We start from the raw sequence: 71,150 nt of genomic DNA, 5'->3' as shown, positions 1-71,150 counted from the left end.
GGGACTACAGGTGCACACCAACACGCCTGGCTAATTTTTGTATTTTTTGTAGAGACAGGGTTTCGCCATGTTGGCCAGGGTGGTCTTGAGCTCCTGAACTCAAGTGATCTGCCTGCCTCGGCGTCCCAAAGTGCTGGGATTACAGGCATGAGCCACCGCACCCAGTCAAGATTGAAATATTTAAAAAGGGCCAATTAGCCACCTGTAGTCCCAGCTACTCAGGAGGCTGAGGCAGGAGAATTGCTTGAACCCGGGAGGCAGAGGCTGCAGTGAGCCGAGATCATACCACTGCACTCCAGCCTGGGCCTGGGCGACAGAGTGAGACTCCGTCTCAAAAAAAAAAAAAAAAAAAAATTCAATCTCTTTGTTAAATTTATCTGATAGAATTCCAAATTCCTTCTCTGCCTTATGTTGAATTTATTTTAGTTTCCTCGAAATGGCTATTTTGAATTGTCTGTCTGAAAGGTCACATATCCTTGTTTCTCTAGGATTGGTCCCTGGTGCCTTATTAGGTTTGTTTGGTGAGGTCATGTTTTCCTGGGTGGTCTTAACACTTACGGATGTTTGACAGTGTCTGGGCATTGAAGAATTCGGCATTTATTGTAGTCTTTGCAGTCTGGGCTTGTTTGTGCCTGTCCTTCTTTGGAAGGCTTCCAGGTATTCTAAGGGACTTGGGCCCCAATCCCAATAACTCTGGTTCTTGAGTTGATTCATATAGGTAATGCCTTGGTGATACTGGATAATGTCCAAAAGAATTCCTGGATTACCATGCAGAGACACTTGTTCTTTTCCCTTACTTTCTCCCAAACAAATGTAGTCTCTCTGTGCTGGGCCTCATGGAACTGGAGGTGGGGGGATACAAAGACTCCTGTGGCCACCACCACTGGGACTGCACTGGTTCAAACCAGAAGCCAGCCCAGCACTAGTTCTCACCCAAGGCCCACTGTAACCATGACCTAGCTACCACCTAAGTTCACTCAAGGCCCTAGGGTTTTAAGATCAGCAGAGGGCAAAGCCTACCAGGTTTGTATCCCTCCCTTCAGGGCAATGAGTTCCTCTTGGCCCCAGGTGAGTCCAGAGATGCTGTCTGGGAGCCAAGGATTGAAGTCAAAAACCTTAGAAATTTGCTTGGTGTTCTAATCTACTGCAGCTAAGCTGGCACTCAGACCACAAGACAAGGTCCTTCCCACTCTTTCTTCCCATTTCCACAGGCAGAGGAGCCTCTCCTTGTGGTCACCATGACCAGCGACACACGGGTTCTGCCAGCCTACTGCCAACATTCACTTAAAGTCCCAGGGCCCTTAAGTCAGCTGGTGATAAATGCTGCCAGGCCTGGCACTCACCCTTCAGAGCAGTGGGCTCCCCTCTGTCCCAGGGAAGGTCCACAAATGCTGACTAAGTGCCTAAACATAGACTGGACTCAGAGTCCCCAAGAGCCTATTTGCTGCTCTACCCTACTATGGCTGAGCTGGTACCTAAGGTGCAAGATGGAGTCCCCTTTACTTTACCCCATGCTTTTCTCAAATAGAAGGAGAGTTTCACTGCAGGCACCACAGCTTGGAATGTGCTGGGTCAGACCTGAAGCCAGCATTTCTCAGAGCTCAACACCCACAGCATATTACCTGGGTATTGCTGTTGGTTTGTTATCCAGAGCTCAGGGGCTCTTTAGTCAACAGCTGATTAATCCTGCCAGGTCTCTGCTGTAATTGGGCAGCACTGAGTTCAATGTAAAGTCCCCCAGTCGCTTGCTGTCTCTCAAGCAGAGATTTCTCCACACGGCCGCTGCCAAGCGAGGAGTGGCACAAACACTCCCTTAGCTGCCCCAGCTGCCTCAGTAGGTTGCATGCCCCCACCCCCACAGTCCACTGACTCTGAGCCCAGCTCAGCACTAGGACTTGGAGTCTTTGTAGATTGGACTGCCCCTCACATTCACGTAGGGCCCTAGAGCACTCCAGACCACATTCAGGCTTGCCAGAGCTGAAGCTCTGACCACTGGGATGGGAGACTCCCCACTGTCTAGGGCCAGTCCAAATTCTCCCTCTGTGGGCAGATGTGAACTAATACTGCTTGGTTCTACTTTCCGCTGTGACAGGGCACCACTGAGTTCAATGCAAAGCCTCACAATCTCTGTGCTCTCCCTCTCCCAAGTACACAGAATGTCCATGCCACAGGGTTGCTGCCACAGGATAGGGGAGGGGTGACATTGGCAATTCAAGACTGTCTTTCGGGCCCTCTTCAATGTCTCTTTCAGCGATATGAAGTTAAAACTAGGTACTGTGGGCCGGGTGTGGTGGCTCACGCCTGTAATCCCAGCACTTTGGGAGACCGAGGTGGGCGGATCACAAGGTCAGGAGATCGAGACCATCCTGGCTAACACAGTGAAATCCTGTCTCTACTAAAAATACAAAAAATTAGCCAGGTGTGGTAGCGTGCACGTGTAGTCCCAGCTACTCCGGAGGCTGAGGCAGGAGGATGGCGTGAACTCGGGAGGCGGAGCTTGCAGTGAGCCGAGATTGCATCACTGCACTCCAGCCTGGGCGACAGAGGGAGACTCTGTCTCAAAAAAACAAACAACAACAACAAAAAACTAGGTATTGTGATTGGTCACCTAATCTTGGTTATTATAATGGTGCTTTTTGTGTGCAGTTAGTTGTCAAAATTTCGTATTTTCCTTGGGGAGGACAAACGGTGTAGGCTTCTATTCAGCCATCTTGCTCCCACATTCCCTCTGTGTTTTGTTGTTGTTGTTGTTGTTTACTTTAGAAGGTAAGACATCTGGTTAGGTTTAGGCTTCAAGTTCCAAACAAATATCTGTGGGTTGTGGTTCCAGTGTCAGTTTAATTTTCAGAGTGTTCATGGTGTTATTTGGGTCTGTCCTGCATATACACTACTAATGGCCAGTCTGTGTGTGACTAGGCAATGGTCCATAGTTTAGCTCTTAAAGTCTTTCTTTGGTTTGCAACTCAGAGATGTGCCCAGTAGCTCACAAACCCCTTTACAGGAGCTTTCCCTTGAGCTCCGTCCTCTTGGTGATCTCCTTGACAATTTTCTGTCTCTCTGGGGCCCTCCTTCACAGTCCTCTGGCCAGAAGGCTGGGGCATCTGTTTTCCTTTTCTGATGTGACACTCCCCATTGTCTACATATGGGATCAAAAGGAGGGCAGTGATAGAAATGTAATATTTATACACTCCACACTCTCGAGACCACACAGTTCCTCTGCATTGCTTGGTAAAGGGTACCAAGTAATGCAGAGGAATTTTTAAGAAACAAAGTTGTCTTTAGCATCCTTCTATCATGTTACTAACACCTGTCTCTCTAGTTTAAGTTATATTAGATACTTCTGAAGTTCTTTCCCACAAAGACAGGCTGTGATTTTAAGTAATTAAAAGTGGTAAGGAGCACAGTACCTGAGGCTCAGGATGCCTTTTAGGGACTCTGTTTTTGTTTGAATCCAACTTACTGGTTGGATGACCCTGGGCAGATAACTCAAAGGACTTTGACCTTACTTTCCTGTTAATAGTACCTAACCTACCTCCTGAGGTTGCTGTGAGTTTCAAATTAGATAGTGCACATAAATTACTTAGCACAGTGCCTGGCACATTGAAATAGTAAATACTTAATAAACAGAAGCGGAACTTTTTTAACTTAAGGAGAAAATTTGCTATTCTGGGACAAATTTCAAATTCATTATATCATTATTTGCAAGTATGCTATTTTATGTATTATATGTTTTTGAATTTTAGCACAAAAGTTCTAAAAGTGCTTACATAGCCACATAACTAGGTGGAAAACAAAAATATTTTCATATTAGGCATCACACAAATTTATGTAAAGGATAAACTCAAATAGCTGATTTAAACTTAGAAGATAATTTAAACAAACTTAGTAATTTTATATTTATAGAGGCATTCAACAAATATTTGTTAAATGAATGACAGGTTGAAGTTTTTATTAATTTAAAAAATGCATTGCAAAAAGAAGGCAATATGAAATTTAATTTTCCCAAACTTTTATTAATATTGTTGGGGAGAAAAAGTAATATATTTTCCTCATCCATCAAAAGATTCATGGCTGATACCTTCGTTACCAAAGACTGATTAACAAGAGAAAACTCACAAAAATTTTATTTAAACAAAGCCTTACATAACATGGAAGACTTCAGAAATGAAGACATGGGCAGGTATGGTGGCTTACGCCTGTAGTGCCAGCACTTTGGGAAGCCGAAGCGGGAGGATCGCGTGAGTCCCAGGAGTTTGAGGCTTCAGTAACCGGCGGTCACGCCACTACACCACAACCCAGGTGACAGGGCGAGACCCTGTCTCAAAAAAAGAAGTAGAAGGAGAAGAAGAGGAAGGGAAAAAGGAAGAAGAGGAAGAGGAAGAAGAAGGAGGAGAAGAAGATCCAAACACCCAAGGAAAACTGTATTTTATTTATTTATTATTTTTATTTATTTATTTATTTTGAGACGGAGTTTCACTCTTGTTGCCCAGGCTGGAGTGCAATGGTGCGATCTGGGCTCACTGCAGCCTCTGCCTCTGGGATTCAAGTGATTCTCCTGCCTCAGCCTCCTGAGTAGCTGGGATTACAGGCATGCGCCACCACACCCAGCTAATTTTGTATTTTTAGTAGAGGTAGGGTTTCTCCATGTTGGTCAGGCTGGTCTCCAACTTCCGACCTTAGGTGATCCACTTGCCTCGGCCTCCCAAAGTGCTGTGATTACAGGCGTGAGCCACTGCGCCCAGTGGGAAAACTGTATTTTTATGCTTAGGTTCTATGAAGAATGGACAGTCATGCAGGAGTATGATTGGACAAAAGGAGGTTCTGATCTAATGTGAATACACTGGAGGGAACTTAGCAAGGCCTGTTTGTTCAGATTCTTCTTGGCTTTTAGTTACAGGGCAGGATCCCTCTGGATTAAGGGTCTTATGACCCAATTTCAAGCAAGGTAGGTCAGAGAATTTATGACAATGCTTTAGGGGAGAAAGGTGGGAGAAGATCAGACTGACCTTCTTGCTTCTGTGTTTTTCTCAATTGCCAAGATGCCATATTGTGGGCATCATGTTCTGAGCCCTAACAATACGTTTTTCTTCCTGCCTCAAAAACAACAGCCTGATGCCCAACTTTGGCTAGACTCCACTTGCCTATCAAATAACAGTATATTCGCCAGGCATGGTGGCTCACACCTATAATCTCAGCACTTTGGGAGGCTAAGGTGGGTGGATCACTTGAGGTCAGGGGTTCAAGACCAGTCTGGCCAACGTGGTGAAACCCACCTCTACTAAAAATACAAAAAAGTTAGCTGGGCATGGTGTCAGGCACCTGTAATCCCAGCTACTAGGGAGGCTGAGGTGCATCAACCCGGGAGGCAGAGGTTGCAGTGAGCAGAGATTGTACCACTGCACTCCAGCCTGGGTGACAGAGTGAGACTCCGTCACAAAAAAAAAAAAAAAAAAAAAAAGTATATTCACTTGCCATGTAATGTTTTTTATTCTCAGATCTAGTCTGATCTTTTACTCTACCTGTCCTCAAATCCTTGATGCCAGCCCACCTGGACTGTTCTGGATTGTTTTTTGTTCTGTGGGCATAGTCATGCTTCCCCTCAGCTTATGTAGTTTCTTTTGCTAGAAATGTTCTCCCTATCTCCAGCTTACCTGTGGAATCCTACCCATTTTTTAAAATAAAACAACAATTTTTTAAGCCTCATGGATCTTGTGAGTCAGAAATACAGACATGTCATAGCAGGGATGACTTGTATCTGCTCTACAATGTCAGGAACTTCAGCTGGTAAGACTTGAATGGCTGGGGTGATTCAATGACTGGAAGCTGGAAATGTCCAGAGGTGTCTTCACTCATTGGAAATTGCCCTGCTGGAAATTTCGCTCATGTTTGGCACCTGGGCTAGGTTAACTAGCAAGATCTGCTCTGCTGGGCCATTGACAGAAGCATCTATATGTGGACTCTCTTTGTAGCCTCACCTTCCCACAGCTTGGTCTTGGACATTCCAAAAGAAAGTGCTTAAGTGAACAAGTCCTACCCATTCTTGAAATCCCTTCTTACATGCTTCTCCCTCAATGAAGCCTTTCCTTACTTTTCCATTAAGCAGATGCGTTTTCTCTGTTTTGAATTTTCATCGTTTCTTTGTGCTCATCTTTAAGCACTGTTCTCCTTCTGCCTCAGTTTTATAGCCATTTTTATATTTATTTTCATATTCATCCTATATTCTTGTCTGCCCCTATGAGCACCTTGAGGGCAAAAATCGGGTTTTACTCCTCCATGTATTATCTGAAGCAATTAGCAAGGTAACTTCCTAGTATATTGTACATGTTCAACAAATATCTGCTGAATCAAAAAGAAAAGAAGAGGTAGTTTCCTAATCCTCCATTAAGTATTTTAATTTATTAAATACCTATGAGAGGAAAAAATGATTTTACTTGACACATACATGTGTTAGGAAATATCATGAGTTATGTCAAACCATAACAATCTTACAAACAGGAATGCCATTTGGCAGTTGGCAGACAGGAATCGGGTAACCACTGTGAAGTGGTTATTTCCAATCAACCATGCATCCAATGCATCCATGGATGGTTTGTGAACCATGGTTAATTTAATATCCACACATGCTTATTAGAAGTATTCAGCCTCTTGCTATAATCAACTTGTTTATATATTTACAAGTAATGACTTTCTGGTTATTTTAATTAAGAAACCCTTCATTCATTAGGATCTGTTGACTAATATAATCTCTTCCAATGTGGCAAACTAGTATTTATTGCAGTTGTAGAAAGAACAGGTTGACAAATTGCCACAGACATGCACGAAGAGGTCTTGATTAACCTGTTAGTAGAAGAATTAAATCAGATAAACATTCCAGAGAGCAGTTTTGCAATATGTATCAAATGATATTAAATTGTGCATGTCTTTTGACCCAGCAATTGCTTTTCTAAGAATTTATCCTATAATAGTTGCCCAAGTGTATGAATATGGTGTTAATGGAATCATTGGTTATAAAAAGATACATTTGGAAACAACATAAATGTGTACCGATGGAGCACTGGTAAAATAAAGGATGGTACAGCCATACAATGGGCTGCTACATAGCTGTTTTAAAAAACTGAGGAAGATCCATATGAAATGACACTGAAAGATATCCATGATATATTGTTAATCAAAGTAAGTTGCAAGACGGTATGTATATCATGCTCTCATTTGTGGTAAAAACTAAAATACCAACATGTGTTTATAAATTGTGGAAATTTAACAAGGACCAGATTTGTAGTGTTGCGGGGGAAGAGGAGAAAAAAGAAAGGTAGAAGGGAAGACTGAACTCTATTTAGTAGTTTTCTTTTTCTTTCTTTCCTTCTTTCCTTTTTTTTCTCTCTCTCTTTCTTTTTTTTCTTTTGAGGTGGGGGTCTCACTATGTTGCCCGGGTTGGAAGACAGTGGCATTCACAGTTGTGATCCCATCATTGATCAGCATGGGAGTTTTGACTGGCTCCATTTCTGACCTGGGTCTTTCACGTTTTTTTTAGGCAACCTTGTGGTCCCCCGCTCCCAAGAGGCCACCATACTGATGCTGAACTTAGTGCAGACTCCCCATTGGCATGCCACACTACAGCCCAGAATTCCTGGCTCAAGCAATCATCCTGCTTCAGCCTCAGAGGGCTATAGGCATGCACCACCACACCTGGCTATTTAGAGGTTTTGACAAACAAAGTGTGTTGTCAGTCTTACTAAAAAATGTAATTCCAATGCCAAGGACTCCTCTGTATTTCCATCAGTCTGTCTTCCAGTTGGTTAAGCTCAAACTCTTCATTCTGTCTGACTGACCTCTTTCTTGGTAGCCAGTTGGGAGCCAGTCCCAATCTGTCAGCCTGTCCTGTCATTTCTGTCTCCCCACCTCTCTTGGTTTTCTCTTCCTTTCTTTTTATTTCCACTTTCTGTATCTGGCAGTCCAGACCTTTATCACTCCTCACCCTGCACCTGTCAGTTTTTGCAGTTGCCTTTTAGTGGATCTCCCTGCCTGCAGTTTCTCTTCCCAGCCCACAAACTCTCCCTCTGTCCTAGACAGGATACCAGGAGGGTCCTCTTAATCCCCAGTAGTTTTGTCACAGAAAGTCTTCAGGGGTTTCTGTTCTGTGACACACATCTCAGCTCCTTCAGAGGAAAGTTGGGCAGTCAGACACCCCTCCGACAGCCTAGCCCAGTCTGCAGTTCCAGGACCCCACATGGTGAGAGGCTGACCTTCTCTGGTCATGAGGATCCCCACTTGGAAGGCCCTTTCTGCCTTTCCAGCTCTGAGACCACTACTCATTCCTGAATACCCACCTGCACCCCTATGAGGACCCACTTATTCTTCCAGCAATGCCTTCCTCATGAAACTCCTCCAACTCCTCATTTATACTTTTTATAATCCTTCTGTTATTGCCATGTGAGCAAGTCCCTAAGATGTGTATGAAAGCCCCCAAGGGTGGGAGTCGTGTCTCTTACAGCAATTGATTCTGTAACCTTAATTTCCTCAGGTTTTTTCAGCCTGTGGGTACAACAGGGTCACAGAATCTATACCTCCATGACTTTTGTCTTCATCTCTTCATCTTCTCCTGTGAAACGCTGCCCTCCTGCAAAGTACCTCTCAAGTTTTGCTGGAAGTCTCCAAGCAGCATCTCACTAGTGGTCATGAATAAGCCCCTGTCAGCTGTCCAGCTCTGCTACCATGTGGCATACACCATTTCTTTCTTCATTTCCTGGTCTTGTCCCCTGCCAGGCACCAATGTCCCCCACTGGGCACCATGGCTGCTTCCACTGTGTACCACCGTGTTCACTAGGCACCAGCCTCCTGCAGACACCACTACAATTATATTTCTTTGTGCCTGCCACACTGCTGTGAACCTAACAGTCTCTCACAGACATTAGCTGTTGAATGAAGGATGATATTCACTAGGACATGCTTTGATTTGCTTTTCCAGTGGTGGAGATAAGTTGCACTGATTTATCCTCACGCTCTCTCCAGTCACCCTTGGGACAACACAGACATTTGTGAAGTGGTTTTCAGGGAACAGGGTACACCATCCTGAGCTGTTGAGCAAAGTAATCCTACCGCCAAGGTTGCCAGCCCAAATCACTGGGTCTTGCTCTGACATGTTTTGATCCTTATACGGAAACTTCCTATCTTTGGGTCTTCAAAGTTCAAATCCAAGTAGGAGTTGATATCAAATTTCAGGAAAGTTCAAGTCACACCTCAAACAAAGTTGCTTTGTGCCCATCTACTAAGCCAAAGAGAGAGTTTCCTTATACAATTCTCACAAGAGGAGAACTGGGGATGTAAAACAATCAAAGAAATGCTTTCCCTGTAAGGAGCGGCACAGGGAAATGCAGCTAGGAATGAATGAACAAATGCACCTAAAGCAAAAGTGTGGAGGAAAGATAGTCAGAAGACACTTTATGAGTGTTTGTTTCTTAGGTCTGGTGCTGAACAATATTACCATTCAAATGGTTCTCAGAGGCTTTGAAGTTAACAGCTCCTGGGAAAGAAAAGTGTTCACACTTGGGGCTTCAATCCACTAGACCCAAGGTCAAGTAAACCTGTTGGTGTGAAAGGCTCACAATAGAGATTCAAATGGTAGGAAATCTATCTGGGGTTTCTTTCAAAATACCTGAAAGAATATGGAAATACTCTATCCTTATAGAAGGCAAAAAGTAACTCTGAATATTCTTCAATAGTCTTATTAAAAGAAGTATTTTCAGACCATACAAATTAGGTTAACAACTTCCTGTGACATCTTGGCCCCTATACTAGTCATTGATAAGATGTGACATGTAAGAAAAAAAGCTGATTGAGCTGAAATGCATGACACTTCGGTAATGGACATAACATTAGAAGTTTCTAAAAGGTAGTAGGTGTCAAATTTTCTCAAACGCTACTTTCATATAAACATTTTTGGAATTTCTAGGATATGGTCTGTCACAGGGGTCTCACTCAAGGAAAATACCATAAATAATTGTGTCTACACAAAAGAGAAATAGAGGGTGATTATTTGCCTAACAAAAGGATTTTCATCCCCTGTACAGCATATGAGATCCAACTTACACAAATGTATTTTCTCATCACTTTTCTTTTTTCTGTTTTTTATTTCATTTTATTTTTTGAGACAGGGTCTCGCTCTGTCACCCAGGCTGGAGTGCAGTGGTGTGACCACAGCTCACTGCAGCCTCAACCTCCTGGGCTAAAGTGATTCTCCCACCTCAGCCTCCCAAGTAGCTGTGACTACGAGCATGTGCCACCATGCTTGGCTACTTTTCGATTTTTTTTTAGAGACAAGGTCTCACCACATTGCCCAGGCTGGTCTTGAACTCCTGGGCTCAAATGATCCTACCATCTCGGCCTCTCAAAGTGTTGGGATTACAGGTGTGAGCAACCACGCCCTGCTTGTTTTTATTTTTTTAAGTCCCACATCCACAGATTCTTTTTGGATTATAAAAGTAATGCTTAACTTTCAAGAGCACTTGAGATTTGTGTGACAGATTGTGCTGCTTAAGCCTTGACCCCTTCCCATCTACCTCTCAGTTGGTGATGGCAGCACTGTGACCAGGACAGATTTCTCCACCTCTACTTTATACTATTTCATCTTGTTTTTTTTGTTCTTTGTTTTTTTTTCAATACACCTTGAGCATATGCTTGTTGTAAAACATCAACATGATCTAGTCTAACATGGAAGTCTCTCTTTACTCAACATATAATTTTCACAACTTCTCTCCACCAAGTTAAAAGTATTTTAACATTTCACTTTTTAAAAACCTAGTAAGGGAAGGTGGTAATATTTTCAGCCTAGAAAAGTGTACCCCAGATCTGACTGTATCTCAGAACTACCTGAGTATGCTAAAAATAGATTCCAGGACCCACAATCGACCTACTTAATCAGAATCTCTGGGAATAAATGCAAAGTCTCACAATGTGACACCCCAAAATATGGCAACTTGACATACTGAGTATTGTAAGCTAAAGGAAATTGAGAAAACCACAGAAGCAGAAAGTTCTCTCTCACCTTATCTTTTGAAGACCCTTATGTGACAGGTGTCCTGCCAGAAACAGGAGAAAAGGAATGTTACACAGGGAAGCCAAGAAGAATCTGAACAGACAGGCCTTCACAAGTTCTCCCAGGTTACTACCATTAAGTCATATCCCCACGACTGTCCATCCCTTTTTTTTTTTAGACAGGGTCTCTGTCACCCAGGCTGGAGTGCAGTGGCGTGATCTCAGCTCACTGTAGCCTCAACCTCCTGGGCTCAAGCGATCCTCCCATCTCAGCCCCTGAGTAGCTAAGACGATAGGCATACACCACTATGCCCAGCTAATTTTAGTATTCTTTTGTAGAGATGGGGTTTTGCCACGTTGCCCAGGGTAGTCTTGAACTCCTGGGCTCAAGCAATCTGCCTGTCTCGGCCTCCAGAAGTGCTGGGATTCAGGTATTAGCCACCATGCCCAGCTTAGTCTTCATTTCTGAAGGCTACTGGATCATATTAAAACTACCCTTCTACTTTACAATCTATGTTCAATTTCTAGCCCACCACCTGGCAGTATTCTCATAACAGGTGTCAGCTCAAAATTCACACTAACAGTAATATTCAGGAATTCCCATGCCTGCAATTCCATGTCCAGCTTCCCTTGGCTCCAGAAAAAAAAAAAAAGAGAGAGAGAAACTCCTCCCTTCCTGCCCATCTAAAGTTAGTTGGCCTGCTTTCCCACTTGAGAGAGATCGACGCTGAAATTCTCCATTTCCTTCTGGGGGAAATCCCATTCCTAATCTCCAGATACCATGACCCAGACACATAATCACCAGAGTGCACAGTTCATTTCCCAAAGGCTGACTTATTTAATCTCAAATGATACAAGGTGAGGCCACCTTTCGTCTATCTAGCCAGCACTAAGCCAGGTGCAGCTCAGTTCCTTATCACAGCCTTTCCTGCAACTTAAGGCACACCTCTCTTGCCACAGATCCATTGAATTTATGTCTATTGGAAGAAAATTGCTGGGCAAAAAGGCACACCCATCTCCCCAAAACAAACCCAAGCTTAAGCCATCTTTAGAAAAAGGAAAATTCTCTAATTCTACAGGAGAATAGTTTGTTCAAACCCAATTTACATTACCAAACAGATTGATTAGCATCTTCCTCTAAAGCAAGTTTCCTCTTGAAAAAAGACTGAGGGCTTTTATGACAAAAGGAGCTTATTGAGGTGGAGTCCCCCCAAAATAAAGCCAGGACTTGCTACCCTTGAAGTGTGTCCCTTTCAGCCCCCTTCACACTTATCCTCCTATCTAAAACCTATCCAGCTCAAACTCCTCTTCTTCCTGGAAGCCTTTGCCAATCATCTCAGACCACCAGAATGTCTCCTTCCAATAAATCCCAACAGATGGTATCTATCTTGTTCACCTGGCAATTGCTCATACCTGGCCTTGAGACAATTTTTGTATTATTGCCCTGAACTTCGAGTTCTTTTATCATTTAACTTTGGGAATAAATATGTGTCACCACCATCATTTCATCATGATCTACTTAAGGAATGTGAACGAGAACATCTCTTAGGAGGCTTCTTTAGACCATCTCTGAGCCAGTTCTGTATTCCCCTCAGGACTAGCTCTATCTGTGCTTGTCACAGAAGAAACCACTGAGTGATTAATAGAAATCATCTAAAATGTCCTGCTGCTCGCAAAAATGTTTGTGAATTTTATAACATTTGTTCAATCCTCACAACATCCCTATGGTGGAAGGTGTTGGCATTATCTTCTTTACATCGGTGAGGAAACAGCAATTCAGAAAGGTTTAACAGAGTCTCTGAGGCCACAGAGCTGGATCACACAGATGCAATTCTATTTGACTCCAAAGAATGTTCTCTTAACTGTTATTTTGAACTACTTCTCGAGGCCGGGCGCGATGGCTCTCGCCTGCAATCCCAGCCCTTTGGGAGGCTGAGGCGGGTGGATCACCTGAGGTGAGGAGTTGGAGACCAGTCTGACCAACATGGAGAAACCCCGTCTCTACTAAAAAAATTAGCTGGGTGTGGTGGCCCACGCCTGTAATCCCAGCTACTCGGAAGGCTGAGGCAGGAGAATCGCTTGAACCCGGGAGGCGGAGATTGCGGTGAGCTGAGATTGCGTCATTGCACTCCAGCCTGGGCAACAAGAGGGAAACTCCGTCTCAAAAACCAAAACAAAAACAAAAACAAACAAGAAAAAAAAAAAACTACTTCCCAAGCCCAAGGAGTTTATTTTGACTAGAGCCTAAGATGAGTGAAAAGATATATGGTTAGCCGGGCGCAGTGGCTCACGCCTGTAATCCCAGCACTTTGGGAGGCCGAGGCGGGCGGATCACCTGAGATCGGGAGTTCAAGACCAGCCTGGCCAACATAGTGAAACCTCGTCTCTACTAAAAATACAAAAAATAGCTGGGCATGGTGGCGCATGCCTGCAATCCCAGCTACTTGGGAGGCTGAGGCAGGAGAATTGCTTGAACCCGGGAGGTGGAGGTTGCAGTAAGCCGAGATCAGGCCATTGCACTCCAGCCTAGGCAACAAGAGCAAAACTCCATCTCAAAAAAAAAAAAAAAAAAGATATATGGCAAAAATAAGGTCCAGTTTAAGTGAGGAGGGCCTTACATATCAAGCTACAAAATTTGTACTTAATTTGGTAAGTAACGGGGCGCCATTTGAAGGCTCTTGGGCACAGAAATGACAGGATCAGTGTTGGTGTTAGGAAGATTAATCTGACAGCAGGGTGTAAGGAGAATGGAGAGAACCTGAAGGGGGGAAATCCTTCAATAGTCCAGATAAAACAGTAATTAGAACTTGAAGGAAGGGGGTGAACCCACCAGAGAGAAGGGGGTTGATTATAAAAATATTGAGAAGAAATGTCAATACAATCCTTCCCCATAAATTTCTGGAGCCAGAGAAGTAAAGAAAAGGATAATCTCTTTATGTTACACAAAATGAACACACTTTGACTTGCATCCCTTTTCTCCTTTTCTCTTGTCTCTTCCAGTTCTTGCCTACTTTCTCGCCTTGTGACTGAGCTACAGTCACCTTACATGGGACTCTTCTGTTAGATGTTTTTTTCTAAAGAACACAAACGGCCGGACGCGGTGGCACACGCCTGTAATCCCAGCACTTTGGGAGGCTGAGGCGGGCGGATCACGAGGTCAGGAAATCGAGACCATCCTGGCTAACACGGTGAAACCCCGTCTCTAGTAAGAATACAAAAAATTAGCCGGGCATGGTGGCGGGCTCCTGTAGTCCCAGCTACTCGAGAGGCTGAGGCGGGAGAATGGCGTGAACCCGGGAGGCGGAGCTTGTAGTGAGCCGAGATAGCGCCACTGCACTCCAGCCTGGGCGACAGAGCGAGACTCCGTCTCAAAAAAAAAAAAAAAAAAAGAACACAAACATTTAAAAGTTAGAATTGAGATAATTCCAACTTGGAGCAGAGCCACAATATCATATCTTCAGGGCTGAAATATAATAAAACATGGCCACTGTTTCTGCCACACACTTCAGCTTGAATAAATGCCTAAAAACAAAATATTGAAATTAAAGATGACTAAGTGTGAACCAAAAACCTCTTTTTTAAGCAGTGTGCTATAGAAAATAAGATATTTAATTTATATTCAAGTCAGGAATTTGGACCAAACCTGGAAGTTTAAACAAAAAGAAAATAATTGCATGTATTTTTTTTCTTAACAAAGCACTAATCACTAATTTAAAACTATCTACACACCGAAATTAAACTTTTTTTGCAACCTGATGCAAACATAAGAATATTTTTCTCCTACTCACTTTCTGACCTTTCCCATCAGCTATCCTCCAGCTGGATTTTTCTAGAATTCTTTTGATTATTTTTATATTTATATCTCCAGAAAAATGCATGGTTAGATGCTATTCAGACAATGTTATATCACGACCCCCCACTAATAAAGACTCACTGTATACCCTGTTTTACACATCAAATGTCTTTTAACAGCGTCAAATATTTGGTCCCTTGAGATTCTAACATTCCAATAATGTATTAAGCACATTGTGGTGCTACTGACACCACAAGAAAGGAATATTACTTTATTAATACAGGGTTGAAGACATGCTCTTCCATTAAGGGAAAAAAACACAGGTATTAAAAAGCACATATATTCTACTTAAATTCTCTGATACCAAGGAATCCAAAGAAAGCCCCATCATTCATAATTAGCAAGAGGCCTGGTTCCACAATATGCCCCTCCAATTCTCCCTATGGTCTTTCCTACTTCTGTAGTAGAATGGTTAGCACCAAAAAAAGTTGCATTGAAATGGGAAGTTTTCCTGTTTTACTACATTCTGGAAGCCCTACCGGTACCGTGCCTCTATTTGGTGTGTGTATTATAATCAAATCCATGTGTGAATGTTTATATTTTAAAGATGCTATACTCCAATATGTTCTGAGTTAGGGCTTTTGAAAATACTGTATAGATTCAACACAAAGCTAACTGAAAGGCTAATCTTCCCATTGTTACACTTTAATTAGTGAGACCTGTCATTACAACTTTTTATGATGGAAAGTATCAGGCCTTTTATCTTACTTTTAAGCCCTATTCTGAAAACAGCAGAAAAGGAACTAAAAAGACAAAGGAAACTGCATTTTATGGAACAATAAGGAGAGTCTTTAAAAATCCAGGGAAGTTCACAAACTGCCAATGAAAACTACATGGAGGCAGCGCCACTAAGAAGGGGGCCAGTTTGCAATATTAGCAATCAGCTACCTCCCTAATCCTCTCCAGAATCCAAGCGACAAGATTTCATAACAGCAGACTGGAAAGGTGGCTTTTCAACTGCATTCTTAATCTGTAAGAATTTAAAGATGTGTTCTAAAGCTATTAGAAAGGTCTTGGTTTGTCATACCTGTGTTCTAACATCAGGTTGGTGTTAAATGACATTTAGTGCAATTTGTTGCAAATTTATTATATTTATTTCATTATTTGCTTCATTAAAATTGTTCTGACACCTTTAGTAGAAAGTCTGATACTGGAAAACACAAAACTCAGTACTAAAAGCGGTATAAGAAATTGGAAGATTTACAGAATTAGCCTAAAATTAGGAACCACACAACTAAAAATGTTACAGGTTGAGCTACATTTATTAGATGAGCTGGATTTAGCAAACTTGACATTTAAGTAAATAATGCACTCAACAAGTTCTCAGGAAATGGTAACTCTTTTTTTTAAGATCTAAAAAAGCCAGAAGCCAAGACAAAAATAGGGTTTTCTTTCTGGTTTTATACAATTCTTTTTTGCAAACATTATTTATGTAAACATTATTGTACTTTGTCCTCAAGATCGAAAAGGCTTGATATAAATTAACGTGCTGTTTGCAGGAAATGTGCATGTTTTGAGAGTACATGGGACAAAAATACAAACACAAAGTTGAGGGTACAGTTTTTGGTTTGGATAGTAAAAAAATAATTGGTTAGTGTTAAAAATATAAAAATGAAGTCAAGGGTATACTTTTTGGGACTGAAAAATAATTGATTACTGCTGAAATACTTTTCCCTCACTCTTTCATTATTATGTAACTGGGCAGATTTGGTTGGTTTACTTTGCATCTGACTTGGAGACCAAAGCTTTAAACTGAGATAAGAGAGAGATTTTCAGAGCAAAATAGAAAAAGAGCAGGGAGAGAGTGGTTCAGAAAAGAGAAGATGGTGCCTTACAAAGGCATTGCCTTACAAATACCAACAGATATGCCAGTTGATTCCCTTTCTTCACTCCCTGTCTGCAGTTAAAAGCCAGACTCTATGTCAAAACCCAGTTCAAGGCATGCTACAATTATTTTAGGGCTCTCCCTAGTCTTATCCAAACCCCAAGGATATTAAGAAAGAAGGAGAGACAGAAGAAGAGGAGGTGGTCTCTTTTGCTACCTCCACCATTACTGTCCCCATTTTGTCTGGGCATCTGGGGAAGGAGAGAGCCAAGGTGTGCCTTGGCATCTGTAGTTGGCTCACCGAACACTTTATTATGATACCATCATCTGACTACCTTGTGAGTTAAAGTCAGAATAGAGAAGAATAAAATAAACTTTCCGTGAGGTCATCCAAGAGTCCTAACTGTCACTGATTCTATGGAAAAATAAATGGTGAGTTTAGAATAAGCTAAAATTTAAAAAGGAAATTTTGGAACATAATTCATTATTAGTTGCAACTGCCTATATTGAAAAAACTCAGCAGAAAGCATTCTATTGCTTACAAAATGCAGATGAACTAAGAATCTCTAACTGCTGCATTCAAGCAGGTATTTTCTTTAATATAAGAATTGGCTTTTCCTTCCAACTAACGCTGTTGTAATATCTGTCTAATAGTATAGGGAAAGTGAAAGATTTATTGTTCTCACTTGTTATACAAAAAGCAAGGGCATTATTTTCCTATTCAGGAAGTGCTAGAAATTCTTAAGACAGCACAGTATTTATAATGTTACCATTTTTAATATGTCATGATCATTGACACAGAAAGCTGCGGAAACCTGAAGGAGGACTTTTGGCATAACAAATGGGAAATATCAGAATACAAAAAGGCTTGGGTTTTGCATTTAAGTTAAATGTTAAATCAAACAAACACATGCTGAGGAATCTACCCCCTGCTTTGTAGATACCAATTTATCCTCAGATCTACATCTATGTGTCTCTGAATTGTTGGCAGCTCTACATTGGCAAAATTAAGTAAAAAGACTTGAGACAAATGTCCACAGTGGAAAAAAAAAAATTTGCTTTAGACAAAAGTCATTTTGGGTTTTTTTAACTGAGCGGGCCATTTTTATATCTGAGTCTTAAAAGACCATGGGTGAACAAGTACATAAATTGGTAGGAAAGAGTATCAAGAGCTTTTATTTTTGTCATTCTCTAAAAAACAATTCTAAAACATATATATATATATCAGATTCACCTGGAACAATTATCTAAAAGGAAGATCCTGCTGGGCACAGTGGCACATGCCTGTAATCCCAGCTACTTGGCAGGCTGAGGCAGGAGGATCACTCGAGAGGAGGAGTTAAAGTCCAGCCTGGGAGCCGGGCGCGATGGCTCACACCTGTAATCCCAGTACTTTGGGAGGCCGAGGTGGGCGGATCACCTGAGGTCAGTAGTTCAAGACCAGCCTGGTCAAGATGGTGAAACCCCGTCTCTACTAAAAATACAAAAATTAGCCAGGTGTAGTGGCGGGCGCCTGTAACTCCAGCTACTTGGGAGGCTGAGGCAGGAGAATTGCTTGAACCCTGGGGTGCGGAGGTTGCAGTGAGCAGAGATAGTGCCACTGCACTCCAGCCTGGGTGAAAGAGCGAGACTCTGCCTCAAAAAAAAAATCCAGCCTGGGCAACATAGCAAGGCCCCATCTCAAAAACAAAAATAAATTAATAAAAGGAAGATCCTTACGCCCTGCCACTGAGCCGGGTCTAAGAAATTTTGATACAAGTCACCCACTGCCCATACATCAAGCTAAACTGTGACCATCATAATTCTGAGGAAATATCTAAATAAGCAAAAATAAAATGGCAATTAAGATACACAGTATATTGAATGGAAACTAACTTTCAGTTATTTATGCATTTATTCAACACTCATTTATTGGTGGACATTATGCCAAACCAGGCACATAGTAGGTGTGAAGTTCACACTTTTTTTTTAACACCCAACTATCTGAATAGTTCCCTGACTCTCTACTTTGTTTTGCCCATAGAAATACAGTTGTCTCTACACAATACCAGAATAACCAGTCGATTCAGTGAATTAACTAGTTGAAATATACAAAACAACTTCATGATTAATCTTCAATTTTTTCTGAAATGACTGAAGTTTTGGATTCAATTAGATATAGCTACCCTCTGAGTTTTAGAATGCCTAATGAAGTCAAAGAGGAATGCAGTGAAAACCTTGCCTGAGAATATTCTTCAAAGCTTAAACTAAAGAAGTTCCTGAAATAGTCTTCAGGTTGTGCCCTGAATTTAATCATTTAAGACACAGGGAAAGTCCATGACATCAGAAAAGAAAAATAGGCCTACACACCATGCAAGCTTGAGGCTAAAGTTCAACTAGAGGATCAGTGAGGATCTCTGCTTCTTTCATTCTAGACAATACATTTTTAGATCAGACATAAATACTGGAGTCACTCAATATACACTTAGCATGGCAGTTGTAATATTTTTCTAGCACTGAAGAAATGCGTTTTATTGTCTGCTTTAGCTCAGGAATCCTCTCTCCTGATTCTACCAGAGACTCCAGTTTTGAATGCCAGACTGTGGTTAACATCTACTTTTTTGGGGGGAGCGGGGGTTCGGGGAACGGAGTCTCACTCTGTTGCCCAGGCTGGAGTGCAGTGGCGCAGTCTCAGCTCACTGCAACCTCTGCCTACCAGGTTCAAGCGATTCTCCTGTCTCAGCCTCCCGAGTAGCTGAGATTACAGGCATGCACCACCATGCCCAGCTTATTTTGTATTTTTTAGTGGAGACAGGGTTTCACTATGTTGGTCAGGCTGATCTCCAACTCCTGACCTCAGGTGATCCACCCACCTCGGCCTCCCAAAGTGCTGGAATTACAGGCATGAGCCACCATGCCCTGCCTAACACGTACTTTTAATCTAAACTAATGTATATTTGTGCACACATAGCCGCAGGTCCTTTATCGAACACTATATATGCACCAAGTAAGTTTCAATTAGTGCAAGCTACAGAATCAACTCTCTCCCAATCCCAACAAAAAATGTCAGAGGCCATACATTGAAAGAAATGAATGAAAATTAAAAACAGCTGCACACGGCTGGGCGCCATGGCTCACGCCTGTAATGCTAGCACTTTGGGAGGCCAAGGCGGGTGGATCACCTGAGGTCAGGGGCTCGAGACCAGCCTGGCCAACATGGTGAAACCCTGTCTCTACAAAAAAATACAAAAATTAGTCTGGCATGGTGGTGCATGCCTGTAATCCCAGCAATTTGGGAGGCTGAGGTGGGAGAATCCCGTGAAGCCAGGAGGCGGAGGTTGCAGTGAGCTGAGATTGCGCCACTGCACTCCATCCTGGGCGACAGAGTGAGACTCCGACTCAAAAACAAAACAAAACAAAAACTGCACAATTACCTTTCCAAAGTGATTTTATTTTATTTTATTTATTATTATTATTATTTTTTGAGACGGAGTCTTCTCTGTCGCCCAGGCTGGAGTGCAATGGCGCAATCTCGGCTCACTGCAAGCTCTGCCTCCCGGGTTCACGCCATTCCCCTGCCTCAGCCTCCCGAGCAGCTGGGACTACAGGGGCCTGCCACCACGCCTGGCTAATTTTTTGTATTTTTAGTAGAGACGGAGTTTCACCGTGTTAGCCAAGATAGTCTTGATCTCCTCACCTTGTGATCCGCCCGTCTCGGCCTCCCAAAGTGCTGTGATTACAGGCGTGAGCCACCGGGCCCAGCCAGTGATTTGATTTTAATTAACCTATTTATACTATATATGGATGCTCAATTTATAACACTTAAAAGAAGAAGTGTTAAAGAAGGAAGTATAGATTTGATAAAATATTTATTGGGTATCAAGATTTGGAATTTATCAATTACACTTTATTTTCTGATGTAGTGTTTCCCCAATATAACACTATATTGGTTTATTTGTGAATTCAAAGGTATGCCTAGACTTTTCTTTAAAAAAAAAAAATTGGGAAGTGAGGGCCAGATGCAGTGGTTCACGCCTTGAATCCCAGCGTTTGGGAGGCCAAGGCAGGAGGATAGCTTGAGGCCAGGACTTTGAGACCAGCCTGGGCAACACAGCAAGACCCCATTCTCTACAAAAAATTAGAAATGTAGCTAGGCATAGTGGTACACGCCTATAGTCCCTGCTGCTTGGGAGGCTGAGGTAGAAGGATCACTTGAACCCAGGAGTTTGGAGCTGCAGTGAGCTATGATCAGGCCGCTGCATTCCAGCCTGAGCAACAGAGCAAGAGCCCATATCTTAAAAAAATTAAAAATAAATAAAAATAAAATAGGGAAGTAGTTACTGCCCTGCATTCTGATTTTGAAGTATTATATTTCAACTATTCACTTAATCAAAGTAATTACACTGTTAATAGCAGTATTTGGGCTTAAATTCAGTGTTAAAATAGCTGTATCACACTATTAGTCAATATGCAATTACAAGGAATCTAGTGGAGCCAGATGCGTGCAATCCAGATATATGCAAAATAGAGATGAAGACTTCCTCAGTTTAATGCATATGAGCAAATTATATAGTTAAGCAGGGCTCACTAAAGAATGAATTGCATCCATTTTTACCAATTGGACCATGTGATTTTTCATTTCAATGTTTCAGAGATGCCTTAAAACTCGGAAGCTTTACAACACTGAAAGTGGTGTGAAGTTTCAAGAACCCATACCAAAAACAAACAAACAAAAATATGGCCTTAACGTTATTCCTAAATTAGCACTTTGTTCTCCTCCCCAACTCAATTTCTTTCACAACATTGTCTTATCAGAAAGCCTGTGATAATGCTTCCCTGCAGTCTCATCCACAAGATTAAATCTAAAACCTTGGACATAAAGATTGTGTTTCAGTGTTCAATAACATAATATTCAATGGAAGAAGCTTCATTTCTCATTCCTGAGATACCAGCAAATCAGGCTCAAAAATCATGGAAGGCTCAGAAATGATCAAGGAATAGACGCCTGATGGAACAGATGCACAGATGCTGTGCTAGAAGAAAAGACAAATGCTGAAGTGCATAATGATTTTGAAAAGATTTCTTTATCAAACATGTCATTTGTTTGAAGGACCTGAGTTGTTGGCATCAGATGTGGGATATCAGCTTGTTAGCAAAGTGAAACATGATGGCAGCTAGATACTAGCGATTGATGAGTCAATTGAAATCACTGATGTTGCCCAACTGAGCATCTTCATTTAATATGTCATTGGCCAGAAGTTAACGAAACACCTTCTGTTTTCGGTTATCACCACAGCCAATAAGATGTCATATCTTAGAGTAGCTAAATATTTTTTGTAAAGAATAGTGATGTCTCCAAAGAAATATCAGCTGGCCAACCAATTACATACTCTCTTGGTGCTTCACAACAAAGATATGAGTGTAGTTTTTCTGTGTAAGTACTGGCTGGGTAACATTAGTGAATCATTTGTAAACAATTCATTTGCACTGGATTTATATCAAAATATTAAAATGCATCGATTTATTTGTACCACAAATAGCCTTCTATGGTTGACTCTGGGACATTACTGAGGGAATTGTTAGCATAATCATTTTGCTCATTTCACCAGTGAAGTTTCTGATGACCTGATTTTTTTTTTTTTTTAAAGGACTTTTGGCTGGGAGTGGTGGCTCATGCCTGTAATCCCAGCACTTTGGGAGGCTGAGGCAGGCAGATCATCTGAGGTCGGGAGTTCAAGACCAGCCTGACCAACATGGAGAAACCCTGTCTCTACTAAAAATACAAAATTAGCCGGCCGTGGTGGCGCATGCCTGTAATCCCAGCTACTCGGGAGGCCGAAGCAGGAGAATTGCTTGAACCTGGGAGGAAGAGGTTGTGGTGAGCCGAAATCGCCCCATTGCACTCTAGCCTGGGGAACAAGAGCGAAACTCCATCTCAAAAAATAAAAAAATAAAAATAAATGAATAAAAATTTAAAAAGGACTTTGTTTTTTTTTTTTCTTTGACGGAGTCTCACTCTGTCGCCATGCTGGACTGCAGTGGTGCAATCTTGGCTCCATCTCCCAGGTTCAATCGATTCTCCTGCCTCGGCCTCCTGAATAGCTGGGATTAAAGGCATGCACCACCACACCCAGCTAAGTTTTTGCATTTTTCTTAGAGACAGGGTTTCACCATGTTGCCCAGGCTGGTCTCGAACTCCTGACCTCAGGTGATCCACCCTCCTCGGCCTCCCAAAATGCTGGGATTACAGGCGTAATCCCAGCCTCAAAAGAAATTTTACAAGGCTGACCTCCATGTTTAATTGGGCAGGGTAAATATGAAAAAATCAGGAAGAAAGAGTTAGACAAAGCTGATAAACCAGTGAAGAAAAGCCTCCCAGGCCTCTGTAAAACAGCCCATGTTATTTAGCAGTACAGCTTCTCTGGGAAGCCCCAAGTTCCCAAAATCAGTGGGAAGGAAAGAAACACTTCCCACTCAGACAGCTCACTCAGGGAGAGCTGTGTGTTGGTGGTTTTGTTTCGTTTTTCTGTATAAATAGACTTATAATTGACAACGAAATTCTATAATGCTGTAGTAGAGCATTTCTATGCTGTCTTTCTCAGTCAAGCCTCAGTTTACTAACATAATATAAAATCAGAGTAACCTTCACAACATAATAAAACCAAAAGTATGGCTGTAAAGTAGTAAGACTAGTGGCTGTTGTCTGTTTCGTTGTTATTGTTGTTGTTATCTTAAGTGAATCCATCACCTATGGAGTCCATAAATTTATTCGAAGGATGATGACATTGGTCAAAACATTTCAGGACTCCTCACTGGGAACTGCATTCAGGGCTAGCTTCCAAGCTCCAAAGAAAATCAGTCTCATTACTCTATAGTCACAACTACATAATATGATCATAAATTTGGTAAGGGGAAACTGAATAATTTAAGACATAGATTTAATCTTCTTGTTATATGTGAATATCAACTTTCACATTGTAAAATTGTCACTGAATTCTAATGTAAGAATCAAGCTGTTGACTAAAGCAAAAATTTTATTCAATTAAAACCAAACCATTAAATTACCATGTTTACAGATTTTAAGTACACAACTTATTTTTATCTAAGAATAAGTGTTTTCATTGGAAGATAATGAACAACAGGCATTTAATAACATTTTGATTTTATGTGTTTAAATATTCATAGCTATGTTCACAAACCCACATGCCTGATCTAGTGATTATGCTTATGAAATGCAGTATTTCTTACATGCCACAAATCTCCATCTACTTTCTGAAAACTGTATTAAATTTGCAACGCAGTACAAACCACTATATGTTTTTAGTAAAATATTCTATGATAGTAAAAATAGGAAACTACCCAAAAGCAACAAAACAATAACTACCTGCTGGGGGAAAAGAAGGCAACATTTGTTCAGGGACTACTCCGTGACAGGCTCTTTAGGAGACATTTTCTTGTTTAGTCCACAGAACAACCCTAGGAGGTATTATCACAGTGCAGCTGGCTCATGAACAACTCTGTAGCTTACCTTTCCTAGGGCTTTTTCAACAATTCCATTATTATACTCCACTGCCTGTCTGAAAGAACACAGTTCTTGTTCTTAAAAACAAAACAAAACACAAAAATTTTACCAACATTGTTATGGGGCATACAAAAATGTCAGGTGTTAGGAAGCTGAGAGTCAAAGAATCATAGGCTTCCTTGACCTGGCCCTTTCTATTATTCTTGATGTAAATGAACAATTGGAATCACAGGGACATGAGCATGTTTCCTACTACTAAAAAATTATACTATCATCAGTCTACTTACCAAAAATTTCAATAAAATTGGATCTAAAGAACCAATAGTAATATACTCTATCAGGCTGCAATTTTACAATACTTCATCATCACATAATCACGCCAAATAAATAGAATGACAGTCATTCACAGATTACATTAGATTATAGATGTTAAATTTAAAATGAGAAATCAAGTATCTGGAGTTCCAGTAATTTTTCTGTAGTGTCTTCATCTTCTCTAACATTACAGTTAATTAACGACAACTTGTGTTTTAATAACACCTATATTCCATGATTCTCTAAGTGTTCTAATCAATGGTTGTGCAAAGTTGTCTGCCCCAAAAACCACTTCAGGGCTTCTGAATAATATATATGTAATGCTGCAATGTCTCCTCCCTGGATGCCACAGAGGCACTCTCTTCACCTTTCAGGTTATCTTCAGCTTTATCTTTCCCTCTCTTTCTCACCCATATATTGGTGTTCAAATGCTCTTTTTTTCCCTCCAGACTCCTGCATCCTTTCATTTCTTCTAATCACTCCAATCAATCCTTGACTCTGAATTCTTCCCCTGGCCTTCCCAACACCTGGCCTTGAACCCCTCTGGGAAAACACTGTGGGTTCAAAACAGTTGTTTGGGGTTTGTTCGGCCGGTTCCCCCCCACCCCCATTTATTGCCTAGTGAAAGTCCAGCTATATCGTGAAAAATGTGAATTGAATGTAAATTGTCCCAAGTCAACAGGTTAATCAAAGTTATTTAGGGGCTACTGTCATTTTAATAAAACAATAATCACAAAAATAATTTAAATGGTTTTATTTAAGTCAAACAAAAATTAAAGGGATCCTGGGTATTGCTTTCTGAACACAAACATAAAATTAACAAAACAACAATTCATGTTTCTAGTTTTAAACACTTTAGTTCTACATATAGAATGCTGGTATTTGAAAAAGATTTTCACCAAGGTCAACACAATGCATGAGATAATGCATACTGGGTTATGAATTAGGCCAGTCTTCACCTCCATCTTCCCATTTATAAATCCTAAAGTGGGGGGAGTTTTTTTGCTTTTTCATTTCACAAATGATTGCTCAACACAGGATGAAATACACCAAAAGAAGAAAATAGTCTTTTTATACCTAGGGAAGAAGCTACTACTCTTAAAATGATCACTTCAAGGTAACAGACATCCAAATTGATGTGGTTTTCTTTGAAACCTCATCAGTAAATCATTTCTTGCACAGTAGGTTCGGCATTAACCCTGCATTTAGGATAGGTAGTGTTATGGAGGGCTGGCTGCTGCATACCAACGTCAGTATCAAGTTCTTCGTCAGGAATTAGAGACTGTCCCGGATACCAAGCAGGACAACACTGGCAAAAAAACAAAAAGTGAACTGCAGATAGGTCAAAACAGGCCACATTTCCTCTTAGAAAAGAATGTCATAAAATGTCACATGAATATGTTGTTTTAAACTCTGGTTTATAATAAAACACGATGGAATGTTTTATTTTTAACACCTCAAATTCAAATGGTCTTGACGCAGGTTGTATTTTAATAAAATATATGACACAAGACACACACCCTATTAGAGATCAAATATTATAATTTGCCATCTGGTGAAAGCTATTATTATAGTTACTATAAAGCTTACATTTCTCTCCATTCATCAGATGTGTAAATAGGTTGAACTGTCATCAGATTAAAAATATACAAAACTGCTTGGTTTGTTAAATGTTAATGAAAGAGATTTTCTTCAGTTTCAACAGATTTTTTGAAACAAGTTTCTCTAATATTCAAAGGATTTATGTTCGTCTGTTAAAAGTTACCATTAGTCCAAGTGCTCTGAACATTCCCTGGTTTAAATGCTTCCAGCAAACTTAGTGTTTTCCAAGCTGTAAATTTCAATGGTTATGACAGAATCAAACCTCGGTAAAAAAGCAGTACCCTTTGGAGTCGTCATCCAAACAAATACAAGAGCTCTACCAATTTATCACTTGCCCGGTTTTGCAGAAATTCCATTCACATAACTTCTATAAAAATCAACCAGTTTTACCATGTCAAATGACCCAAAGAACACCGCAGGTATCCAGGGGAAACAGTCCACCAATGCATCTTAGCTCGACTTTAAAGTCAATTTAAGAGACGATCTGGGCTCTGTAGCTCTTAAAGGGACAAACCCGTCTAACCATTGGCTAAAGCTTTTTTAACTTAATGAACTTTTTATTTTCCACACTTTTGGTACCAAGAGATTTAACCAGAAAAAAGCTCAAACCTCAGGGTTCACACTACAGAATGGAAAAATAGAGTATACAGCAAGCACCATTTACTTCCTTTGATCTCTCAAAGATGTCAATACTCTATTCCAGCGAGGGGGTGGGGAATGGGGGAGTGAGTGAACCGGGGAAGGAAACTTCACCCACAGAAAAAAAAAAAAAAATCGGCTTGGTGGCAATTTCAAAACAAGTTTCCAAACTACTGAAGAGGCTCCGGCCTCCTTTGACTTGCAGGAATCACACATAAGAAAAGGACAGAAAATACTACAGGGCATGCTTATTTTAATTGCCCATGGGTTTCCAATGCAAAGCACGACAACTTAAATGCATATTCCAAATTCTTGCTCCAAAGCCGTCTTCTTTGTGCACTGAAAAGGAGGAAAGACAACCCCATCAATTGTTCTCTGCAGATAAAGGCACTGTTTTGCAGATTTCCCCCCAGATCTGGGCCAGCCTTGCTAATGACCTGCCCACCCACCTGGGGCCCTTCCCAAGGTGGCCCACGGGAACTGCCCCACACCTTCAGGAGCCCAAATGCGTGACACTGGACAACCCCAAGAGGGCTGACTTTTCCGTTTGGCCGTTGGTCTCCACGAAGACCCAACCTGGAAGAGTTCGTGCCGCTTATTTTCCTAGAGGAGCTGAGGTTCAATTACTACACTTTTTAAAATCTTACATTTTTTTTTTCCTCACAAAAGACACATCTGAAGGTGAATCCGAAGCATTTTTCTACGGACAAAACACGAGCTCGAGATCCCAGAGCTACCAGGGGTTCTTTCAACGCCAGCATTAAGGCAGTTAAGCAAAAGCTGAATTAAAGTTTTCGGAATTCTGGCCTTTTTTCCCCTTAACATAAGATCACCAGCTGTTAAGGCACACACCAAAGCTACAGTGCCAATTTTCATAGGCTCACGTTTAAATGAGATATACAGAAAACGGAGCCTGGGCAACGTGTAGGGGTCGAACTCGCAATGGCACATTTGTCTAACAGCCGGGGCATTTTCTTGGAAAATGGTGCTTACGTGTTCATAGGCTTCGCCACTGTCCTGGAAGAGAACATACTGTCCGCTCTTGGGGCATTTTTAGGGACTCAAGGTTCTGTGGAATCCCGACCGGGGCCTGATAACTCGAAATGGCATCCCCTAGCCATGGCAGCTCCCGGAGGGGGCGTTTTAGGTCGGGCCAGGTGGGTGGGGAGGCCTCTGGCGGGTTTTTTGTCCAAGTCCCATGGGAACCCCAAACCCAAAAAGCACACGCCAACTTCCCAGGAGAATGCCCAGGAAGAACTTCTTCGCTTCCGTTTTTTTAACAATTTTGCGCTCAACCGCCACGACCTACATTCCCCCGCGAGGCGCCCAGAACTGAGGAATAACAAGGGAGTTTAAACTACGCAACAGTTCTGCAGCCTTTGCTGCGCTTTGCTGCGCTCCGCGGGGGTTCGCATCCGGCCGCCATGTTCACGACTCGAGAGCCGCCCCAAAACCAGCCCCCCTTCCCACATACCTCCCCTCCCCTCCCTCCCAGCTCGACCGAGGCCGCGGCACTGCAAAGCGGCTTTCAACTCTATCCCCAACCCCCTCGCTGCAAAATCCGACTCGACGGCTGCGAAGTGTGCGCCTGCGCGCGGCGCGGGCAGGGCGCGGGAGTGGGGGTGGGTGTGGGAGGCCTACGGGCCCCCGGCCGCGGCTTGAAAAGGCCGGAGCCACGGGGAAGCGGGGGAGGGGTTGGGGCCCCGGCCGGAGCCTCCTCTTTCCTCCCAGCGGGTCCCCGCTCCGGCCCTGGCCCGGCTCTCACACGTGCGCGCTAAAAACCCACTTCAAAGTCTGTTCCCGGCACGGGGGCGGCCCCTTTTGCGCCAGCCCCTGGGCACCCGCGCGGGCCGACAACCAGTCCCCAGGCCTCGCCGCCCCCTCTATCCCAGGCGCTGCGAAAAGGCTGGAGGGGCCGAGCGAGAGAGGACGTTCGCTGATGAGCCCCGGGAGCCGCAAGCGGCTTTCGGGTGGACGAATGCCTCCCTGCCCCCAACCCCCACCGCTTTAGAAAATTGAATTGAACACAAAGTTTGCGGCCAGCGCTACGCAGTGGCCTTCGGAGCTCACCATTGTTTGGGCTCGTATTGACCCCAGGTCCGGATTAGGCAGAGGCTGATTCCTGCTTTACAGCCCCGCCGGCCTAATGAGGCTGGGAGGCGATGGGGCGCGAAGCGTCCTCGGAGCCCGGGCGACCGCCGGCTTACGGCCGCCAAGGGCCCTGTAGGTGGAGGTCAAAGGGTCAGCGGGCAGAGACCGCGAGAGAATTGACCCTAGGAAATGAGGTCCCTTCCCCCCCCGCCCGAGCCTCGACAGAGACTTGCAAGAACTTGGTGTGTGGACAGGGACCCTGGGAGCCCCGACGAGGGGCCCGAGGACAGCTGAGCTGGAGCCCCGACTTCCGAAACGCCTGGCCTCGCCGCCTCCGCCCCGGCCCCGGCCAAGGATCCACTGGAGGCTTGGGACTCGAGGGACAGAAACCTGTGAGAGGAAAGCAGTCTAGGTGCCAAGATAACCTCTCTTTTCAGGCGATGGGCACGCTGCTGGCGATTCTTCCACAAACTTACATGTTAAGAGGCCCTTCGACTTTGCTCCTCTGTTTTAGGGAGTTTTTTAAGAAGGGGGAGAGAGAGCCAGGGCGAAGAGGCAGAGACATCAGGCGGGGAGAAGGGAGAAGGGGGAGGAGCGAGGAAGTCCTGAACACTCCAACTTTCCTGGGATGCTTTGTGAGCGGAGGTCTTTGCTCACTCATGTCCAACTTTAGTAATTTAGATCGACCGGCCTGCTTAGCGTGGACCCTGTCCTGATCTTTAACCTTCTAAAGCTGGATGAAGGCCAAACTTCTGTCTTGCGTGGAAATAGCCACCTCCCTTTTGCCTAACAGTGGGAATCTTATGCAAAATCACTCATTTTGAAAAAGGGACTTTGAACAAAGATCTTACAAGGTGCAAGAGGGAAAGTAACAAGTTGATTCCTAAGAGCCTGGCCCATGCCTCGGGCTTGAGCATTGATGATTTTGGTTTGTTTGGTTTTTTTTTTTTTTTTTTTTTTTGGGGGGGGTACTTACTCTCTAAGGTTGTTTACTGAATATTCAAGAGTGTAAATGTGCACTCCCAGAGCCAGATTATAGGGGGGAAATCTGTGAAAAGCTTTCTATCAAAATAAGGAGTTTTCTTTACCACAGATGACAAGGGTGGAGGACGTGATTTTGAGAAATACCATGCTACACCCAAATTAGAGGTAATCATGTACAGGGGCAAAACTTTTATATTCTCCTAATATTGGTTATCATAATTGTTTTTCATTTAATTGATATCTTCCCCTCTTAGGACCCTCAAGTACTTTCCTGTAAAATTTTATGGTAGAATAATTTCAGGTAACTAAGAAAAGATCAAACTGCTCTTTGTCTCAGGAGATATTTAATACATTTAATTGAAAGGGAGGCAGGTTTTTGGTTGAATCCTGTATCCAACCCATGGCTCTACTTCCACGTAAAGTTAGGTTAGATTGAGGGTGGGGGAGGGAACTCATGGAGAAAGTGGTAAATTATGGAAGTTCATTGTACAGTTCAGAAGAAAAATACACTATTTAGATTTCACAATGGAACACACTTAGAGCCAGTCTTATGAATATATACTTTCTGAGAACTTGCTGAGCATTTAAAATGGTCTCTGGTTTGAGGTGAAGGAAAAAGCCTGAAATAGGAATCTGGTCCAGCACCCTCAATGTCAAGGTCAAGATCGGAATGTCTGGGTTGGGAGTGATAGACTGACCAGGTTACCTGCTCATCACATGTGTAGTCATCCCAATCTCTGTTCATGGCATTCAGGCTTGGATATTGGTGGAAGAAAATGCAAAAGACCCCATTATTCTCCACTAACAAAAAATAGCCTCCAAAGCAATTTGCAATTAGAAACTGTCAATAACTAATTGTCTGTTGACAAAGATCAGTAGATAACTTAAATAGACTGCTTCAACCGCATTCACAGAATCAAAGTTTCTTTTAATCATCAGAAGTTCTGTAAGCATTTCAATTTTAGATTGATTTATTTGAACATGAAAAAAAATCAGGCACCAAATACAAAAATGTTATAACATAAATAAGATGTGCCAAGACTTTATTTCTTCAAAAAGAACAATAAACAAAATTCTAGAATTGAAAATGATCATATATAATACCAAATTGACTGCCACCAAAAACCTAGAGCATTGCCCCTTAAAGGAGGTACTTAAGCCTATTCAATACATTCTAAATACTTTACAATTCCTTATGTCCACCTTTCTGTTATTCATGCAGAGATTGGGCTCTCAATAACAAACAGCACCCTAATAAAAAAGGTCTCAATACTCTACCCACTCCAGCCCCCCAAAATAGCAATCAATTTCTTTTCCATATAACCACTGTAAAAGAACTGTTTGTCCAAATGAGTTGCTTCACTGAAGATTAAATGGATTGTTAACATTTTATCACAAAGCAAACAACCGTTTTTCATTGTTATTGATTTTAATGGAAACAATGCTCTTAACATCTTTGCCTACAAATCATGAACTTTAAAAATACATATTTTGCAATTTTTTTCCCATAGCATCATTTCAGAACTGCTGCAGTTATTACACCGCTATATAAATGTTATGGATAATTGCGATAATTATGAATTGAACTATATACAGCAAACAAATCAGCCTTTGCCTTCCAAAATTGTAAATGGACTATGGTTCTTTTAAGAAGCACTTTAACCATAAGTAAGCAATGCTCAACTGGCCTTACTCATCACCACTGTTTTAGACATAAGCTATCTTTTGAAAATATATAGATAGCTACTAGATAGATTGATAGGCAGATTAGATAAGTCATAGATACAAACATATATAGGTATATGGGTGATCTCTAGATAGAACAGACAGACATGCATCCTGCCGCAATTTTCATTTTTATGTAAGGTAATAAAGAACTAAGGGACATAAAATTCAGTAGGTTACCTTATGTTTATATATGTAGGGCAGGGATGATTAAATCCAGCTTCTCAGTCTTTGAAGTACAAGATTGAGATGTCATGGCCACTAACTGAATTGATCAGTAATATTTGATTTGCATGCCGAAAATCCAGGACAAACACATTTAAACTCGCAGTTAAACAACCATCTGAGATAGAGATAAAGAAAGGAGAGTCTTCCCAGATGGAAACTGACACTGTAAGGAATTTATACTGTAATAGAAAAATAATTTAACAATTAAAAAAGGGATCTGAGTGAGTTATAAATACCAACAAACAAGATTTAATTTGCTCACATCTCCTCTTTGTAGAAGAAGGCTGTTACAAAACAAGAGAAAGGAGTCAGTGGTTCCAAAATTGTAAATTGTGTTCTTCTTTCAAAACAATTTTTAATGCTAAAGCAGTTATAATCAAAAGCTGTACAGAATTTGTTAGAAAACATTTATCCATAAATATTGTTCAGTTCCCGGCACTTGTAGCAATAATTAAATTACAAACGATAAATATGGCATCAATGGATATGTATTTACAAAAAAAAAGTTATTACAAAAGGCAACTGTATACTAAACGTCACAATGTGTAGAGTAACATCACATCCTCAGCCTGAAAAAATACTGAACAACAGTTTCGACCCTATTAGACAAAAATACATTCACAAGTGTAATGCTTTGAGGAAAAGTTCAAGACATAACAGGACTTTGGCACGGTTTAAGACTGTGAGAGTTTAAACAATCACCACTAAGGCGAAAAAGAATTTCCATCAGTTTAACATCACCACCACCAACAAGCCTTCTATAACTTCCTCTCAAGAAACAGGACAAGTGTTAAAATGAATTGGAGGAGTTTAAGAATGGGGTGTGCAGAGAGCAAGAGGAAGGGGAAGAAAAAGTAGTGTAAAGATTTTGTAAAAAATGCTTCAAATGCCAAAACATATTTTCTATCCTGAGAAAAGGGCATGGCTACTTTTGGATCTTGCCCAAAACCTTCCTGGACAATTGCAATTAACAAGATGTAGCCCTATATATGGCCTCTTGCCTTAAAACTCCATTTCCATCTGATTGGTCTCAGTTTTCTTTTAAAAATGTATTTGGTCCATTCTATAATTAACAGGGTTTGTGTTTGTCCTCAGACGTACCATTCGTTAAAATTAGGAGGAAGTCCAGGGTTGTGGCTGGTGCTAGTTTGAACTGCAGAAGGGGTTTTAGTGGTATCTTTACTGTTTGCAGAAGCTATAGCGGGTGGAGTGGAAGATTCATAGCCTGAACTGGCAGCAGGGGAGGAATCTGACCCTTGAGATTCATGAACCTAAAATTAACATGTATATATTATAATGAATATAATTCCAACTGGCAATGTGCAAGCAAAAACAAGAGCAGAATTCGAGCACTGTAACAACAAGACCGCCCAGTGACCCACTTAAAAGAAAAATGCTGCTTAAAAAAAATCCGTATTACCGATGTCTAGAAAACCCGGAGATGTTCGCCAAAAACCAGTTTTGCTCCTAAGACTGGTGTTACGGAAAAGGAATAAAGCATTCCGTTTTGGTCATGCCACTTCAAAAATGCTTTCTCCGCGGATGGAGTGAGGTAAGCAGTACACTGTGAGGTCCTATAAAATACTAACTCCGGGCCCAGGTTTCACCAAGCCCGTTTCGGCTTGAGAAAGCAGGTACAGAGAAGGTGGCACAGGGGCCCTGAGCGCTGCGAAGTCGCAGACAAATGTGTGGGAATCAGATTGCACTCCTCGGCCCTATTGTTTTATCCGAAGCCAAAGAGCGAATGAACCACCCACCCTCGGGTTCGGCGCGGCTACTCTCGGTTCCCACCGCGGGCTGAGTCGGGAAGAGGCGGCCACGGCAGCCCCGCAAGCCCAGGCGAGCTCGGCTAGAGCTTCCCAGTAAACAACCGATTGTTCCCTCCGCTTCCTCCCCCTCCCAACTTTGCTCACTCCCGCCCACCCCCTCACCCCCACCCCCGCCCGGTCCCCAAAATGGGTTCAAGGTGTCACTGCTGGAGCAAATCGGATTTAACGTGGAAGACAGAGGGTTGGCAGCGCGGGCGCTTCCGTTCCGCGGCCCGGCGTCGGGCCGAGTGTTTACAAACCGCCGACCGCTAATAAAGAGGTAATTACCTTCATGTGTTTGCGCAGGGAGCTCGGGTGCGTGTAGGACTTGTCGCACACTTTGCAGATATAGGGCTTGTCCGAGGTATGCACATGCATGTGCTTCTTACGGTCGCTGCTGTTGGCAAAGCGTCTGTCACAGCCTTCAAATTCACATTTGAAAGGTTTCTCACCTGCAAAAGGCAAAAACCCAAGGGGGGTAAAATACGGTCAGCGCCGGAGTTTCTCAGAGGCAAGCAGCAGGAGACTGAGCTCCCGGCGGTCTTCCCGGAAAGGGAGCGCGGACTGGGGGCTGCTGCTGCATCTATTTTCCCTGGAGAGAAATGAAGAGCGTAGGTTGAGCCCGCTGGGTTTGGGAGTGGTGGTCGGGGTGGGGGTGGGGGTGGGGCGGGGCCGGCCCAAAACCTGACCATGTCTTTGTTCTTGCAAGGAGGGAAAGCCCCTGGCTCCTCCGAAGTTTCCCCTAAGTTGTGTTTCCACCCTACCCGACCCAGGGCTCCCAATGCGCGGCCACGTTCCGCCACCACCTCAGCAATGTAACCGAGCCCGGCGGGACAATGGGCCCCGGACAGGACAATCCCGTTCAGCCTCTTTGTACCTTTTTATTTGCCTCTTTCAAATGCAGCGGTTTGGCTAAGCCCGATATTAAAAAGCCTGGGTAGTCGTAGTTAATGTTTGAGGAAAAAAATATAGATAGATAGATAGATAGATAGATAGATAGATAGATAGATAGATCGATCGATCCAGGGGGCTCCAGACAGTTTTACAAGATGTTCTGAACAAACCACGAAACTGCTTTAGCTTTCCTCCCGGAGGACTGAATTGAACCTGGAACTCCAAATAAAAATAGTTTGACAAAAGTATCAGTCATTTAATTAGGAGATGTGCCAATCAAGTGTAAAAAAAAGCGGAAGTAACCGAAAGTTAGTTTTCATTAGCATTTGTATGGTTGCCTTCCACGAATGTGTGCCGAGAGCTAAGTCGCTTGTAAGCAATATGCTCTCAACACATTCGGAGTCCCTTCACGGTAACCCAGAAAGGGAGACAAAAAGAGGCGGCGCCAGTTTGTTCCTGGGCGCGAGAAGGTCCCAATTAGTTCCTGAGACCGCAGAGCAGTCTGCCCGGGAAGTTAGAACTCGGCAAAGGCGCCACGGGACGGGGAGGGCTAGGGGTGGATGGTCACTGACAGCGCTTCTTTTTCGAGCGGCCGTTGCGGGGCGTCGCCCCTTTCCCTGGCCGCCACCTCTCTCCCTCGCGCTCTAAGTCCGCTGCGTGACGGGGTATCGCCAGTGGAACCCACGCCCGCCTGCTTTTTTCCCTTACCTGTGTGGGTCCTCTTGTGGATCTTGAGGTTCTCAGAACGGGCAAAGATCTTCCCGCAGCCCGGGAAGGGGCATGGGAAGGGCTTCTCGCCCGTGTGCACTCGGATGTGGTTGACCAGTTTGTACTTCGCCTTGAAAGACTTGCCCTCCCGGGGGCACTCCTCCCAGTAGCAGACGTGGTTGTTCTGCTCCGGGCCCCCCACATGCTCCATGGTGACATGTGTCACCAGCTCATGCATGGTGCTGAAGGTCCGGTCGCAGCTCTTCTTGGGCCGGCTCAGCTGAGCCTCGTCGATCCACTTGCACGACAGCTCCTGCTTGATAGGCTGCCGCATATAACGGAAGAAGGCGCCGGGCCCGTGGTGGGCCGCCACGTTCACTCCCATGTTCATGTTCATGGGGCTGTAGTTAGGAAACTGAGCGCCGGCCGCGTAGGGGTCCGTGCGCGGGCTGGCCACTGGGCGGTATGGGTCAGCACGGCCGAACAGCTCCCCACGCAGCCCCAGGTGGACCTGGTTGTTGTCCACGTGCCCTGTGGGCGACGGGTGCCCAGCGCCCTGCTCATGCAGCCCGGGAAACAGCAAGTAGCTAGGGGGCTCGGGGATGCCAGCTGGAGCATGCAGGCTGCTCGCCGAGCCGGCGAAGAGCCCGTGCTGCCCGCCACCCGAGGCCGCCTCACTGAGCCCGGAGCTGCGCTGGCGGAACAGAAACTCGCGCGTTGAGTTGAAGGCGGCAGAGGCAGCGCCACCGTAGCTGGGCACCTGGCTGGTGTGGTGATGATGGTGATGGTGGTGGTGATGGTGGCCCAGGGCGTTGGCGTAGCCCGAACCCTGCGGCGTGAAAGCCGAGCTCTGGCCTGAAGATAGATCGTGCGCCGCGGCAGGGCTCAGCTTGAAGGCAGCGGCGGCGGCGGCGGCGGCGGCGGCGTGGGTTGAGTCCCCGAAGGGATTCAGCCCCATGCCTGCCGGCTCACGGTTGGGCATCTCGTGGTGGCGCGGCGCGCCGAAGCTGCCCACTCCCAGCCCAGGGAACTGCGGGCCTCCGTCCAGGAGCATCGTCATGGGTGGGACGTTCTGGGCACAGGCGATCCGGCCGAAGTGAGAGAGGGTACCGGCGAAGGAGGAGATCTCCGAAGTGCCGTAGTCGGAAAGGGGTGGCGGCGGTTGGACACTGCGGGGAGACCCCCAAGGCGCTACCAGGGGCTGCAACTTTCCGTCACTGCAAGAGTCTCCTGCAGAGGGATAGGAGGGAGGAGGGGAAGAAAGAGCAGGGAGGGGGTGTTGGCGGGGGGAGGAGGAGGGAGGAGAAGGGAGGAGAAAAGACTCGGACTAGATCTGGTTTAACAAACTAACAGGCGCGCACAAAGAAAAATAAGCAAAATAGTAAGTGGAGGGCGGAGTTTGCCAATCCTGTCCCGGGCACCCCTCCTCTCCCCGAGTGCACAGAACCGCGGGGCCAGGAGGCTCCCTGGGTACCGGCCTCCGGGCTGGGCTGCGCCAAGTGGCGGAGCCGGCTAGCGGCCGGGCAGGCGGGCAGCGGGCAGTAGGCAGGCTCGTTACTCGCCGCTTGCCGCTCGCCGCGCGAGTCCCAGCCTCTTCGCCTCCAGAGTAATGTCCTTGGACTGATAAAGTCAATCACTCACTCCTCGCACATAAACCGAGCGGGAGGCCGCGAGGCGCGCGCCAATGGGGAGCCAGCTGGCCCGCGGTCACCTGACCTCCGGCCGGACTGCCCATTGGCCGCCGCGAGGCTGATTGGCAGCGCGGAGCGGAGAACATGGCAGCCGCGGCCGAGCGACCCCCGCTGATTGGGCAGCCGCCGGGTGCCTGGCAGGTGAGGCGGCGGCTGCCGGGCGGCCGCGAGTGGGCTCCACCGGGCTTGAGTGGCTGCGGGGAACTGGGGCCAGGCTCCAGCCGGCAAACGGCGGGACGCCGCCGGGACTCTCGCGGGCTTTCCCCCACCCCTCGCGGGCTCTTTGCCCCGCGAGGATCGGTCCCACTGCTGCGCCGATGGAGGAGACGCGGCGCTCAACGTCCAGTCCTGCTTGGGCCCCCGCTGCCTCACCACCTTGAGAACATGTCCCCTCTGTAGCTGCAGGGCGCAGATCCTGGGGAGAGCGCAGCAGTTTCGCGCTCCCGGTCCAGCCGCTGCGTCCACCTCCAATCACTGCGAGTTCTGATGGCCTCGAGGCCGGGACCCAGGCCGGGATAGTTCGCCGTTTGTGCCCCCAACCTGTCGGCAGCTGTCCGAGACCCAAAGGAGAAGAAACGATTACAATTAGAGCTGATCTCCGTTACTTCCGTCTGCGCCAAGCGTTGACCCTTTAGTTTGTGAGCAGCGGCCGTACTCGCCGCTGCCCACTTCCCGAATTACACACCGGGCACGACACAGCAAACATATACAACGCAGTAAACCCAAGCACACAGTAGGAAACAAGCACACAACACAGTAAACACAAGCGCACCACAGGAAACAAACACGACATATGAAATACGCACACAACACAACAAAGTAAGCACATACAACACAGTAACATAAACTACGCACAACACAGCAAACACAGAAACACAACTAAACACAACAGAGCAAATACACATAACAGCGAGCATACCCACAAATACAAAACATGCAAAGAACACTTTTAGCCAGTGTACGCAAAACATGCACACAACACACTAAACACATAATAAACACACTAGACACACACAGTATCAGGGTGGTTTCCAAATCACTAGGCTAATCAGCTTTGAATTCTCAACATTTTCAAATGCAAAAGTCGTGTTGGGGGTTGCTGATGCTGAATGGGGACTGTGACATGGAATTTTCTTTCCTCTGAACAGCCAAGGCTTTACTCTCTTCTACTCCTACCCGGAGAAGGTAAAGCATGTAGTGACCTCAGGGACTGCTTACCCCTTAAGGATTTACTTCCAGGGGTGTGTGTGAAAGTCCTCTCGCCTTCTGTCTGTTGCAAGGTCTTTCTGACATAATGACCAGGTTCAGACAAGGCTATAAATTCACTCATTTTTGTGTCCTGCAAGGCATTTGCAAAGAATGCAGAAGAGAGTGGAAAGAAAAGGCAGAGAGAAAGATGGCTGTGATTGTCACATCCCTAGCTGGGCCAAGCCCCAAAGTCTGCGCCTTGAGGCAGCCTCACAGCCTGGCCGCCATCTCTCTGTAGGAAATAGAACATCTGATCAAGTTCAGAGGCGCCAGGAGAGACCGCCTTAAGCAGCGCTTTATAACTGCAGCCTTTCACTTCCTGCTCCCCAGTCTGCCTGGCCCAGCCAACACTTCACCTTCTTTCTTAGCCAGTTTGCTGGGAGAACACCCTACCGGTAGCACATCTTACCGTATTCACCCCCTCCCATCAAACTCGCCCCAATTCTCTCTCCACATCCAGAGCTCTCTCCCCAGGTTGGAAGGTGAGTTCACTGCTGACTTAAATTATTGCGTCTGCCGAACATAGGCTCTCCAAGAATGGTTTCAGTGCCTCTCAGCAGAGGGTTTCTTTGGGGGGGTAGGGGGGCGCTGGTGTGTTCAGAGAACAAATATGCTTAAATCATGCAAATGAATCCCCTGGAGTCAGGTTTACAAAAAAGGAGGATTGCCTTTCTTCCCCCCCCCCCCCCCGCCCCACCTTTCTTTTCACTTTCTCCTTTATTTCCTCTCTTCCCTCTACCTCTCTTCACCTCCCACCAACCCCAACCGCCCTTGGCTAAGTAGTTGGTTTGAAAAAGTTTGGATTTCCTCACTGAGCTGGTCCCGCGGACAGCGGTTCTCGAGACTAGGGGACCGGGAAGGGGCGGCTGTCGAGCTCTGGCCGGGCCAGCGCTGATGCGAGAGTTTCCGGGGAGTCCCGCCAGGTACCCCGAGAATCGAGGGCCTTGCGCGATTGCAACTGGGTGAAGGGCTCAGAAGGGGGGCAGCCGAGGGAGCTCATCATGCCCCTATTTGGGAAGGGGTCTTGAGCTCAAGGCAGGGGGAAGTTGCCGCCGCTGACCTACCCGGTGCCCAGTGTCCGTTTTGATACGGCCACATTCCGATAATTAATTGCCTCCAGCACGTGCTCTGTAGTCCCTGGAACAAAAAGGCATAATTCAATTAGATCATCAACCGAGAAGTGGGGAGGTGGGGGCCGGGGGGGTGGATGCTTGTTAAGGGGGCAGACCTGAGGCGATTCAGCCAGGCCAAAATCCCGGGCAATGGAGCCCTTCACGGGACAGCCGGGCCCATCCTGAGAGTGCGGTTCTGAGGGGGTGTCGTTGTTCTGTGGGACGCAGGGGTCCCAGATGCGCGCAAAAGGACGAGGCTGGGGGCTTTGTGAACAGCAGGTCAGAGGCAGGCCATTTCTAAGTCGGTTTCAGTTGGTTTGAGTGGGAGTTTCCTTATTTGGGGAGGGGGACCCCTGACCCTTAAAAGAGGGTAGAAAGCAAAATCCCTCCAGATAAAGCTAGTTACTGCACATGAAAACAAAGTCCCCACCCCCAACAAAGCAAATCACTGCTGTTGGGGGGGAAAAATCGCGAAGTTTTTCTTATGACTTAGAGCTTCTCTCCTCCCCAAACTTGATTTTCAAGAGGAGACTCTGGGAACAACTTCGGGGAACAGGGCGCTTTGGGGAGCTGAGTCTGAGAACAGAGTGGTGGCAGAAGAGGGAAAGCTAAGAGGAGAAAAGTTTTTCCTACACACAGGCAGAGGTGAGGGGATGGAGACAACTCTCGTGTTTTCGTTTTTCAGGTGGAGACAGGAGTCACAGCTCTAGTCAGGGAGGACAACTCGAACCCAGGGGTCGTGGTTCTATAGCTGAGGCTCCCTCAGCAGCTTTGGCTTACTAGGGTTTACATGTGTAGTAGGCAACGTAAATTAACCAATAAATCTCTTTTATGTGTCCCCAAGTTGTATGTGGTCGGGTCTAAATATCCACATGTTTGTATGGATAGGAAATATAATGGGATCCTTTCCCTCACACTGAGTTCAAACGGTAAATAGGAAAAAGATTTATTTTTATGCCCAAATCTAAAGCAGTAAATAAAATCAGAAAAACTGATCACTTCTAAACCAGCAAAGCTTTTGAGCCCGATTTTTAGAATCCATCTTGAAGAAGCAGTAGGGAAACAGAACGTCCTGAGGGGCAGTAGGGTAGGACCGGGTTCTTCCTACAACCCAGAGCCCAACTCCACAGCACTTTTCTCTTCCGTCGAACCTCCGAAAAACAGAACATACACAGCACATTGTGTTATCATGCAGCATTTCTTTCTAAACACATTTTATGTGGTGGACATGAAATTATCCTGATTCGGTGACCTAGTAATTTTCTTTAAGTTCAAGGGAAACGCTGCGGTCTTTTCTTCTGTTTTGTATTTAGAAAAGACTTGCAATCTAACACTCGCAACATTTTAAAGGCCCTTTAAACCCAGCAAGCGGATTTCCGTTCTGCCAAGGCTTCCTGATTTATTTCAATAAATGAATCTTTGAATCCAGGAAGGGAATTATTCCAGGACGCTGAATTTGGTGCCCCTGTCTCTCCCTAGTGGAGCACAAAGTGTTTCTCATTGCAACATGTCCTTGAAACTCACCATTATTCGCCTTTTTTCCTGGTAAATGACACTTTCTTTACATAAATCCCCACCCTCTCTTCAGAGTCCCAGATCTTTTTAAAAGAAAAACTGCAAGTGGCAATAAAAAATGAAGGGGGAAGAAAGCTGGGAAAAGAATGCATTTTTAACTTCTCTTTATTTTTATGCTAAGATAAAGCACTTAATTGGCATCAGGGGCCAAGCTGAACTATCGATCTCCAGGACATGCTGACACACTTGCCAACCAAGTGTGTCTGCAGGTTGGTGAGCGTAAAATCACACAGCTCCAGATTTTATTGGCCACATCAGAATTTTCACTATGGTCCTATCATTTGACACATATTTTATAAGCCCTAAATACCTTTAAAATTCAATCGAGAATAAACAGATATTGTTAATTAACCCCCCCCCTTTTTTTTTTGCCTTTGTCCTCTGAAATACAAGGCATATTGTTACCCAATGTAATGAAATGCAAACCAGACAGGAATGAGACATTTTCATTGTACTTGTCAATCAGGGCTGTGCAGACAGATATATATACTTGAACTTCAGAGACATAGGCTGAAGTAAATAGGGCTGAACTTGAAGGAGGCAGGCAGGGACTTGAACTAGAACTATCAGAATCCAGTTTGGAATTATAAAGGGAGTCCCTGAAATATAGAAAATGCAGTGAACCACCCCACCCAAGTGGTAGGCAGTGGTCCTCAGGCAAATCTGAGTGAAAGGCTTATGACGAGCTGTGGCCTGCTAGGTTCTGCTGCCATGGAATACCTTTACCGCTCTGGGGGTGACTAGGTGTTAGCCCCCAGCTGCACTAGCAGTGGCTCCAGGTGCCAGGAGAGCAAGACACATTGAAAGAGGACTTCTTCCTTCCTTCTAGATCAGAACACCTTGTAGGTGGGGAGTGCCCAGGCAAGAGAAGAGGGGGATGCAGGCAGAGGCTGAGATACACAGTGACACATTTGATTTATGTTTACAGGTCCTTCCCCAGACACCTGAAGAGATGGGGGAAGGAGAATCAATTTGGAGAGCCAAGTTTGCCTGACATTTTGGAGCACACATTTACCCAGGACCCCAAGTTCCTTGTAGCTGCTAAATGCTGTACTAGTTCTAAAATGTAAATTAGCTTCAAGGCAAGTGGAGAGAAGCCTTAGACTATTCTGAGATATTTGTTCATTCATTTCTTTGCTTTGAGAAAGAATCCTCCCAACGTGATGGGAAAGATATCTCTGGGCCACATTATGGCTTCTGGCAGCAACTCTCATCCTTAGTGCCTAGATCTGGAGCCCCCACCAACCCTTTGTCCCCAAGTTACATTTCCTTAGTCCAGGCCTATTCCACCATTTCATCTTCTTTCTCCCTTCCTCGCTGAGGGGCAGAGGCCGCCTTTCTTTTGCCCAAGCTGAGAGGGAGAATTCCTGATCCCTAGGAAAAATGCTGTCTCCACTCCCAAGGAACTTTGTGTAGTTTAGGAATTGCATTTTGTAAAATCAAATTGCCTGTTGCAATTTGCACTTGGTTTGTGGTTATTCATCTAGTTATTTCCTAGTGAGGGGGTGGGAGGAAAGGGCTTTGACATTAAAACAAAGCATAGGGCCTCCCTTTCCTCCCTTTTTTCTTTCCCCACCAACAAGATAGAGTGGGAGTGAATTAGACTAACTGCTGGTTTGGACGTGAATGGCAGACTATGGTCTGCAAACTGGAGGCCAAATCTGGCCCATAGCCTGTTGTATTTGTATGGCCCCAGGAGCCAAGAATGGTTTTATTTTATTTTATTTTTAAAACATCTTTAAAGGGTTAGAGAGCAGAAGTAGAAAAAGAAGGACAAAAAAGGGGGGGAATTTATGCTACAGATACTGAATGTGGTTTGAAAACCCTAAAATAATATTTTATATCTGGCCCTTTACAGAAAAAGTTTGCCGACCCCTGGACTAGGGGTTGGACTGTAGTGTCAGCAGAGGCTAGGTATTCTTGACCAGTAGATTTTATCCACCATCACCCTCCTAGATTTCCAGCTTCATTTTGCATATGGCTTGATTTTTTTTCCCCCAGCCCCACATCTCAGTTATTTTTGGGGATACTTTTGGCTTTGGAGAAAGGGAAAAAGTAGTCAAGGGAGGAGGAGTCTCAGGAGAAAGAAGGGATGAGAAGAGAGGAAAAAGAGTTGTGAATATCTCAATCAGTGACTAGGTGACCTCTGACCCTGAGGGTGGTTTTATTGTCTTTCTTCTTTGGCTAGAGATACACAGTTTATTGACCCTTTCTGCGTGACTGAGCCCTCAGGGGCAACGACAGCTCCAAACCAAGCCAGGCATGTGAGGCCAGGAAGCCTGAGGGAAGTGACCCCAATTCCCTAGGCCTGAGGGGGTTGGAGGGACAGAGAGATGGACTCCCTCCCAACTCAACTGCCCCTCCTCAGTGAGGGCCTAGCGTTCACCCAGCTCCTCTTCTTGCCCAGAAACGCTACCCTCCCTTTCTTCCCAGGACAAATGCCATCAGCTGGTAGACTTGGGCAAAACATTTATGCTCCTTCTCTGCACTCTTCCCCTTTAAACTATAAAGATATGTTATTATAAAGATTCCAGGGTGGGCCAGGCATGGTGGCTCACGCCTGTAATCCCAGCACATTGGGAGGCCTAGGTGAGTGGATCACTTGAGGTCAGGAGTTCAAGACCAGCCTGGCCAACATGGTGAAACCGCATCTCTACCAAAATACAAAAATTAGCTGGGTGTGGTGGCAGGCACCTGTAATCCCAGCTATCAGGAGGCTGAGGCAGGAGAATCACTTGAACCCAGGAGGCGGAGGTTGCAGTGAGCTGAGATGGCGCCACTACACTCCAGCCTGGGCGACAGAGCAAGACTCCCTCTAAAATAAAAAAAGATTCCAGGGTGCTCCCAACAACCCAGCTTACTAACTACTACCTTAGCTCATCCCCTTAGGTATGTCTCCCCTCTCCTTCATCTTTCCTTCCACTCCGGCCCTATCAGGAATTTCTCTATAAGGCTGCATAATCCTCAACCCTTGCCCCTCAGACTCAGCTTTGGTAGATTACACTTCACCTTTTGAACCTGGTCCAGACTGGCAAACAATTCTTTCAGACCCAAATAGCCACTCACACAAGTAATGTTGCCAAATTTAGCACATCAAAAACTCAGGACGCTCAGTTACATTTGAATTTCAAATAAACGATTTTTTCTTAGTTTAAGTATGTCCCAGTTATTGCCTGGGAGATACTTATACTAAAATATTCTTTATTGGCAATTCAGATTTTATAGGACATTATGTATCTTATATGGCACTCCTACTTTCAGGAGTATGGTCTAGCCAGGCTAAATTGTCACACCCAATGGAGCTCTCACCAAAGTGTAGCCTGACTTTGTGCCACTTGCCAAAGTGTTTTCCAAAAGCTCCATTTGTGGGAAAGTCAACTTGGGGACAGGGTGGCCCTGAAGGCCCAAGAAAAGCCCCTGGTGAAATTTCTGTTCTGGCTCAGCGGGCCTGTCCTTTCTCATCAAGAGGCCCAGGAGCTACCCTGGCTAGATTGTTACCACAGGACTGGCAGCGGGGCGCTGTTCCCAAACAGTGACTAATTGTGCCTGCTCCTGTCCTAGCCCCTGAAGGAAAGCCCCTTGTGCTACTCACCATGAGTAGCACAGCAGACATTGAGTACTGCACACATTGAGTACTAGCGTGCTAGGGACCTTAAGATCCCACGCACTGCAGGCCTCAAAGTCCCATTCATTGACCTGATCCTCCTGCCACCCCTGCAGGACCTGAGATGGGTGTTTGCCTTGCATATTCTTTCCTATTTTGCTCAGGTTGTGTGAGCCTGAGGCCCCCTTCCCTTTGCTCTCTAGGGTTCAAGTTTCACCAAGCCTAAAAAATCCTCCTCGCCTTGCCGTCCCTTGGTCCTTCTTTCTCTCATTTTAATGGGTCTGTCTTCAAGAACAGAGGAGCCTGATTTCAGCAAGAATGCCCCTATGGGCCCTTGAGGGCTATAAACAGGTGGAATCCTCAGAGCCAGAGTCTGTGGTCCCTCTGCTTAGCCCTGCCCTCCCAACCTGGATGCACAAACTTCAGTCCACACTGGGCTGTGCAGAGGCCCCTCTCGAGCCATCCAGGGCTAAAGGTCAAGTTTTCCTGAGGACCAAGGACAGAGTGAAGCAGGTTTTATCAGCAGACATCCGTTCTCCTCTTCCCCTGTTCCCCACCCTCATCACACATTCCTCCATGGAAGTTCTTATCTATCTACCTATTAAATGAAAGAGGAAAAACACATGGCCTACAGTGTCCTTTTCCTCACTCCTATCAGTACAAGTTCCAAAAGCTGAACCTGTCAGCAGCTCAGTGGCCTCAAAAACATTCCAGGAGACCCCTCTCCCCATCACTGAAATACTCCTTTCCCACTTTAGAAAAGCTCATTAGTTCTTACCTCTTAACTCTTTCTCCTTTTTAAGGTGGTTTTAGGCTCTAAGTTTGTTTGGAGGCAAGGGAGCCTCCACTGCCTACTTAAGCAAACTGAAGTTTTGGGTAGTTTTGGTAGCCCATAACCACTAGTTGTAGTGCACATCTGTACACACTTGCCTGTTTTCCTGAGTTTCTTTCTTTCTTTCTTTCTTTTATTTATTTATTTATTTTTTTTGAGACAGAGTTTCGCTCTTGTCGCCCAGGCTGGAGCGCAATGGCACAATCTTGGCTCACTGCAACCTCCGCCTCCTGGGTTGAAGCGATTCTCCTGCCTCAGCCTCCTAAGTTGCTGGGAATATAGGCGCCCACCACCACACCCAGCTAATTTTTGTATTTTTAGTAGAGATGAGGTTTCACTGTGTTGGCCAGGCTGGTCTCCAACTCCTAGCCTCAGGTGATCGACCCGCCTCGGCATCCCAAAGTGCTGGGATTACAGGCGTGAGCCACCGCGCCCAGCTCCTGAGTTTCTAATATGTCCCTGGGTATGGAAGGGGGCCCATTTTCTTTTCTTTTCTTTTCTTTGTTTTTATTTTGTTTGTTTGTTTTGTTGTGTGTGTGTGTGTGTGTGTGTGTTTTAAGGATGGAGTTTTGCTCTTGTCACCCAGGCTGGAATGCAGTGGTGCTATCTCAACTCACTGCAACCTCCGCCTCCCAGGTTCAAGTGATTCTCCTGCCTTAGCCTCCGGAGTAGCTGGGATTACAGGCGTCTGCCACCACACCTGGCTATTTTTTATTTTTTATTTTTTTTGTATTTTTAGTAGAGACGGGGTTTCACCACGTTTGCCAGGCTGGTCTCAAACTCCTGACCTCAGGTGATCTGCCTGCCTTGGCCTCCCAGCGTGCTGGGATTACAGGCGTGAGCCACTGTGCCTGGCAGAAGGGGACCCATTTTCTTAATACACACACTTAAAAGCTCTAGCTCCCACATGATATCTTGTTTTTGTGATTCTCAATTAGAGACTTATATTGCAATATTTAGTTTCTGCTATTAAATTTCACATCCCCTCCCTCAATTTGAGAGGGGGGAGAGGTTGCCTGCCCTCTGCTCCAGAAGCAATTGAGTAGAACCAGAAACTCTAGCTCCACATTGGAGTTTGCTGGGAATCTTTGAAATATTCAGATGGTCAGACCAACCCCAGAGCTTCTGACTCACTTGGTCTAGGGAAGGGTGCCGTGGCCTATTTTTGAAACTCCCCGGGTGATTCTAATGAGGGAGCCACTGTGTTAAAGTTAGTCAATATCTAGAGCCTCTTTGCTCCCACCCTGCAGCCTTCCCAGGCTTACATTCTTGGCCCTGGTAATACCACTAAGGTCTGAGAAATGCTTCAACTAGAAGTGCTCTAAGAATAAACTTGGGGTTCCCACTCCAGACTGCTATCTCTATCTATTTATTTTGCCTACCAGATGTTTCCATGAAGAAAAATCCCGCCTTCAACTTCTACGTTATTCATCCTGCTTTTAGAAATGACCCTTGCCCTGATCTGAGGTGGAAGAAATAAAGGTCTGGTAAAGAAATGATATGCTTATGGACCTGGAACCATTTATTTTATTTCAACTAAAGGGCTACACTTTTGCTGTTGCAGAACGAAATTTCCCCCTGTAAGACAGTGAGGGATGGAGCTACTTGATGAAAAGGGCTGTTCTAATTCTACTTCTCCCCGTTTTCAACAGATCCACTCCTGACCTCCTTCTAGAAGAAAGAAGGGGAGTGGAGATTCGGAGCATGCCATCTCATTAAGAATTGTTCCCCAGTGATATTTCCTTTGCTGTTTCTCCCCCCACCCTAGGTGGAATCCCAAGAACTGGTGAGGGGAACCTTATGCCTCTCAATTTCTAGATGATTGCAAAAACCAGAACTGTCCAGGTATCATGCAGTTTGGTTCAGGCTTTGAGGACAGCTCCAAGTTGTGGAAGGCAGGGACAGATGGGAGCAAGCAAGTTGCAGAGTGACTTGAAACTGAACCCTTTTTTCCCCCGTGGAAAAACTTTTTATTCACACAAGCAATACATTAGCTGCTTCACTCTTCAAATTATTTCATTTTATTTTTAGAGACAGGGTTCTCATTCTCTCACCCAGGCTGGAGTTCAGTGGCATGATCACATCTCACTGCAGCCTTGACCTACCGGGCTCAAGCAATCCTCCTGCCTCCTACCACCCAAGTAGCTGGGATCACAGGTGCATGCCACTGCGCCTGGCTATTTTTTTTTTTTTTAATTTTTCATGGAGACAGTATCTCCCTATGTTGCCCAGGCTGGTCTCGAATTCCTGGGCTCCAGCAATCCCCACCTTGGCCTCCCTAAGTGCTAGAATTTTAGGTACAGGCCACCACACCTGCCCCTTCAAAATGTTTATAGCTTGCATGCTACATGTAAGACATCCTGGGGGTACTGTGGGGGAAGATACCAGGAAATGATGTCAAGATTCAGTCTTGCACCTGGGCTAGCAAAACATTGTAGCAGTTTTAGAAGGAATATTTCATAATCCTATGTGGATTATCTGAAACTTTAGGGTAACTGTCAGAGGTTTTCTTTCTTTCTTTCTTTTCCTTTTCTTTTCTTTCTTTCTTTCTTTCTTTTTCTCTCTCTCTCTCCCTTCCTTCCTTCCTCCCTCCCTCTTTCTCTCTCCTCCTTCCTTTCTTTCTTTCTTCCTTTTTCTTTCTTTCTTTCTCTCTCTCTCTCTTTCTTTCTTTCTTTCTTTCCTTACTTTCTTTTCGACAGAGTCTTGCTCTGTTGCCCAGGCAGTGGTGCAATCTCGGCTCACTGCAACCTCTGCCTCCCAGGTTCAAGCGATTCTCCTGCTTCAGCCTCCCAAGCAGCTGGGACTACAGGCATGTGCTACCACGCCCGGCTAATTTTTTGTATTTTTAGTAGAGACAGGATTTCACCGTGTTAGCCAGGATAGTCTCGATCTCCTGACCTCGTGATCCACCCTCCTGGGCCTTCCAAAGTGCTAGGATTACAGGCGTAAGCCACTGAACCCAGCCTTTCTTTCTCTCTTTCTTTCTTTCTTTCTTTCTTTCTTTCTTTCTTTCTTTCTTTCTTTTTCTTTCTTAGGGTCTCTGTCACTCATTTGGAATGTAGTGGTGCAATCATGGCACACTGCAGCCTCGACCTTCTGGGCTCAGGTGATCTTCCTGCCTCAGCCTCCCAAGTAGCTGGAGACTACAGGCACCACCACCATGCCCGGCTAATTTTTGTATTTTTTGTAGAGACAGAGTTTTGCCATGTTGTCCAGGTTGGTCTCAAACTCCTGGGCTCAAGCGATCCACCCACCTCAGCCTCCCAAAATGCTAGGATTACAAGCGTGAGCCACTGTGCCTGGCCCTAGAGCTTCTTTCTTTTTATTCACACATGCCTCTCTTGGTTATGCCTTTTCCTACTCAGATGTGTTACTGGGGTTTGCTGGAACAAATACCCAAATGGAACTATTATAAAAAGAGTCCGCTGGGTGTGGTGGCTCATGCCTATAATCCCAGCACTTTGAGAGGCTGAGGTGGGTGGATCACTTTAGGCCAGGAGTTCAAGACCAGCCTGGCCAACATGATGAAACCCCATCTCTACTAAAACAATACAAAATTAGCCCAGGTGTGGTGGCTCACACCTGTAATCTCAGCACTTTGGGAGGTCGAGGTGGGTGGATCACCTGAGGTCAGGAGTTCGAGACTAGCCTGACCAACATAGTGAAACCCCATCTCTACTAAAAATACAAAATTAGCTGGGCGTGGTGGCACAAGCCTGTAATCCCAGCTACTTGGGAGGCTGAGGTAGGAGAATCGCTTGAACCTGGGAGGTGGAGGTTGCAGTGAGTGAAGATCGCACTATTGCACTCCAGCCTGGGCAATAAAAGCGAAACTCCATCTCAAAAAAAAACAGCAAAACAAAAAACAACAACAACAAAAATTAGTCGGGTATGGTGGCACATGCCTGTAATCCCAGCTACTCGGGAGGCTGAGGCACAAGAATCTCTTGAACCCAGGAGGTGAAGGTTGCAGTGAGCCATGATTGTGCCACCACTGCACTCCAGCCAGGGCAACAGAGCGAGACTCTGTCTCAAAAAAAAAAAAAAAAAAAAAAAAGTCCATGTTTTCATGAGGAAAAAAGAAATAAACTGGAATCATTATCTTGGGGAGTGCCTTCTTTTATATTCTATTTGTGTCCTTTCCTGCTGCAACATATAGTCTTTAAGATCAGAAAGTCCATTTAATATTCCTTATATTCCTCATTAAAACAGACTTTAAAATTACATGGTAAAAATTTGAGGCTCATTATTATTATTTTTAACTTCACAATTCCATAACTCCCCCACAACACACACACACACACACACACACACACACACACACACACACACACACACACACAGAAGGCTAGCTATGGAAAAGCACTCTGTAGCTCAGTGCCGTATACGAGCTTTACTTCTTGAGCTATGGTTTCATTCTGTGGCCATGGTGGGTTTAAGTCATTATTCTGAATGTAATGTTCAAATGAATTGGGAGGCAAACTGCTCTGGGAGTTGGCTTGGCATTACTTTGCCATCACACATGTCACTTAATTTTTGCTGATTGCTTTTATAATATATGTGTACATCACAAATAATGTAAAGAAAAAGGTCCCTCCAAGGATAATACAATGGAGAGCCTATATTGTGCATATGCCCTGTAATATTGACTTTTGTGATTCATAGAAACTACATATTAAATGAATTATTTTGATTATTATCAAGTGATCTTTGCAGTTGTTTTAAAAGGTCCATCCAGTTATAATCATGTGCTGCTTATGTGTGCTATTGCTATTACATGGGGAGGGTGTATATGATTTAAAATGGAGTCTGGCTGAGCATGGTGGCTCACGCCTGTAATCCCAGCACTTTGGAAGGCCAAGGCGTGCAGATCACTTGTGGTCAGGAGTTCGAGACAAGCCTGGCCAACAAGGTGAAACCCTGCCTCTACCAAAAATATATAAAAAATTAGCTGTGTATGGTGGTGTGCTCCTGAAATGCCAGCTACTCGGGAGGCTGAGGCAGGAGAATTGCTTGAAACCAGGAGACAGAGGTTGCAGTGAGCCGAAATCATGCCACTGCACTCCAGCCTGGGCGACAGAGTGAGGCTCCATCTCAAAAATGAAAATAAAAATAAAAAATAAAGTAAAATGGAATCTGTTCACTTGAAGTCAGGAGTTCAAGACCAGCCTGGACAAAATGATGCAACTCCATCTCACCTAAAAATACAAAAATTAGCCAGATGTAGTGGCACACACTTGTAATCCCAGCTACTTTGGTGGCTGAAGCAGGAGAACTGCTTGAACCTGGGAGGCAGAGGTTGCAGTGAGCTGAGATCTCACCACTGCACTCCAGCCTGGGCAATAAAGAGAGTCCCTGTCTCCAAAACACTAAATAAATAAATAAATAAATAAATAAATAAATAAATAAAATGGAGTCCATTACCCTGAGGAGCATAATTTCAAACATTTACACAAATCTCAATGTTTAAACAAAAATGTTAAAAAAAAATTAGGTCAGGCATGGTGGCTCACGCCTATAATCCCAGGACTTTGGGAGGCCGAGGCAGGCAGATCACGAGGTCAGGAGTTCGAGACCAGCCTGGCCAACATGGTGAAACCCCATGTCAACTAAAAATACAAAAAAATTAGCTGGGCATGGTGGCGCATGCCTCTAATCCCAGCTACTTGGGAGGCTGAGGCAGGAGAATCGCTTGAACCCGGGAGGCAGAGGTTGCAGTGAGCGCAGATCGCACCACTGCACTCCAGGCTGGGCGACAGTGTGAGACTCCGTCTCGAAAAAAAAAAAAATTTTGGTGGGAGAAGCAACATTGCAGACCTCTTCAGTTAGTCAAACAGGCCATAGAGGCATCCCACGGCTCAACCTGCTTTCTGTTTCATTGCCTTGAAAGGAAAGACATCTGGAGAAAATTTTCCTCTGAGCAAAAAGTGGAAAGGAGGCACCCCAGCCACATGGTGGTTGTCCCCATCTCCCTCCCTACTCTCCCCACCCCCTGCCCCAAACACACTAGGCAAAAAACCTTGACTCAGTCTCTTCCATTCCCAGTTTTAGTAGAAGAAATACATTTGGACAGGAGAGAAAGCCTTATGTCCAGTCCATGAATTTACTGGGTTGTGTTCTGTGGTTCATTTAGGAGGTCACATCTGCATCTCTTATCTACACCTCCACTCCACCTTCTCACCAGACTGCAGGTTTGTATTGTCTTCAGATCTCACCAGCAGAATTAACAAAACAATGCCCTCTGATTTTAAGGCCACAGACTGCCTACCATCACTACCTACCGGCCTGAGCAGTAAATATTGTTGAGAGAGTACTGCATGAGCTGACTCTATGCCAGGCTCAAGCGCTGGGTTAAGGCTGAGGCCGGGTCTTTGGGGTGTGTGGAGCAGAGAGGGTGGTTGTTGGTAGAACCGAAATCTGCAGAGGTTTCCATGAAGTAATCGTGTAGTAAGTACGAGTGAGAGTGTGGGGTGTGTGTGTGTAAGAACAGGCTTAGGTCCACAACACATTCCCCCATTAGCTCAACTCTCGTCTTTCTTGAGGCGCCACTTTTGACAGCGCCTGCGGCGCCCGCGCTTTCGGCGAGCGGATGCTTGCGTAGTCTCTTCTTCCTGTGGGTCAGGAATCAGAGAATCCGCTACTTTGGGATCCAAAGAGGGCTAAGTAGCTGGAAATCGGAGCCCGAAAGCCGAGGAGACGGCCAGAACCGCAGGGCTCATCCTGGTGCCTATCGCTCCCCACCACCCTGGCGACCAGAGAGGGCTTGGAAAGGTGGTGCGGGTTAGGGGGGCGGGGGGACACCGGCTGCTGGCTGGAGCTCGTGGGGAGGGGATTGGAGGTTGGCGCCATGCCCGAGCTACTCGCACTGCCTTGGTCCCATTCGGTTCCCCGGGGGAGAACCTCCTCCCCTTCCTTTCCTCCTCGTCCCCTCCTTCTCCGCCTCCGTGGGGCGCTCGGGTCCCGCCGCTTTCCGAAGCCCCAACGCCTCAGTCTGCCTATCCTGGCCGCGAGGGCACAGGAGCCTGCGAGCTGGGCTCTGGGGCCAGCCAACCTTCTCGTTTTTCCAAAAGGAAACGAAAGGGCGCAGCGCCTCGCCTTCCTCGCCTGCCACCGCTCGAGAGGGACTGTTTAATTAAAGGAAAACCCGCAATGTATACGACAGTTAAAAGCAACGCGCAGAATAAACTAATTAAAACATTGTGTTTGCAACACATTTTATTTCTCTCTCTCCTTTTTTTGATCTTCGCTGTGTTTTAAAGAAATGTCATCGCACCATAAAGCAAGCCGTGAAACGCTATTTCCTTATAGTGTGCGGCGCTTTTCAAAGGCTAGTGTGATATATTTTAGAAAAGGGCTCCTGCTGTGAAAGCTTGCGTGTCTTCCCTTTACCAAACTAAGCTCTTGTCAATCACGCCGAGCTCGGTCCAATCACCGAGATCCTTTTTGGAAAGCAGCTCATCCCGCTGTGCTTTTATACCGCGCTCCGCAGCCTATTTTGATGCATTTTTACCAGCACGTCCAGGGGAATGAATGATGAGGCCGCGGACACTGCTGGCCTGGCTCCCCGAGCGCCCGCCCGGCCCTAACGAGGCGCCGGCGCATTGTGAGCGGCCCAGACTTTCTCACGTGGCGGTCACTTAGCGGGGTTACCCCGACGTCAACGAGGGTCACTGCTGGTGATCCGGCTTATCAAGGCCGCGCGATCTCCTCTTCCTGGCCTCTAGGGCCTGGATCCGCGAGGCTCAATAGCCGCCCTCTTGGCCCGCCCGCCGGGAAAGGCAAGACCAGGTGCAACCTGACGCTGCACCTCAACCACCAGGAGCCGAGGATCATCTTTAAGATGCACCTCCTCTCCAGAGCTATGGCGGGGAGGAGTTAGGGCCGGTGACTCCTATGTAAGAGGTGTCTCTGTCTTGCCTAGACCTGGCTTAGGTTAGGGCTTGGTTTTGAACAAGCAGTGGGTCTCTTCTCTCTTCTCTCTCCCTGCCCATAGTTTCGAGGGACTTCCCCACCCTTCCGAGAGAGGCCGTCCCCACCCCGGAGGGGCCACTAAATGACATGGGCCTTGGCAGAGCTCAGAGCCCTGAACCAGAGGCTCAGCTAGAGACGCCCACAGGCAGGAAGGAACCGGTGCCCCCAGGCCAGGCCAACCATTCATTTCCCCAGTTGGGACGATTACTGGCCTAATGGACCTCGGAGCCTTAGGGCAGGCGCGGGTGGCACTGAATGGCCAAATACAAACTTGGTTCTCCCGGCGGTGAACCCACGGGAGAAAGGGCCCTATAACCCGCGCCTTCCTCTGATTCAAGGAAAAATTGGCAGGAGCCTCCAGACCTAGATTTCTGCAGATTCCCCACCTCCCCGACAGGGCTGAGGGCGCGCCCCGCCGGGGCGATGTGGAAGCTTTTGATCGTCACATTGGCTTCCCGGCTCCCGGAGGAGAGACGAGGGAGGAGGCTTTGTGGTCCGTCTTTCAGGCCGCGCTGGAATCGTTGCCTGCTTTTGTTTCCCGTTCCACTTCGAACTTGAACCAGGAGAGTGCAAACCGCTACGGTCTGCAGGGGATGAACAAGTGAAAGCTGTGTGAGATTTATTCGTTTGCATAATAAGCCAAACTCTGCATTTTGAAATTGTCGTCCAGTGCGACTTACACGTCCATTCAGCTTCTTGGTCTCATGTGTCTCTCTGTCTCTTTCTCATGCACACTAATACAAGCACCCCTTGGCCTCCAATTACACAAGCCTTCCGAGCACATGTACGATTTCCACGGGACAAGGACCACTAACCCTTCCCTGCCCTCCCACTCCATCCCCAGCGCCCAGGCGCACCTTTATCTCTGACCTGCCAGTTTCTTTCTCTAGCATTCCCCAAAGGACTTACCATTTGTTGACAGGGGTGGGTCCTTATGGGAGCCGAAGGCGAGGGGAGTGCTCAGCTCTCCGAATTTTTGCTAGCCCCCGCCTACCCTCAGGCTCGCTCTCGCTCTCTCTTCCCCACCCCACACCCCTCGGAAATTGCTGCCCATCCCGATTCATTCCCAAAAGGTGGCTTCCGTAATGACTACATCTTTAGGCTAGCCCTATAGGGAGGAGAAGAAACCTTAGCTCCGCTTACAGCCCAGCTTCCGGGTCCAGGTTCACACCGTAGTTGGGTCATGGACTAGCTGCAATCCCCACCCCAGCCCTGCCAGGTGTTCTTCTGTTCCCAGGGGCTCCCCTCTTCTTCTCCCTGTGGCCTTGTTCCGTGGAGAGCAGGCCCTGCCGGTTAGTAGCTTTTTTACAGTCTCCTCAGCACACCCCTGCGCACAGGACCACCGGGTGGAAGAGAGGCGCACCCCAATCCCAGTAAGGAGAAAACTTGCTCCTGCCTGGTGCACCCGAGACTCGCCGGTATCTCCGGGGAAGGCTGAGGAGCCTGCCGAAAAGCCTGCCTCTGGCTGTGTGGCTCTTTGTAGTTTTATGAGACAAAGGGTGGGTTTTTGCAATAGCCTTTGGCGAAATCTGCGGGTAGGGAAGTGGTCCCAGAGCTAGGAGTTCCAGAGCAAGCGACGGGGGCCGCAGGAGCTTGTGCGCCAGCGGATGCCGGCGCGAGGGGTTTCATTTGTCTCAGTGTTGCAAGTTTACAGGTGCTGAGACTTTGCTGTAACACTCGGACCACGCCGGTGTCTGTCTCTGAGCTACAGATCACTCGGTAATTTCTCAAATGCTGGGTGCAATGGGGATCGGCGTGAATTCGTTTTATATATTTATGTAAAAAATAAATTTCTGAAAACAATCAGTTATTTTAACGTGGGGAATTATTTGTTGTCTCCAGCGAATACGTTATTACCCTTCTTATATATTGCTTAGCGGCTCCGTAGGATGGGGTGAGAGCGTTGAAGTTTCTATTTCCAGGCGTAAACCAGTTCAAGTGTGAACTCGACGGCTGTAGTAGTCGGTTTGCCAACAGTTGTGACTGGGAGATGAGCACTCACGCGCATATGGGCGACCAGCTCCAGGCCTCTGGGAAGCCTGTGGCTACCCGAACACAGGCGGAAGAGCAGAAAGAAACGCCAGCGCCAGGTCTGACCCCCGAGCAGCCTCTGCCGCGGGTCAGGTGTGAGATCCTAGCACGTGCCCTTCCTGGGCTTTCTCCACGGCTTGGGTACTCGACCCGTCCTTGCTGAGAGTTCCAGGGCCAAGCCAGAAAGCCTAGACCAAATCCAGGACTGTGCCGGAGAGGCCGCCATTAGCATATTTCTCCGGCAGCCGCGCTCTCCCCGGCTCGCCGCAGAGCCCGCCTGCGCCACCGCGGTCCGGGAGCCGGCTGCTCTTAGGCCCAACCCAGAGGAGCGGCTGGCAATTATGGCCGAGGCCAGGGAGCTCGGAAGGTGTATGCTGTCTACCTGAGGGAAGAGACAGCGTCACACATCATTCAAATCGGAATCTGGAGCTGGCTTCCAGTCTCACCTAGGCTCCTACAAGTTGGTTCTGCACATTCTGTACGTTCTGTACATTCTTCACAGTAACTGGTCTCCTGCCGTAGACTTGGACTCACCCTACTTTTATTGGGAAATGCATGGAGTCCTGCTTGTCCTCTTTACCCCCATTCCACAGGTTTGTCTGAAAACTTCTTTTGAGCCCATCTGTTCCTCTAAACGGACTTTCTCTCCTACCACCTCCTCTGTCCCCAGAGCCTTGCCCATGCAGTAAGTTGTCCCCAGCAGCAGTTGGAAGTTGCTGGGGTCCTGGCAGTGCAGCCTCCCCACCTACCCCACCTCTAGTCCGTAAAGCCCAGCGATCCCAAAGGCCAGGGCCTCTTTTCAGGAGTGGGGTGGGGACCCAGAGGCTCCCCCCGGAAGGTCTACGTGGCCTTCCCTAGGCTTTCACTTAAAGGGGCCAACCACATCCCCTCTTTGGGGGTACTAAAGGGTCACTTTACTCTTGGACTGCTTCTTCAAAAAGTGGGGGCGTTAAAATGTTTAAAAATAAGGCTATCCAAGGTCTTGCCAAAAAGCAGAAGCTGACTCCAGGGTGGACCCAGCCAGCTCCAGGGGTCCAAGGGCGAGAGGGCACAGCCCTCAGGCTGTTTCCAGTGTTGAGCTAAGCTTGCTCTCCGGTTGTGAAACCGTGACAGTCGAGACCACCAGACACAAGTAGCTTCTTTCCTGAGCCGCGTGATCATTTCTTCAGTTGGGCCCCTTCTGCTCTGCATGCCAGAAAGAGGCGGGAGGTTAGGATTCCAGCAACCTGCTAAGTCCCTGCCGGGCGGGACGCTCCTCTGGCGCTGTAGTGCTCCCAACTACCCTGCAGTTGCGCAGCAGTCCCAGCCGCCGCCTCCTACCACGCACCTATTTCTCGGGTCGCTTTCTCTTGCCTCGGCACTGCCCATCCCATCCCAAGCCAAGAGGTGGGTGGGAGAAACGTGTCCTCTTCCCTCCTTGGGGTCGAGGATCCAGGATCGAGGATCCAGGAGCAAGCTTGGTGCAAACACTTAGTGCTATGCACAGGAGGCCTTCCGATTCTCAAGGGCTCCAGCACGTCCCCCTGCCCCATCTATATCTTCAAATCTGGCCTCAAAAAGTCAATCCGCTCACTCTCTCAGTTCTCTTTGCCCAGTGCACCAACTGGCCCTCTGCCTTTTGTGCTTGTAATTTTTCTAGACTTCCATGTTCAACTAGTTGTACACCATTAACATCTGCTTCCAGCCAGATCGAAGTCGCTTCCTTACCCAGCTTGTCCCCGGTGTGCTACAAGCCTACGTGGTGAGAGGCAAGCTTGCTGGGAAGTCCCCTGACCTCCTGCGAGCAGCCTCTAGAGCACGACTCTGGCACTGTCCGGGAGCCCGCTGCGGCCCAGCCGGGGAACGCGCATAGTCTGAGGGAAAGTTACAGGACGCACCTGGCAGCTTGCGAGTCGCTGGCCCGAGGGACCGAGGCTGTTCAGAAAATGCCTTATGTTCCAGAGCTCCCGGCGATGATTATTGGTATTTCGAGGGCGCTTGGGTCCACATCTAGCTTGGGTCTTCAAAGGGCGAGGTCAAGTGTAAATAAGGTAGTACCTAGACTGGGTTCCCCGGAGCCATTCCGGAAGACTTGGGCACAAGGAACGTTTGGGAAAGAATTACGATGTGCCTGCTAGCACCACCTCCACCGTCTCTTCGCGGAAGCAGCCTGCATTCAGTCTGGACTCGAGGGTCCCTAGCTCCAGGAGAAGGAATGAGCACACCTTTTTTGCTTTGGAAAGGTTAAAGCAGGAAAAGCCCAGCGCTGGAGCATCTCAAGGCAAGGTGCTGAAGAGAAAGTGAGTGAGTGAGTGAGTGAGTGAGTGAGTGAGTGAGTGAATAAGTACTGCTCTAGTACTTATGCATGTCTGGCGCTGGTCTGGGATGTCCTGAGGTGCTTTGTGACAAGAACCCAATGATACCCTGGGGAAAACAGTAGCTTCAGCTGTTAGTCTATCTAGGCATGGGGAACAGTGGCCCGTCCTGTCCCCACCTCAAAATGCCCCATTCCTACAAAGTTTTAGCTGACTCTCACCCTCTGTGCCAGGCTGAGCTTATGAGGACTCCAGTTTGGCCTCTCCAGCCTACCACAAACACCTCTCTCTCTCTCACACACACACACACACACACACACACACACTTCATTCACTCACTCACTCATTCTCTCACTTTCTCAAAAGTCTTGTGGTCAATGCACAGGCTTTTGTGTCAAACAATTTTAGGAGGGTTATGAATCCCTACTTCTTGCCACTAACTAGCTTCCTGACCTGGGACAAATTACTTAAGAGCTCTAAACCTCAGTTTCCATATCTTCAAAAGAAAGTGAATAATGGTGGCTGTCTTTACAGTTTTCAAGTGAATTAAATTATATAGAGCAAGCAGCACAAAACAGTAGCAACTCAGTGGTAGTTATTAAAATGAATAAAGCAATTTCTGGTAAAGTGGCTTCCTCTGTAATGTGTCAAAGCAAGCAGAGTGGCTCAAAGTGGTTAATGTGCTTCACTGTATTTGTGGAGTCTTGGAGAGAAATATATTAGATGAAGTTACTTTTTAAATCCCTTCCAAACATGAGTTCATGATGATGGCATCTTATCCCACCTGCCATCATACCAACTGATGACAGATGCTTTTATTCCCTCAGGTCCCCAAAAAGCAATTCCAATGCCACCTGGAGATGCCCTAACTGAGCTCCTGTAAGTCCTATCTTAGCCAGGGCCAAACTAGCACCCCCTCTCTATAATAGGGCCAATCCTCCTTGATCCAGTGGCTCATCTTTACACGGAACATCCGAAGACTGCCCCAAGGGGATGTGGGCCAACAGGAAGATTCTGTCCTTCCCTTCATTTCCTTTCCAATGTGTTCTCCGGTGGGTAAAGTGAAGGTAAGAGGATTATGGGTAGCAGCCCAGAATGTGTGGGAGAAATTTAAAAAAAAATGCAACCTAAAGAATTGGAGGTAGAAGATAGGGATCCAGGACCCATTGGTCTGGCCTTGAACTACACGCATGGTGCAGGTTGGGAAAATATGTGGAACTCCTGCAACTTCATCAGTTTTTCCTTTCCTGAACACTGCCAAATTTTCAACAGCTCAACCCAACTCTGTCCTCTAACAAGGCAGCCAGAAGCATAACAATGACTCATAAAGCCTAGAGTAAGCCCTGGGCCTGAGTCCTGCCAGTAAGTAACAGAGTCCTGGAAATGTGATCTCAAGACAAAGAGGGCAAGAGAATGAACACAACACTGGGCACCCTAACTAGCTAAGTGACCTTGGACAAGTCACTTATGCTATCTGGGTTTATACTGAACTCATGTGTAAATCAGAGACAGCTGGACTGGATGACCCCTATAAGCCCTTTCATTTCTAAACATCTATACATCTATAACCTCAGTCCTATGTAAAATGTCGAGATGCAGTTTGACAGCATTGAGAGAATAGTTTGGAGTAGAGCTGAAAAGGGGCCTGGTAGAATGGACATATCATTTCTTGTCTCTTTGTATTATTTCTGAGCAGAGGATTTTCCTAAGGAATAGATGAGAAAACTCCATAACCCATTACTTCAAGAATCCAGATCAAGAGGAGATGCAGCCTAACAGATAAAATAGAAGTAGATTACTGTGACCTAGTGAGGATGCCTTGACCTCTTTTCCTGGGGTCATGATGATCCCAGGTTCCAGCTGAATCTGTCAACCATAGTTGAAACATCTATATACCTTAGCTGCGCCTTTATTGGATAGTGTTTCATGCTTCTGGAAAATTGTTCTAAATTCTCCTTGTTTTGCATGAGCTTGGTTAGCCTCACTGCACAGAGTGGTTTTTGTTCCCCAGGGAGTTCACTCGTGAAAAATCAGATCGGATCTTTTCTCTCTACTCTTTCCAAGGGAAGGCACGTTTGTCTTCCAGAACTTCCAGAGGCATCCTACAGTGATCAGGTTGGCAATCATAGCCAACCAACATCTCTGGCAAGATCACATTCATTTCAGCTTACGAGTTATGTGTAAAGTAACCCTGGGATCCCCAAATGTTTATCCACATAACTGAGTATATCAACCACAAGGAATATTGTCATGATTAAGGATAGCCTCGTAAAATGCAAGTAATGCGTTAGGTAAAATATTTCTCAATGGAGAAAAAGATGTCAATGTACTTTTTACGTTGGGATTTGGTTTGTACCATTTAAGATCTTATTAAGTCTCAGTAAGATGCACTTCAAATAGTTCATTCTTGAGTCAATAACTTCTTAACTTTAAAAGATCGTCACTCAACTCACTATATATATGTGTGTGTGTGTGTGTATATATATACATATACATACATATGTATATATGTATGTATATGTATATATATACACACACACATACATATATACACGTATATACATACATATATACAATATATACACATATATATACATATAAATGTATATGTGTGTGTACATATATATACACACACACATATACACACACACGTGTGTGTGTGTGTATATATATATATGTCTCTCTCTGTCACCCAGGCTGGAGTCTCTGTTGCCCAGGCTGGAGTGCAGTGGCACAAGCTCAGCTCACTGCAACCTCCACCTCCCAGGTTCAAGAGATTCTCCTGCCTCAGCCTCCCGAGTAGCTGGGATTGCGCCACCACGCCCAGGTTACTCACAGCATGTTCTCAGTTGAGGCTTTGTTTTTTGCTTTGTTTTTTTATTTATTTATTTATTTTGACAGAGTTTTGCTCTTGTCGCCCAGGCTGGAGTGCAATGGCACGATCTGGGCTCACTGCAACATCCGCCTCCCAGGTTCAAGCGATTCTTCTGCCTCAGCCTCCCTAGAAGCTGGGATTACAGGCGCCTGCCACCATGCCCGGCTAATTTTTGTATTTTTAGTAGAGACAGGGTTTCACCACATTGGCCAGGCTTGTCAAGAACTCCTGACCTGAGGTGGTCGGCCTGCCTCGGCCTCCCAAAGTGCTGGGATTACAGGCATGAGCCACCGTGCCCCGCCTCAGTTGAGTTTTAATAGCTGTTACATTTCTTTGTGTCAAAGAGTCTGAACATATGTGGAAGAAAGGAAGGAGAATTCTAAAATGTTTTGGCATTAGATGATTGCAGTTCGGCTCATATTTCTGTTCAATTAAACAGTAGGGTATTTGGATAGGCCAATTGGAATCAGGAGAAGTATAGCCACACTTGGGTTCTCCTCTACTTTGGACTTTCTAAGGAGACTAAGAAACAGCATGGTTAGGGAAATAGGCTCTAAAAATGTCATAGTTTTGTCCTGGGAACAAGTTGAATTATGTGGCTTTGGCCATGTGTTTAGCGTCCATAGCCTTGTATGGTGTATGCTCAGATAGCTGTGTTGAATATAATTTTGGACAAATGGCACTTTGCTGTTAACATTCTCTTTCTGTCTGGCCTAGAGAGGCAAAAATCTTCTTTAAATTTCCAGGGTTTATATTTATAATCCTTTACACCTTGGATGATTTTGCACATTTATAAAAAATTAATCCGTTTATTTTGGTGGGTCTGGGCCTGAGGGCATCTTGCCTATTGTTCGGTGATTTCTGACTTGACTCTTTCTCTGTGATTTAATTTCCTGACTATTTTCTATCTCATTTCAACCACACATAAATACCATTTATAGCATATTTCCTTAGGTAAAATGCATTTCAAATTCCAGTCTGGGATGTCCTGCCTCAGTAATAGAAAGAGAAACGTGAATTCATAATTATGTTAACTCAACAGTTATGTAAAAGAGGCAGCATTACATGCTCGCAAGGAGTGGAAAGTCCTGGCACAAATCTCTGTCCTGCCACTTAATAGCTGCGTAAAATTGGCAGGTTATTTAAATTCCTTAAGACTCAGTTTTCTCATTTGTAAAAAGAATTATGTTGATGATTAACGGGTTAATACAGGGAAATTTCTGGTACTGTGTCTAGCACCTATTTAGTGCTGAGTAAATGCTAAAAACTCTTTTTGAAAATATCTCTTTGTGTCTATAAAATAACTCCTCAAACATTTAAGATTAGGAACTAAAAACACAAGGAAGGCTTTGGTTCAAATTGTTACTGGATTGGGGTCTACCTGTATTCACCCCCACTTTTAAGAAATAGTGCAAAAGTAGATACAGGAAGCAAAAGAAAAACTATAGATTGGGCTTTGTGTTGTTATTGGCTTGGTTATGTATCTGGAAATGAATCAATTAGTAATTTCAAGTATCTACTGTTTCAAGTATCTACTTGTGTGCCCCTCTCTGCACCACAAATCACAACAGATCACAGCTCCTTGGTTCTCTTTCTCATTAGCCTGTGAGTTCCTAAGAAAGGATAAGAACTGTGTCCTTCTGATTGGATCTTCAAAATGTAGCTCAGTGTTTATCTTGCACTCATGATATAAGAACTATTATTATTGGGACAATAGATTATGTTTAGGCACCAAGTTGCATATAGCAAAGATGAGATCTAATATACTATGGGAATTCTGAAAAGAATAACAATAGGTTCAAGGAGTCCTGAAAGACTTTTTGGATGGGGTACACCTGGATGTGTGTGGAAAAATTTCAAACTGTCCTCAAAAATGCAAACGGAATTGGAAAGAGGTGTCTACAGATAAGATGAGGCTGCATGATGAGACACAAAGGCATGCCATGTGTACAGTTTCTTTGTAAATCTTGTAAATTTGTTTAAGTTCTTTGTAGATTCTGGATATTAGCCCTTTGTCAGATGGGTAGATTGTAAAAATTTTCTCCCATTCTGTAGGTTGCCTGTTCACTCTGATGGTAGTTTCTTTTGCCGTGCAGAAGCTCTTTAGTTTAATTAGATCCCATTTGTCAATTTTGGCTTTTGTTGCTATTGCTTTTGGTGTTTTAGTCATGAAGTCCTTGCCCATGCCTATGGCCTGAATGGTATTGCCTAGATTTTCTTCTAGGGTTTTTATGGTTTTAGGTCTAACATTTAAGTCTTTAATCCATCTTGAATTAAAAAATTACTGTTTTTTTCTATTGAAAGAACCAATTTTATTTTAGACTACCTTTCAAACAAAGTATAAAGGAAATATAATATAGAAATTGATACAGGTGGTGGGGTGCGGTGGCTCATGCCTGTAATCCCAGCACTTTGGGAGGCCCAGGTGGGCCAATCGCTTGAGCCCAGGAGTTGGAGACCAGCCTGGGCAGCATGGTGAAACCCCATCGCTACAAAAAAATAAAAATAAAAAATTAGCTGGGCGTGGTGGTGCGCACCTGTAGTCCCAGCTACTTAGGATGCTGAGATGGGCAGATCACCTGAGCCCAAGAAGTTGAGGCTGCAGTCAGCTGAGATTGCCCAACTGCACTCCAGCCAGAGAGACAGGAGTGAGACCCTGTCTCAACAACAACAACAGAAAAACCCAGTAATTCTAAACCAAAATCTCCATTTATATACAACGAAACTAATAAAGAGGAAGACAAACTAGAAATGCTTTCTCTAAACAAGAGTAACATCTCACTCTCAATATAAAGATTTCAGTCTCTGATCCCTCTCCCCCAATAAAAGTCTTCAAAAAGGTTTCTTTAAAATTATAAGACAAGATATAGGTTTATTTGAAGATGAAAGAGTTAGAGGAAAATGTTTTGATTGTCATAACACTATTTCCTTAACACTCTACTTATAAGCAAAGAATCATAATTTCTAACTGAAGCTTAAAATATTTTGCACAAAAGAACTGACATCTTAATGCATGCATGCTGTTGCACATTGTCTTTTAAGATTGCATTTTTAAAAATAGCTGAAGTAATGTCTCATCTTAAAACTTTTACTATTTTTACATTGTCTTTATTTTATATGTTTACCTCGCTATTTTTGATAATATTTTATTCTATAAATTTTATCATCTAATATTTAAATCAGAATTAGAATGTGTGTTCAATATTTAAATTTGTTTTAAATTTTACACATAATAATTCTACATATTTACGTGGTACACACTGATGTTTCCATACATACAGTGTATAGTGATCAAATCAAGGTAATTAGCATATCCATCACCTCCAACACTTATCATTTCTCATATCGGGAACATTCAAAACCCTCTCTTCTAGCTATTTGATAATATATAATAAATTGTTGTTAATTGTAGTCACTCTACAGTGCTATAGAACACTAGAACTTATTCCTCCTGTCTAGCTGTAATTTTGTATCTGTTAACCAATCTCTAGCTGTGTCCTCCCCACCTCCTCTTCCCAGGCTCTGGTAACCACTATTCTACTCTCTATTTCTCTAAAGATCAACTTTTTTAGCTTCCAAATATGAGTGAGGAGATGTAGTATTTATCCTTCTTTTTCTGGCTTATTTCACTTTATGTGTCAGGCATGGGGCATAATAATTATAATTATGATTATAATCATAATTATAACATAAATCATTATATTTATTAAAGTTCATTTTTTACATTAAAAGCATTTAATATTTATTATTAAAATTATTATTTATCTTATAACTAAGATTTTTTTAGTGCTTATGATTCTGAACACTTTATATGTATCACCTCATTTAAAACATTCCTTAGTTTGCAGGAGAGGAAACAGTTGTAGAGAGATGCAATCACTTGCTTAAGGTCCCCTGGCTAGTTAGTGGCAGATTTGGAGTTGGTCTCTAAGGCCAACTACATCCAAAGCTTGCATTCCCATTTGTTCTGCTGTCATAAACAAAAGACAGCCTCTGTCCTCACGATGCTCACAGCAGTGGGGGAGATGGAAGGAAACAGAAAATAGTAACACTGTGTGAAGCTAAGATGAAAGTGGAGAAATAAGTCTTCGATGAGAGTGTTAATTAGAAAAGAGAGTGGTAGTAGATAATTCTGGTTCTGTGTGTGTGTGTGTGTGTGTGTGTGTGTGTGTGTGTTTTCTTAGAATCAGAGAGAGAAAACCTACCTGGAGGTGAGATCTTAAGGGCTTATATCTTTAAAGGTAGAAAGAGAAAGGGATGGCCAAGCGCGATGGGTCACGCCTGCAATCCCAGCACTTTGGGAGGCTGAGGCGGGCAGATCACAAGGTCAGGAGTTCGAGACCAGCCTGGCCAATATGGTGAAACCCCGTTTCTACTAAAAATGTAAAAGTTAGCCAAGCGTGGTGGTGCATGCCTGTAGTCCCAAGTGCTCAGGAGGCCGAGGCACGAGAATCACTTGAACCTGGGAGGTGGAGGTTGCAGTGAGCCAAGATCACGCTACTGCACTCCAGCCTGGGTGACAGAGTGAGACTCTGTCTCAAAAAATAAATAAATAAATAAATAAAATTAAAAAGAAAAAAAGAATCAGGAAATCTCTCAACTTTACTTTTGTATTGAGGTAAAATTTGCTTACAAAACATTTATTATTTTAGCTATTTTTAAGTGTACAGTTCACTGGCATTAAGTACATTCACATTGTTGTGTAACCATCACCATCGTCTATCTCCAGAATCTTTTCATCATCTGAAAGAGAAACTCTGTACCCACTAAAAAATAATTCCCCATTCCCCTCTCCCCAAAGCCCCTGGTAACCATTATTCTACTTTCTGTCTCTAACCAGTATTCTGACTCTTCTAGGTATCTCATATAAGCAGAATCATATAATATTTGTTTTTTTGCCTTATTTCTCTTATCATAATGTTTCAAGTGTCATCTATGTGGTAGCATATATCAAATTTGTTTCCTTTTTATGACAATAATATTTCATTGTAATATCTATATATGTATATAAAATATAATATTTTGTTTATTCATTGGTTGATGGATACTTGGGTTGTTTCCACCTTTTGGCTATTGTCAATAATGCTGCTATGTACAAAGATTATTTTGAGCCTCTGCTTTCAAATCTTTTAAATATATATTAATATCTAGGAGTAGAATTGCCAGGCCATATGGACTTCTATGTTTAACATTTGTGAAATCACCAGACTGTCTTCTATGGTGGCCACACCATTTTAACACTCCCACCAGCAATACATGAAAGGTCCGATTTTTTCACAACCTTGTCAACACTTGTTATTTTCTGGGTTGTTTGTTGTTGTTGTTGTTGTTTTGTTTTGTTTTTAAATTATAGCCATCCTAGTGTGTGAGTAGTGGTATCTCATTGTAGTTTTGATTTGCATTTCTAGAGAAGTAATAATATTGAGTATCTTTTCATGTGCCTATTGGCTATTTGTGTATCTTCTTTGCAGAAATATCTATTCAAGTCCTTTGCCCAGTTATAAATTGGATTATTTGTTTTTTATTATTGAACTGTAGGAATTCTTTATATATTCTGAATATTAATGCCTTATCAGATATATGATTTACAAATATTTTCTCCCATTCAGTAGATTGTCTTTTTACTTTCTTTCTTTTTTTTGAGATAGGGTCTCACTCTGTCATCCAGGCTGGAGTTCAGTGGCATGATCTCGGCTTACTGTAACCTCTGTCTCCCGGGTTCAAGCGATTCTCCTGCCTCAGCCTCCTGAGTAGCTGGGATTACAGGCATGCGCCACCACGCCTGGCTCATTGTTTATTTTTAGTAGAGACAGGGTTTCACCATGTTGCCCAGGCTGGTCTCAAACTCCTGGCCTCAAGTGATCCACCTGCCTCGGTCTCCCAAAGTGCTGGGATTATATGTCTTTTTACTTTCTTAATAGTATCCTTTGGTGCACAAACATTCTTAATTTTGGTGAAGTCCAATTTATCTTTTTTTTTTGCTTTTGTTGCCTGTGCTTTTGATGTCATATTCATGAAGTCATCGCAAAATCAGATATGAAGATTTTTTCCAATGTTTTCTTCTAAGAGCTTTACAGTTTTAGGTTTTACATTTAGGCCTTTGATCTATTTTTCAGTTATTAAACTCATGTTTAATAATAATGTTATATTAATAATAATAACAATGATGTGTTTAAATGTTTAAAATATATTGTTAAATAGAAAATGTAAGTTATAAAAGAGCATTTACAAAATGCCCAGTTTTATTTTATTTACATTTTTAATGTGTCTTTTTGAAAATTTGTTATTTTTATTATATACATAACATTTGAGGACAGGCGCTGTGGCTCACACCTGTAATCCCAGCACTTTGGGAGGCTGAGGCGGGTGGATCACAAGGTCAGGAGTTCAAGACCAGCCTGGCCAAGACGGTGAAACCTCATCTCTACTAAAAATACAAAAAATTAGCCAGGCGCCGTGGTGGGTGCCTGAAATCCCAGCTATTCCGGAAGCTGAAGCAGAGAATTGCTTGAACCCAGGAGGCAGAGGTTACAGTGAGCTGAGATCGCACCACTGCACTCCAGCCTGGGTGACAGTGGTAACTATGGGCAAGAAAAGGAGGAAAATGGACAAGTATGGGTCAAAGGGTACAAAGGGTACAAAGCTATATAAAATGTTTAAGCCTAGAGATCTAATGTAGAGTGTCAGAACTATAATTAATAATGTTTTATTGCATACTGGATATTTGCTAAAAGAGTAGTGTTTGAGCACTCTCACAACAAAAAAAAGGAAGGTAACTATATGAGGTGATGAATATGTTAATTTGCTTGACTGTAGTAATCACTTTACTATGTATATGTATATCAAAACATCATGTTGTATAATTTTGATTCATTTTGAGTTAATTTTTATATACGGATTTAAGTAAAGATCCAGTTTTATTCTTTTACTGCAAGTATACAGTTTTCTCAGCACTATTTGTTGAAAAGACTGTCCTTTCCCCATTGAATGGTTTTGGCACCCTTGTCAAAAATTAATTAACTATAGATGTGAGGGCTGGTTCCGTTTGAGAGTGGGCCCCTCATGACCTCGAGTCCAGTTGACAAGGGAGGAGGAAATCATGTCCAAGAGGCTTCAAGTTTACTAGACAAGGCTTAACACAGGATGACTTTATCTTTGATCACAATACATAGGGCAGTATGATTTTAAAACAATTGTTGTGCATGTAGCAGTTATATTCATGAGCTTTGCCTTCTGCATTATAGGCGTTCAAATAGTATTTGTTGAGTAAATGTTAAAAGCACTCTATTCACTTGGTAACAATACAGTGAAATGTAATTTCTACATTTAAAGATGTCTCAGCTCCTATAAAAGCAAATGAAATTCCTCAAATTAGAATCTGTGACATTTTCAAATATTCTGATAACTTCTTAACTTTAAAGGAGTTTTCAGAGTTTCAAAAAGTTCAAAGGGTTCTTTGATTATTATTCTCTCTCTCTTTTTTTCCCTGGCCTTTATGTTATACAACACAGTACAGACCCAGATCTCTCTTTGATAAAGCTGCTATTAATCTTTCTCACACCTAAAAAGTGAGTACGTAATGACACAGAATAAACAGATTTCTTTGCATTTATATTTCGTAAACATGAAACAGTAATAAATTAAGCTGTTCATTCTCTCTTCATGGCTATAATATGCTATGCACTGCACAAGCAGAATGCAATGTATTTCAATAATGTTGCATTCCATACCCAGCTATGTGTCAAGATTCTCAGGTGTTCAATGGAATAGATGTGTCCCACACAATTGTGAGTCAGAGACTTTCCTGCAAACACATGTAGCCCAGTTCTCTCCACTGTGAACCTGAAGTCATTTTCAGGAACTCATTTGAGGTTGGCAACCCAGTGATTTCCTATGGGCAGACTGTAGGGCCTGCCTAACAGGGCCCATTTTGTGACTGACTGCAGAGCCTCCATCAGGGAAGATCGATAGTTGGCATGGCAACGAGCTTGTTTCTCCAGAAATGAGCTCCTTCTATTAAATTTTGCCAGCTGTTGATCAATTCCTGATCCACATATCAAAACATGACAAGCAGTTAATGAATCACAGATCTGGTTGCATTAAACAATAAAAATATTCAACAGAGTTAGGGTTGAATCTTTTTCTATGAATTTGGTCCAAGGATTCTAACATAAACAGTAACTGGTGAAGCACAAATCCATGTGTAAGGATGAGATGTATCAAGGCAGGAAAATGGAATGAATAAAACACTTTCACAGTAAGTTTAACATTGTGATTTGGTCTTTTTTTCTCTTTAGATACTTTAAGACAAAGCTATTTTTCATACCATGCATGCTCTTATTTTCCAAGTTTTATGCTGAGAGAGAGAGTACCTGGCTAATCTGGGGGCAGGCCTGGATATTTCTTTCCTTTAGCTGTTAATGGTATCACCACTCTTCTTCCTGCAATTTGAGGCTCTCAGGCTCTATGCGTGAAAGAAGGAGCTTGGAGAAGAAAAAGGATCCCATTGTGAAGAAGAATGGTGAAGAACATGGGGACGGCTTTGACTCATTCTCTTCCTATTTTCCTTTCTTCAACTTCCTTTCCATTTCCTGGCCACTCAGCACCTCTCTTCAGCTGATTTTTGCCAACCCAAATAGAAGACTGATTTTTCCCATAAGTAATGCTTTTAGTTGAGGATCCTCGGGGATTCATTTTCTTTCTTCCATTAACCAAACTCATGTCACTTTAAAGAGTGAAAATAGCTCAACACTTCGAGTGTCCAAACTGCAGATTAAAACCACAAAAAGGGACTTAATGATGTCAGACAAGCCACATAGTCCATCAAGAAAAAACATGCCTTAAAAAATGATGTGCCCCCACTCTTATTTACATGAGAGATAATAACAGTTCTGCCCTCAGTTTCTTTAGATCTGATTTAATAAGATTCCATTCAATCTAAAATGTTATTGCAATGACAGATTTTCAGGGATCCTGGAGTTACCTTCATAACCCCCATCAGTAAACTTGGTGTAGTTCAGAAACTGCTTCTTATTTACTCGTGCAATATAGAGTAGGATAGCATTTCATGACAACTGGTGGGAGAGTCTAGCTGGGATTCTGTGTTATTGTGTGAGATCTATTTATATAAGAATGTATTATCATAAAAATAAAGTTCCTTTAATAATGACCCTGTAGAAGGAGCAGTCTTGAGAGCTCTGGCAGGGATTCCAAACCTGAATTAAAATAGACTATTTTGCATAAGGGGAATTAGACCCCACATTACTGATAAGTGATTTCATTATGTCTGATATTATCAAAATGACTGCTGGAAGAATTAAAAGTGATTGGCTGCAGAGTGTAAGTGGTGCCTATTTGCTTCTTGGAGTGTCTGGGAAATTTAAAAAATGCAATTGGCTAAAATAAAACTAAAATAATTTAGGACTAATAGCTATGTTATATATGTATTTTTGTGCGTATATATATATGTATATGTACATAAGTACATATTTGTGTGTATCTATGTGTATTTGGAGGCCTACCGGGTGTTATTTTTTATAGTAGTATTCTAAGTATCATGTGTAGTAAAACAACATTTCCTTAACATTGAAAAAATCACTGAGTAAATTCAATTCAACATGAAAATAAATGTGTCTTTGCCACCTATTATGAACAAGGCAAATTGTACCAGGTCCCACAGGGTAAAGGTAGCTAGCTTATAGTTTTAGAATCCAAAAATGTTGATCTAAACAATGAAGCCACATATGGTAACAGCTTCATGTTCTTACAAAAATTACGCCTTGTTAGACTAATCAAATGCCCTTTTGTGACCAAGGGCTCAGCCTGTTAGGTCAAGTGGCTATTGTGGCTGTCATCTAGCCTGGATGTCTTTAGGCTTTTGATTTGGTTTGTGAGGCCACCTCATGGCAGCTCGAAGATAGGTTCTAACCCCCCTTCTTTGTTGGCTGCACTGTGAAATCCTCAAGGATCAAAACCATTGCTATTTGTTCCGAGGTTCCCAGAACACAGCATAGTGCCTAGTACCTGGCAGTCATACAATCTACATATGTGAAATTGGAAGACAGTTTCTAAATCAAGCGATGTTTATAAGTGAGGCTGGGACGGGGAGAGAGAGTGTGTGCAGCGGCAGGTGAAGTTTTGATGTCTGAGTACTCTGCTTATTGCTGCAGGCAGTCAATCTTCTCCCATGAACCAGAGGGCAAGAATAGAGTGCCCAGGCCACCTCTGTTTTCTTGAAACAACAGGGTTGGTGAGTGAGGTAATAGGAAAGTATTCACATCAGTGCATATTTCTCTCCCCTTGCATCTGGGCTGGGAATTGATTTAACCAGTAAAATGCAGCAGAAATGACACTGTGTCCGTTCTGGGTCTTAAGCCTTAATACGGCTTGACTGTTTTTGTTTTTGTGCTCTTGAGAGCTTTGAGCAACCATGTGAGAAGTCCAGTTACTCTGCTGCAGTAAACATGTGGAGAGTCCACACAGAGAGGGAGAAGCTTTGAGATTACATGGAGAGAGAGTGTCCCAGCTATGCCAACATCTGAGCTGAGCCTGGTCCTAGCTGCACTAACAGCTGAATGCCACCACACAAAAGACAAGCAGAAGAACCACCTAAATGAACCCAGCTGAAATTGAAAAATCATGAGCAAATAAGGCAGTTGCTGTTGTAAGCCACCAAGTATTGGATGGTTTGTTACACAGCAATAGGTAACTGAA

General features: G+C 44.4%; 1 protein-coding gene, 1 long non-coding RNA gene and 1 pseudogene across 4 annotated transcripts, besides 3 other annotated features; 1 reads left to right on the top strand and 2 right to left on the bottom strand.

The window, feature by feature from the left end:
- Positions 7,409 to 7,691, bottom strand: RN7SL325P (RNA, 7SL, cytoplasmic 325, pseudogene; annotated as a pseudogene).
- On the bottom strand, positions 25,265 to 36,829 carry ZIC3 (Zic family zinc finger 3). 2 transcript variants are annotated; one of them, NM_001330661.1, is made up of 3 exons: positions 35,205 to 36,829; positions 33,891 to 34,054; positions 25,265 to 25,834 (listed from the first exon to the last, which is right to left on the bottom strand). In NM_001330661.1, the coding sequence occupies exons 1-3, from the start codon at positions 36,262 to 36,264 to the stop codon at positions 25,685 to 25,687; spliced, it is 1,374 nt and encodes a 457-aa protein (NP_001317590.1). In that variant the 5' UTR covers positions 36,265 to 36,829; the 3' UTR covers positions 25,265 to 25,684. The 2 variants fall into 2 exon arrangements, with proteins under 2 accessions (NP_001317590.1, NP_003404.1); NM_003413.4 differs by lacking the exon at positions 25,265 to 25,834 and adding an exon at positions 30,854 to 33,065.
- Positions 26,740 to 27,290: an enhancer, noted in NCBI's record as "NANOG-H3K27ac hESC enhancer chrX:136657825-136658375 (GRCh37/hg19 assembly coordinates)". NCBI's record gives its function as "activates a minimal SCP1, AML or CMV promoter by ChIP-STARR-seq in primed H9 embryonic stem cells {active_cell/tissue: H9 hESC(primed)}" and the evidence as "EXISTENCE:reporter gene assay evidence [ECO:0000049][PMID:30033119]".
- Positions 35,843 to 36,428: an enhancer, noted in NCBI's record as "H3K4me1 hESC enhancer chrX:136648687-136649272 (GRCh37/hg19 assembly coordinates)". NCBI's record gives its function as "activates a minimal SCP1, AML or CMV promoter by ChIP-STARR-seq in primed H9 embryonic stem cells {active_cell/tissue: H9 hESC(primed)}" and the evidence as "EXISTENCE:reporter gene assay evidence [ECO:0000049][PMID:30033119]".
- On the top strand, positions 38,472 to 46,765 carry LINC02931 (long intergenic non-protein coding RNA 2931). Of its 2 annotated transcripts, none has more exons than NR_186571.1 (3): positions 38,472 to 38,625; positions 41,759 to 41,912; positions 46,652 to 46,765. It is a non-coding gene; the product is annotated as a long intergenic non-protein coding RNA 2931 (long non-coding RNA). The 2 variants fall into 2 exon arrangements; NR_186572.1 differs by lacking the exon at positions 38,472 to 38,625 and adding an exon at positions 39,043 to 39,066.
- Positions 53,222 to 54,030: an enhancer, noted in NCBI's record as "NANOG-H3K4me1 hESC enhancer chrX:136631085-136631893 (GRCh37/hg19 assembly coordinates)". NCBI's record gives its function as "activates a minimal SCP1, AML or CMV promoter by ChIP-STARR-seq in naive H9 embryonic stem cells {active_cell/tissue: H9 hESC(naive)}" and the evidence as "EXISTENCE:reporter gene assay evidence [ECO:0000049][PMID:30033119]".

Source organism: Homo sapiens, chromosome X, assembly GCF_000001405.40.
Source record: "Homo sapiens chromosome X, GRCh38.p14 Primary Assembly".
NCBI classification, from domain to species: Eukaryota; Metazoa; Chordata; class Mammalia; order Primates; family Hominidae; genus Homo; species Homo sapiens.
The sequence above is the reverse complement of the archived record's forward strand: the minus strand, read 5'-3'. Positions and strand labels throughout refer to the sequence as shown.

Bases quoted from the DNA above. Each gene is read 5' to 3' on its own strand.
- ZIC3 (NM_003413.4), bottom strand. From the start codon at position 36,264: ATGACGATGCTCCTGGACGGAGGCCCGCAGTTCCCTGGGCTGGGAGTG. The intron at 34,055-35,204 runs GTAAGGGAAAAA...TGCCTTTTGCAG, and splicing joins CCACAAGAGGACCCACACAG to GTGAGAAACCTTTCAAATGT. The intron at 33,066-33,890 runs GTAATTACCTCT...TGTTAATTTTAG, and splicing joins CCCTGCGCAAACACATGAAG to GTTCATGAATCTCAAGGGTC.